Here is a 60,948-nt window from a genome sequence, read left to right as displayed (position 1 = left end):
GATTTATCTTGAATCAGCCAAACACTTGAATCCTAGACAGGCTAGGTGGGCCTTGTTTTTCACGCGGTTTAATTTTGTGGTCTCTTTTCTTCCAGGCACTATGAATGTTAAGGCGGACGACCTTTCTAGGAGTTTCTTTGCAGATTCTTTTGATGTGACCAAGCCTACTACCATTCTAAATGAGGGTGTAGTTCTTTCCGCCATCTCACCCGATTTGAGACGTGCCCTGGAGGAATTTCAGGAGGACAAACCTGAACGTTGCTCTATGGGGAAATTGTATGTTCCTGACCTGTGGAGGAAAAGCGTAATGTCTGAAATTCATTTCTCCGCATTGGCTGGTCATCCAGGTATTTTTGGTACCAGAGATTTGGTGAGTCGGTCTTTTTGGTGACCTGCCTTATCTCGTGATGTCAGGAATTTTTGTGCAGTCCTGTGGGACTAGTTCTCGGTCCAAGCCCTGTTCTCGTTCTAGTGGGTTGTTGATGCCCCTGCCGGTGCCCAGGAGGCCATGGACTCATACCTCAATGGATTTTATTTCTAATCTTCCTGTCTCTCAAAGAATGACTGTTATCTGGGTCATCTGTGATAGATTTTCTAAGATGGTCCATCTTGTACCACTCCCAAAGTTGCCATCTTCTTCTGAGTTGGTGCCCTTGTTTTTACAACAGGTGGGTTTGGTTGCACGGGATTTCTGAGAACATTGTGTCGGACAGAGGAGTCCAGTTTGTTTCCAGATTTTGGAGAGCTTTTTGTTCCAAACTGGGAATTCAGTTATCTTTCTCCTCTGCATTTTATCCTCAGACCAATGGGCAAACTGAGAGAACAAACCAGACTTTAGAATCCTATTTGAGATGTTTCCTATCTGCTGATCAGGATGACTGGGTCTCAGTTTTGCCCTTGGCCAAATTTGCGCTAAACAATAGGGCTAGTTCTGCCACTTTGATGTCGCCCTTTTTCTGTAACTTTGGGTTTCATCCTCGATTTTCTTCAGGGCAGGTGGAATCTTCGGCCAAGTGTGGATTCTGTGGTAGAGAGAATGCAGCAGATTTTGGACCAAGTGGTGGATAAGTTGTCCCACTCTCAAGAAAAATGCCAACAGTTTTCCAACCGGCATAGGACCATTGGTCCCAGGTTTAAAGTGGGTGATATGGTTTGGTTGTCTTCAAAGAATATTCCTATGAAGGTTGCGTCTCCAAAATCCAAATCAAGATTCATTGGACCTTATAAGATTTTGGAAATCCTTAATCCCGTTTGGCTCTTCCAGTTACGTTTAAGATTCATAACGTGTTCCATAAATCCTTGTTGAAAAGGTTTGTAGAGCCAGTAGTTCCAATGGAAGCACCTCCTGACCCTGTATTGGTTAAAGGTAATTTGGAGTATGAGGTAGAGAAAATATTGGATTCTCGTTTGCTAGACGGAGACTCCAGTACCTGGTCAAATGGAAGGGTTATGGCCAGGAGGATAATTCTTGGGTCTCTGCTTCTGACATTCATGCCGAAAGATTGGTTCGTGCTTTTCACCGGGCCCATCCTTACCGGCCTGGTGGCGTGGTTGAGGGTTCGGTGACTCCTCCTCAAGGGGGGGGTACTGTTGTGAATTCTCTCTCTGGTGATTACTGAAGATAGTGGAGCGGGTCAGATTGAGAGTTCTCTTTCTGGGCTCCCTCTGGTGGTTATTGGAGGTAGTGGAGCTGATCTGATTGACAGAGGCTTGCCACCTGATAATGAGGAAGACGATTGGAGATCTGGGGTTTCTGATTAGGATTTAAGGCAGCTGACTCCCTCTATCCCTGCTGGTGATTTTCTTCCTGTGCCTCCTGAGGTCTGATGTCTCCTGCTCTTTCCCTGCATGTTCAGCTAAGTGGTTCATTTGATATTCTGTTTGCATTTGATCTGGTTATGTTTATCTCTGCTTTATGCGGGTCAGCTAGCTCTGCCTGGGGCTGTATCACCGCCCATATGTTACTGCACGTGCCAGTTTGTTTTGTCCCCTTTTATATTGGTCTCTTTTTGCTTTGCTTTCAGAATATACCAGAGTGCTGATCTAGTGGGGGCGACGTTGTGCGACTTCAGTGTTTTTGTGCATCAGACGTGTTGGATTTTTGCAGGGTTTTTTGCGTGATTGCAGACAGTGTCTTTCCTTTCCTGTCCTGTCTGGTCAGTGTGGGCCCCATCGTTTGCTCAGTCTATTTTTCTGCCTGCGTTTGTGTTTTCATCTTGTCTCACCGACAGTATATGTTTGGGGGCTAGCTATTCCTTTGAGGTCTTCTCTGGGGCAGTTTAGATTTCCCCTTTCTTGCGTTAGGCTTAGTTAGCTCTCCGGCTGTGCCGAGGCGTCTAGGATCATCGTAGGTATGCTCCACGGCTACTGCTAGTTGTGTGGACAGGATCAGGGGTTTGCATCCGCTAAGTTACCAACCTCTCTGGTTTTCTGTGGCTTAGCCTGGGCCTGCTATCCTCCTTGGTGACCAAATTTTATCAGGGACCTAGGTGGGCCCTGTGCCATATATAACAAGTCCTAGGATGACCCCAAAAAAACCCATAAAACAAAGCCCCGAAAAAATAGAGAGAAGCATGACAGTACATACAGCAGATAAGGTAAAGGTGAGAAATAAATATTGGACAAAGGAAATGAAAAGGTGGTAGACCCCCACAGGACCAACCCTAGCAAGCCACGAGAAGTGGAAAGAGGGGACGGGAACTTCGGAGATCTTAGACTCATCTATCTGACATCGGAGGGGTGCTGGGTCACACCAATTTTGGCAGAACACGGATGGTGGAGGCACCAGCACTCCACTTGGTGGAGATATGGCAAATGATGAATTGCCATCCAAAGAGGTCACTACTGTGGAGGGCATGGTGAAAAAAGACAGAGGAAACCCACAACACCTAGAAGAAAACAAAGAAATTTATGTAAGAAAAATCCTGCCTAAATTGTACAAAAAGCCATGGCCGCCCCTCCCAATATTCACACCGTGATCTAATGCCCATCAGCAACAATGTACAAACTGAACATGAGGTTATTACTTTACATTCTGATAAGCCTGTATGAAGCCCACTACCACGTCACAGTTACCAAAACAGGGGGTCCTAGCTTTAAAGGGAATCTGTGCTCCCATTTTTGGCCAATAAGCTGCGGCCACCGCCATCAGGGGCTTATCTACAACATTCTGTAATGCATTCTGTAATGCTGTAGATGAGCCCCGGATGTAACCTGAAAGATAAGAAAAAAAGAGTCAGATTATACTCACCCCGGGATCCGGTCCGATGGGTGTTGCGGTTCGGTCCGGGTCCTCCCATCTTCATGTGATGCCGTCCTCCTTCTTACTGCTGCAGCAGCGCAGGCCCTCTCTGACCTTTCCCAGCGCCTGCGCACTGCAGTAATTTACTCTGCCCTCAACAGGGGGAAGAAGGGGAACGTCATCACATGAAGATGGGAGGACCCGGACTGGACAGCGACACTAAACGCCCCCAGTGAGTATAATATAACTTGTTTTTCTTATCTTTCAGGTTACATCCGGGGCTCATCTACAGCATTACAGAATCTTTTAAAGGTGCGACCTTGGTTACAGTGACAGCGCCCCCGGCAGGGAGAGGGGCAGCGCACTTCCTTCCCTAGGTAGACTCCTAGCACGCAGTCCCATGCAAGCAATATTACCCCCTTCTCCCCAGGTAGACCCCCCTCCAGCATGCGCATGCAGCCCCATGCAAGCAACATCACCCCCTTCTCCCCAGGCAGACCCCCCCTCCAGCATCCAGCCCCATGCAAGCAACATCACCACCTCCCCAGGCAGACCCCCCCTCCAGCATGCACATGCAGCCCCATGCAACCAACATCAACCCCTTCTCCCCAGGCAGACCCACCTCCAGAATGCAGCCCCATGCAAGCAACATCACCCCCTTCTCCCCAGGCAGAACCGTCCTCCAGCAACATCACCCCCTTCTCACCAGGCAGACCCCCTCAAGCATGCACATGCAGCCCCATGCAAGCATCACCCCCTGCTCCCCAGGCAGACCCCCCTCCAGCATTCACCCCCATGCAACCAACATCACCCCCTTCACCCCAGGCAGACCTCCCTCTCCAGCATGAACATGCAGCCCCATGCAAGCAACATTACCCCCTTCTCCCGAGGCGGACCCCCCCCCCCTTCAGCATGCACACGCAGCTCCATGCAAGCAACATCACCCCCTTCTCCCCAGGCATACCCCCCCTCCAGCATGCGCATGCAGCCCCATGCAAGCAACATCACCCCCTTCTCCCCAGGCAGACCCTCCTCCAGCATCCAGCCCCATGCAAGCAACATCACCACCTCCCCAGGCAGACCCCCCCTCCAGCATGCACATGCAGCCCCATGAAAGCAACATCACCCCCTTCTCCCCAGGCAGACCCTCCTCCAGCATGCACACGCAGCCCCATGCAAGCAACATCACCCCCTTCTCCCCAGGCAGACCCCCCTCCAGCATCCAGCCCCATGCAAGCAACATCACCACCTCCCCAGGCAGACCCCCCCTCCAGCATGCACATGCAGCCCCATGAAAGCAACATCACCCCCTTCTCCCCAGGCAGACCCCCCTCCAGCATGCGCACGCAGCCTCATGCAAGCAACATCACCCCCTTCTCCCCAGGCAGACCCCCCCCTCCAGCATGCGCACGCAGCCCCATGCAAGCAACATCACCCCCTTCTCCCCAGGCAGACCCCCCCTCCAGCATGCGCACGCAGCCCCATGCAAGCAACATCACCCCCTTCTCCCCAGGCAGAACCGTCCTCCAGCAACATCACCCCCTTCTCACCAGGCAGACCCCCTCAAGCATGCACATGCAGCCCCATGCAAGCATCACCCCCTTCTCCCGAGGCAAACCCCCCCTTCAGCAAGCACACGCAGCCCCATGCAAACAACATCACCTCTTTCTCCCCAGGCAGACCCCCCTCCAGCATGCAGCCCCATGCAAGCAACATCACCCCCTCCCAGCTCGTGCATGAACATCCACTTACCTGCCATGACACCGGCAGGTTCCTGTCTGCTGCTCTGCTCTATGGAGGAGGAGGCCCCGCCCCTTCTGGTCACATGGGCATGACGTCAGCACAACGCCAAGCCGACTTGGATTTTTTTTAACAGCTGTAACCGGAAGTAGAAGCAGCTCACTTCCGGTATCACAGATCATCGATCTTGTGGAGCCACAGGAGAGCAGTGTGGAGAGCGCGCAGCAGAGGAGGGAGCGGCCGACACCCCGCAGAGGACAGAAGGGAGACGGTGTGTGGAGGGGGGAGAGAGTGTGGGGGAGCAGAGCCGGAGCTGGAGGGTGGCGGACGGGGGCAGAGCCGGAGCTGGTGCGTGGCGGACGGGGGCAGAGCCGGAGCTGGTGCGTGGCGGACGGGGGCGGAGCCGGAGCTGGTGCGTGGCGGACGGGGGCAGAGGCGGAGCTGGTGCGTGGCGGGCGGGGGCAGAGCTGGTGCGTGGCGGATGAGGGCGGAGCCGGAGCTGGTGCGTGGTGGATGGGGGCGGAGCCGGAGCTGGTGCGTGGCGGACGGGGGCGGAGCCGCAGCTGGTGCGTGGCGGACGGGGGCAGAGGCGGAGCTGGTGCGTGGCGGGCGGGGGCAGAGCCGGAGCTGGTGCGTGGCGGACGGGGGCGGAGCCGGAGCTGGTGCGTGGTGGATGGGGGCGGAGCCGGAGCTGGTGCGTGGCGGACGGGGGCGGAGCCGCAGCTGGTGCGTGGCGGACGGGGGCGGAGCCGGAGCTGGTGGGTGGCGGATGGGGGCGGAGCCGGAGCTGGTGGGTGGCGGATGGGGGCGGAGCCGGAGCTGGTGGGTGGCGGATGGGGGCGGAGCCGGAGCTGGTGGGTGGCGGACGGGGGCGGAGCCGGAGCTGGTGCGTGGCGGACGGGGGCGGAGCCGGAGCTGGTGGGTGGCGGACGGGGGCGGAGCCGGAGCTGGTGCGTGGCGGACGGGGGGCGGAGCCGGAGCTGGGGCGGAGCCGGAGCTGGTGCGTGGCGGACGGGGGCAGAGCCGGAGCTGATGCGTGGCGGACGGGGGCAGAGCCGGAGCTGATGCGTGGCGGACGGGGGCAGAGCCGGAGCTGATGCGTGGCGGACGGGGGCAGAGCCGGAGCTGTTGTGTGTGTGTGTGTGTGTGTATATATATATATATGTATATATGTATATATATATGTATATATATATATATATATATATATGTGAGATCTATATGAAATGCATATATTTCCATCACAATCCCTCCTTATAAGAATCCTGCTCCTTTAACAAGCGCTGCAACTCTTTTATGCTGCCAGTGGGTTGACGCATGCCTGATGCATACGCCCCCCCCTCCATACAGACTTTTGAAAATGGGCGGTCAGGAGGTCTGTCCCTAGCGGGGGTTCATTGCATTGTAATCAAAGTCTCTTAGTCAGCAGTCTATGCAGTCAGTGGTGTGTATTCTCTAGCGGGTAGGTAATTTATTCAGTCAGGTAGGGCTTCCACAGCATCATTCCAGCTCAGGTTGGGTTGGATCAAGGAAATGCTGTAGATATAGTATATCTTGACTTCAGCAAAGCATTTGACAAAGTCTCTCATACAATCCTTATTGAAAAAATGACTAAGTATGGAATGGACAAGGCAACTGTTAGGTGGATTCATAACTGGCTTAGTGATCGGACCCAAAGAGTGGTCGTAAATGGTTGCACATCGGAAGAATGTCTCAAGTGGGGTACCACAGGGCTCTGTCCTGGGACCTGTATTGTTCAACATCTTTATCAACGATTTAGATGAAGGAATTGAGGGTAAACTGATTAAATTTGCTGATGACACAAAGCTAGGAGGGATAGCTAATACTAGAGAAGAGAGAGAGAGGATTCAAAAAGATTTAAATAAACTGGAGAAGTGGGCAGCAACTAACAGAATGTTTTTTAACAGGGAGAAATGCAAAGTACTACATCTGGGCAATAAAAATGAAAAAAGCATATACAGAATGAGAGGAATAGGGCTAAGCAACAGCACATGTGAAAAAGACTTGGGTATACTAATAGATCACAGACTGAATATGAGTCAACAGTGTGATGCAGCAGCAAAAAAAGGCAAATGCAATTCTAGGATGTATTAACAGAAGCATACAGTCTAGATCATGTGAAGTCATTATTTCCCTCTACTCCTCTTTGGTCAGACCTCATCTGGAATATTGTGTCCAGTTTTGGGCACCACATTTTAAAAAAGACATCAACAAACTGGAGCAAGTTCAGAAAAGAGCGACCAGAATGGTGACCGGTCTGAAAACCCTGTCTTATGAGGAAAGTTTGCAGGATTTGGGAATGTTTAGTTTGCAAAAGAGAAGACTGAGAGGAGACTTAATAGCTGTCTACAAATATCTAAAGGGCTGTCACATTGTAGAAGGATCAACTTTTTTCTCATTTGCACAAGGAAAGACTAGAATCAATGGGATGAAACTGAATGGGAGGAGACACAGATTAGATATTAGAAAAAACTTTTTGACAGAGTGATCAATGAGTGGAACAGGCTGCCACGAGAAGTGGTGAGTTCTCCTTCAATGGAAGTCTTCAAACAGAGGCTGGACAAACATCTGACTGGGATGATTTAGCGAATCCTGCTTTGAGCAGGGGGTTGGACCAGATGGCCCAGGAGGTCCCTTCCAACTCTACGATTCTACGATTCAGGTGTATCTCTTGGTATGAGAGCTTTCTTGCAATGCGATGCGTGGATCCAGGTGGGGGTTCTTCCTCCAGGTTGGTGGCGTCAGCACTTGGAGAAGCGCCATCAAATCTGGAATTGAGTGCTCTCCTTACAAACTTTTTCAACCAACACTTAGTCTCCTGACTTCAGGGCGTGCATACCAGGCACCAAATCTGGACCTGGCCATGAAGAAGAAACTCGAGAATGGACATTAGCAAGAGTCTTGATAAATTCAATTACACAAGCAAAGTATCACATTGCATAGTCAACTGCTGGGAAGAATACCCCTAACCTGAGTTTAGACCAAAATAAAATTTAATATTGGTGACAGCTTTTACTGAGCCTATGGGAGTGTCTAATGCCATGGTTTGTCTCTTGGGCAATTTTTTAGCATGCTGCTCTTAAGTGTCCCACTTAGTCTATGGTGGGGGATGGTGGGAAGTGTGTAGGCCTAAGTCTGACCCTACTGCTGATCAGATCTCTTGTGTCAGGTTTGCTGTGAATGTGGGTCCCTGATCACTTGCTATCACTTCTGGAACCCCATATCTACACACTATTTTTTAGAGTAGCTTCTTTGCAGTAGTCTTCACCAACTGGTTCCTTACTGGGAAAGCTTCAGGCCAGATGATGTGGGAGAACTTTTTCCACTCGCCCAATGTTGCATTTGTTGGGTGCTAGACATCTGCTGGAAATTTGGCTGTTAAGGTGGGAGTCCAGATCAATCAGGTCATTCATCTGTGTCTTCAATTCTGTGTGGGGGCCATGTATCCATTGAACCACCATAGGGTACATACTTTGAGGTAGTGTGGGTGTGCCTTGAGGTAGACGTTTGAGGTAGACAGGGTTTTGGAGTTCAGTGCTTTTGCCCTTCAGCATCCAGCTTTCCTTCTCCTCCTTTGGGGTCTGGTCCTACTACTTCTTGAACAGATCCCAGGACGTCATTTTTGTCAGGCTTTCTCGTCTTCAGTCGTTATGTAGTTGCCGTCCGGCTCTATGACCTCTCCCACTTTTCCAAATGGTCTTCCTTTGGCTGCCACGTCTGCCATGTTGATACCCCATGCCTCTACTGTTTTCAGTTTTCCGTGTGCCTTGACCTTTAACACTGCCACCACTTTTAGAAGTTGAAGAGCATCCAGCAGGTCCCTGATGGCTCCATGATGCTTCACGGTTGACCCGCTTGCTATGATGAAGTCTCTTGCAGCCCAGATGGGTCCGAAGTCGTGTGCCATGCCATGCGAGTACTTTCGTCAGCGCTATCAGTTCTGCTTCTTGGACTGACAAACTTCTGGACCATAGGATGTCTTGATTGCTGGTTACTGCAGATCTATGGTATCCTGCAGATTTTTCTCTGAAGAGTCCGTATCTGCATCCCCCTCTTGTGAGTGGGAGTAGAATGGCGGTGGAAGATGTATCTGCATCCCCCCCGTGGGAGTAGAGTCAGGCAATGGCTGAGAGCACTGAAGAGTGGTGGGGAGAGAATCTCCATTGGTTGTCCAATAATGACATCAGCAGCCTTGTCCAGGAGGGCGTGTGCTGCAAATATTGTTTTCATGCAGGAGGGCCACCCCCCCTTGCAACTGGATCCAGGCCAGCGGAGAGGTAGTCTAGAGGCCTCTGGTTTTCCTCTGTGGGTCTGTTTTAAGACGCCAGTGGCATGACCTTCTTTTTCCATTCGGTAAAGATGGAATGGCTTCTCGTAGTCAGGGAGGCCTGGAGCTGGCGCAGAGACTATGGAGTCTTTCAGTTTCCTGTACGAGATGAAGGCTGCAATGCGTTGATGCAATTGTACAGAGGCTGCATTAAGACTGGAGCACCAGGGATCCAAGTTCTGCAGTACGAGACTAGACCAAGGAAGGCCAGCGGTCTTCCGGTCATCTGTCAAGCGGTTTGTCTGGCGGGCAATACGGTGTCTTCAGGAACGTAACTTGCTTTTGACACCTGGACTCTGTTTTTCCAGAACTTGCGTTGCTGCTCCACCAGGTAGAGTAGAGGAGATGAGGAAAGGGCTGTGCAGGTAGAGATGTCGATGACTTATGCATGTTCTGCAATCCAGTTGACGAGGATGGAGGACAATGCTTTGGTGAGCTGTGAAAGGCTGTTCTGGGCCCTCTTGGGCATCACTGTCCATGTGTTCTGCACCCCCCTTGTGCGTTTTCAGGTCGTCCAGGTGAACATTGAAGGAAGCATTGGACAGATCCATCACTGTGAGCACTGTTGCTGTGACTGGCATGTTTGACAGCAGAGTGTGCAGATCTGGCACAACTGGGGTTTCAAACATGGTTGCTTTGTTCACAGCCCTCAAGTCATGCACCATTCTGAACCTGGCTGCTTCTCCTTTCACAGGTTTCCTCCTGATTGGGAAAAGCTGGGACTGCACGATGATTCCTATGGACGAGGTGGCTCAATCTGGCCTTGCTCTTCACAATTCTGTGAGGGACTACCATCTTCTGGCACAGAGCCGGCAGGGAAACAAGCCGTTTACTGGGGTCCTCTTCATCAGAGATGACGTTCAGCTGAGCTTTCTTGCTCTCCACCAAGGCGGTCATTGTGGTAACTCCTGCTCTGATCACAGGGGGTCTTTTTGCTGGGACGTCTTCTTTACCAGCCAAAACACAAGCCGTGGAGACACCATCACATGTTTCTCAACGCAAGCAATGACTAGCCAGGTCTTTCCCCAGGAAGGAACAACCACAGGAAGGGCAGTCTCCAATGAAGGAAACCACCTATGCCTCTAGACATTGCTTCTACTGGCCATTTTCCTACTCCACACTGATGAGGGGCAATACCCCGAAACAGCTGTCTGTGGATGGATACCATGTTTTAGCATAGGTGGTTTCCTTCATTGGAGACTTCCCTTCCCGTGGTTGTTCCTTCCCGGGGAAAGACCTGGCTAGTCATTGCTTGCGTTGAGAAACATGTGATGGTGTCTCCACGGCTTGTGTTTTGCATGTTTTTACATATTTCCCATAAGGGATGGGGGGGGCATTGCTCTAGAATCACTGCATTGAGAAACATGTGATGGTGTCTCCGCAGTGTTGGATGTTGATCTCCAGGAGTTCATTCATCCTCATTTTTCACATTCTTTAACAGCAAGCAGCCGTTCCTTTCACCTAGCTTGATCTCAGGTCAGCATTTGTTAACCAGTCTGAGGAGCTGAGTGGCCTTCTTCTGGTCCAGGGCCTGGATAAACTTCAGGGAGCACCTTCAGAATCTTGTCCAAGATGATCCTCTGGAGCCGGAAGCAGTGCAGCCATTTCACGAAGCGTGTAAGGTCCCTTTGGGTTGAAAATTTCCTGGCCCATACCCAAGTTCTTCGGCCGTTTGTTGAACAGCGATTCCACTCAGACCTCCAGTTGGTCAGAGACAGTTTGACTCTGGGTGGTGGACAGGGGATGCTGGGCATTGTGAGGGTGCGGGGTTCCAAACTTGAGTGACACCCACCCTGGCGCAACTTGAAGTCTCCCTTGGGCCACAGGCTATTGGGTACTATATCCAGCACCTCCTTGAGTAGGCTTGCACCGGTTCAAGGCTCTTGTAGGGCCACCAGCATGATTGATTCTTCTTGGGTCAGAGGTGGAGAAAATGTCATGCCAATGTCTCTCATCCGGTGGGGTGGGCTGCTCTCCACCATAAACTGAAACAGGATGGAGTGTCCTGGCTGTGTCCACACGCTCAGGGGCTTGTAAAGCCCCCATCACACATAGCGATTTTTTGTGACGCAACAGCGATCTCACCAGCGAGATCGTTGTGTGTGACAGCTATCAGCGACTGGCCCCCCTGCCGGGTATCGCTGATCGTTGTTGAAACATCTGTACATTTTTGGGGTCGCTGGTCTCCCGCTGGCCAGCACGCATCGCTGCGTGTGACAGGCGGGAGACCAGCGAGCTGGAGCTGGTAACCAAGGTACACATCGGGTTTCTAAGGGGTGCGCGCCCCTTAGAAACCCGATGTGTACCTTGGTTACCAGCTCTCTGCATCAGCACGCTGGTAATTAAGATACAATGCGGGTAACTAAGCGACGTGCGTCGCTTGTTACCCGCGTGTCACTGGTACTGATCGCTGGTGAAGCTGCCTGTTTGACAGCTCACCAGCGATCATGTAGCGACACACCAGCGATCCTGACAAGGTGATATCGTTGTCAGGATCGCTGGTGAGTCGCTATGTGTGACGGGGCCCTAAGCTGGGAATGTCTGACTTGACCTTCAATCCCCACACAAGACACAGTGTTCTGGTAGGCAGGAGGGGTTGGGGAGTTCCACATGCCTCATCACACTTCTGACTACACCAGTGTCCACAAGGAAAGATATGACAACCCCCGGAGATTTGAGGTATTGGGTCCGCTGATGGAATTTTACATGTCAGGGGCGTGATGTCTTGCGGACCTGGCTTGCCTCTGTCCTATAGACAGGGTTCTTCACTGTTTCCTGTGTTTCTTGCTTGGCCTATTCCCCTGCGTGATGTCCTGGGCTGCCGGGGTGCTGTGCACTGGTTCCGGAAATGACCAAGGTTGCCACAGTTGTAACACCTGATGGGTCTCCCGTCCCTGCAGGGTGGGTGCTCTTCCACATCGGTGGCCACCATAGGAGGGGCTGTCTTCCGCACTCCTGGGTGGGACTGAATTCTTCTGGCTACTGCGAGCAGGGCATCTACGGCTATTGACCTGTACTCAGGCCTGGTCACTGTCAGCAGCTTCTTGATTGGTTCTCTTAGTCCATGCCTAAAGGCCTCTGCCAACATTTGTCTGTGTATCTGATCATGAATAGTGAAGCCTAAGTCTTGGAATACTTGCCTCACTCTGCCATGAAACTTGTCTACAGACTCTGTCTCGGCCTGGCTCATGTTATGTAGGCTGAGTGCTTGTCTGGCTTTGGCCTACTCTCTGAGCTGCTCAATTAGCTTTGATCCTGACTCCCAGGAGTGCACATCTAATTCTGATGGAAGCTTGAAGTGTTCCTTCATGATTGGCCAGAGTGTTTCACCTGCTTTTAATTCCATTATGGACCAGAGATCAATCCAGATTGCAGATGTTTGCTGGCTCTGCTGCATTCTTCAGTAAAATGGCATGGGGTCCATATCTGGGTCTGGCAGATTTTTCAGAATACTGAACACCTGACTAGGGGTGAAGGGCACATAGTGTAAGAGTTCTGGCTCTATCTGCCCCTGCCTACTTGGTGTCTGTGGGTTTATTCGCCTAGTACTGGGCAGCATGTATGATGTCCCCTCTTCATATTCATCAGAGGAGAAACTGACATTGTGTGGGTGCTCCCCTCTTCTGAGGTTGCAGGTCTGCCTGGCACTTAGGATCCTCATTGTAAGACCCAGCAGCTGCAGACGCTGATGACTCACACCTCCCTTCTGCTAGCTGTTGTATTGGGGGGGGCACCTGTGGTGTTATGTGTAGGGAGTGTTTCACTTTCTTCTCCTGGTATCCTAGCTGGCTCTTTAGAGAGGATGCCCTGTGGAGATAAGGACACCTCATTTTCTGGATTTGGCACTGGCCCAGCTGGTGACAATGAACTGAGAGGTGGGAGAGAGGGTGAGGAGCAGGGAGGGGTAGAGGAGAGAGTGGAAAGGTGGGGAGATGAAAAAAAAAAGAGGGAGGAGAGGAGGAAGGTGATAGAAGAAGAGGGGAGAGAGAAGACGAGGGGGATGAGGGAGGAGGAAAGACAGAGGGAAAAGATGAGGGAGGAGGAAATATAGGAGGAAAAATAGATGAGGGAGGAGTGGAGAGGGAGGAGAGGGAAGGAGCAGCGGACTCCTTCCCCTTTTCTGCAGTCAGAGAAGGCATGCTTGGACTTGTGCCTTCTCCCGGGGGGGAGTGGGAAGCGGGGTGCCTCACAGACGGCACAGCTTAGAATTCCGCTGAAAACACTTTTTTCTCTCTTGTACACGTAAAAATAATCCTTTCCTGTTCACCTAACTCTCAGTACTTCTATGCTGTAAATCCGCTGCCACTTTATAAAACGCGGACTTCAATTCAGCTCAACTAACTAACTTCCCTTTTTTCTTAATGCATTATGCCATGCTGCAGCTTAAAAGCTGCCCCTGTAAATCTACATTCTTAACTTTCTGAATAACACTTACTATGTCTATTCCAAAAACTTCAAAGATAAAGGTGATTAAAACTTCAAAAACTTCACAACCCTTTTTTTAAACTTGCTTAAAAAGGAAAGAAAAAAGCAAAAAAAAAACCAAAATATTTATAAAAACTTCAAAAGAAAATGGAAAACTAATAAAAACTCAAAAAATGGAGAAAAAAGAAAACAAAGAATAATCAAGAAGTTGGTAAAACTTGAAAAGAACACCTCCAAAAAGAAATCAAAAATCCAAAATTCAGTACAACTTCCAGCAATAAAATGTCCGTGCACAAATGGAGGATACACACACTTCCCCTTTCCTCTGCCTGCATCTCTCAGTAAAATCTTCTGAGAACAATGGAAACAAAAGAGCAAACTGAGACAATGGTATATATTCAACAACCCAGCATTCCCAAAAATTCTCACACTACAGTAAAAAACTTACACCAAATGCAAGATAAAACAAGGGAAAAGCAGAGTACAGAACAAATGTGACAATATGAAAAATATCAGAGAAGCACCCTACGGGCAAAAGAGGAAGTGTAAAAGAAAAGGAAAAAAACTTTCTGCTTCAGATCTTCGTTGATGCACATATAGACGTCCGGGGAGAAATCGAGGCCCTCTTTAGTGACACGTAGCACAAGCAGCTCTGGTAACCAACAACTGCCAATCACACTTGGTGTACTACGCTCGGTCACCCGGGAATGTTAACACACTGTACCGGTTGTCCCGCCGGTAACAGGAATCAGTGATAACTCCCACAAAATTGCCACCATCTGTACCTGGCTGGCCTCTCCTGTCCTTCCGATGTACAGGTGAATCGGTGGCAACCTGTCAAGTGATTTGGCTTGCGATATTTCCCCCAAGCTAAACACTACCACGTGCCTGGCGATCTGGGTACTCCTGTCCCTTCCGATGCATGGGTGTATATGTGATAGCTTGATAGGAGACTAGACTAGTGATATCTCTCTAAGCCCCCACAACCCATACCTGGATAGGCTTCTCCTGTCCTCCCTGTGTACAGGTTTATTTGTGAGGACTTAGCAGGGGAAGTTGAATCTCAGATATCGGTTTCCCAGCAACCACATGCACAATCAATCACCGTTCCACCAGCTCTATCCCGGATCTAGACACAAACAGGACCCAAAGCAGACACCTTGGCTTATCCCAGGGTTTGGATAAGGGTGTGGACTTTTACACTACCTGGGAATGCGGTGGTGACCACACCTGACCGGCTAGAGGTACAGACCCGGACTGGGCACAGGGGACATTCTGGTAAGATAACCAGATTTTCTTACCTTATGGAGTTGCGCAAATCTCCGTCCCCATGAGCCAAGGCCTTAGTCGGCACCTCCGTCTCTCTGGTCAGCAGGGTCCCCGTGCGTTTCGTCCACAGCCCCGCGTCTCTGCGCCACATGATATGGAAATTTGGATAGTTATATTTCTGTGTGCTGCGGCCTGTCCTAATTAGAACAGAGTCTCATTGAGCGCTCAACAGAAAAGACACCCTAAACACCTTGTTAGCAGTATCTCTTTCCAGCAGGACTCTGCTGGTTTATTGCACATACGCGAATATGGTTTTATCATTACATACAGAAAGGAGTGGTTAGTCAATTAACATAAGGTTTGTGTTTTAATGCTATTGACTATTTGAGTAAATGAACTTATATGGCAGTGTCCGACAGGGTGATTTAGCATCATATGATTTACTCTTATGCATTGTCTAGCAATGTCAGCAAACCTCCGATATCAGCTAGTGCATCTGGTCCAACTTCCTCCTTTCCCATGGCTGGCTGATATATCACAAGACAATGCTACCATGAGACTATGCTGGTTCTCCAGACTGGCTCATGGGGTTAGTAGGTCATTTTCAGCAATTGATTATAAGGTTCAAGATAGCTATGAAAATGTGTCTATCAGTATATAAGGATATATGCAAGTGAGATCCGTATGAAATGTATATATTTCCATCACCGCTGGAGTGTGGTGGACGGGAGATAAAACATAACCTTTAGTAAGATAGTAGGATAAAAACAATTTTGTGTCCCCCAGAGTGAATTAATATAAATGTATCGGTGAAGTCACAAATAAAGGGGCGTGAGGAGCACAGCCCGATCAGGAGGAATGATTCCCACTTGCAATGGCCGAACTGCAACCAGCAAGTCCCAGAATCTCACGTTATGGATCTGGGAGAATCCCACAGAACCCCGCAAACAATGACTGACAGATTCTGGCTGCATATAACAGTAATGACTGGAATCTGGATGACATTAATAGAGTTACCACCCGAAATATGCCAGAGCAATAAGTGAGGAAAGGCACAAGCTCAGCCATTCATGAAGGGGGTGCGGGAGGAAAAGGAGATCCTGGGTCCAGGATGCTCCATATAGGACAAGGGGAAGAAAATTCCCTACAAGACCCTAAAGGGCTAACAGTAGTCTATCCCCAAGACTCCCCCCTGACTGTCCACAGCTCCCCCTATGCTAAACAAGCCCTGCACACCCCCATGGAAGGGCCCAATGCGTTTCTTCCAAGCTGAGTCATCAGGGGACTTATCCTTGTGATAGGAGGTCAGGTGCCATAGTGCTGAGCTAAATGGGGGGGGAGGGAAGTATGAAATACATACCATGGTACTTCCGGTGGTTGAAACGCACACCAGGGTGCCATAAAGGTGCGTGAGCCGCAAGGAAAAAATCTGCGACACTCAAATGAAGGCGGACTACTAATTGTGTCCCATGAGGCAGAGGCGTGCACTCCACAACCTAGTGTTTCCAGTAAGTGGAACGCACGCCAAAATAACTTGTGGTTTCTTCAACCACATAGAAGTAGAATATGCAACCGAGTTGGCTTGATGATGCGCCGGTCCACAGCCTTTTATTTCCGGCATGTGTAACGCACGCCAATGCCACATGCGGCATGAGGAACGCACGCCAATGCCACATGCGGCATGAGGAATGCACGCCAATGCCACATGCGGCATGAGGAACGCACGCCAATGCCACATGCGGCATGTGGAACGCACGCCAATGCCACATGCGGCATGTGGAACGCACGCCAATGCCACATGCGGCATGTGGAACGCACGCCAATGCCACATGCGGCATGTGGAACGCACGCCAATGCCACATGCGGCATGTGGAACGCACGCCAATGCCACATGCGGCATGTGGAACGCACGCCAATGCCACATGCGGCATGTGGAACGCACGCCAATCCCACATGCGGCATGTGGAACGCACGCCAATGCCGCATGTGGAACGCACGCCAATGCCGCATGTGGAACGCACGCCAATGCCGCATCCGGCAAGTGGAACGCACGCCGACGCCACATCTGGCAAGTGGAACGCATGCTGACGCCACATCCGGCAAGTGGAACGCACGCCGACGCCACATCCGGCAAGTGGAACGCACGCCAATACCACATCCGGCAAGTGGAAAGCACGCCAACGCCACATCCGGCTTTGATGGCACCTTCCCTTTAAACTGCCATGGTTTTTGTTGCAGCCGCTCCTGTGCCGTCCCTGCGGTGTACATCTATGTTATGGTTCCAAAAGGAGTTAATTTGTAAAAAAAAAATGTTTCACTTGTTAAAAAATAGTAAAACGTGTCTTCTGCTTTATGTTTTTCTTTTTACAAGAATTGTTGGAGCCAATTTTTCATTAGAAACTTTTTAATGTCGGCTTTTTCTGGAGTTTTTCTTGTAATATAGGAAAGTCTTAGGCCAGAAATAATCCCCATAAATCACTGTACATGGAGACTTTGGGATCCAATCATTTCTGTCCGCGTTGATTGTGGAAACAAAAAATCTTTTCTAAAAGCCTCAAACTTCTGTGTGTGACTCAGAGCTGAGATCTAACGTGATAGAAGATTCCAGTGTGGGGAAGACGGGAAACCTTCATATAGACGGCCGGTGGGGATGGAGGCAGTGACCGACTCTGGCCAAATCTGTCTCTAGAGCCGTAGTAGAAGATGAAGATGTCGTCCTCATCATGAAGGAGTTATTTCTCATGTCACGTGTAATGAATATCTCCTGCAGTATTGCTAATGCCGATTCCAGTGTCGGTAATAAGACGAGAATTAGCGTTATGGAAGATGAGTCTATGAGGAACGTGTTCAGCTGCCGACTCCGAGGAGGAAACTGCTTGTTGTCTGTGGCCTAAATATATAGGTTTTATTAGTAGATGTCAGGGAAGAAAACTAAACCCTGTAAGATAATAAATCTCCTCATATGTTTCTCTTATTATCTCCAGTAATTGTATTATTACACAGGATTCTTATGATGTTACATCGGATCATCTTCTTCTCATTCAGGTCTCTACAATATCGGATCCTCTCAGTGAAGATCTTCTACAAAAGAGAATTTTCCTGATTTACCCATCAAGGATGGATATGGACAGAGACAAGATGGCGGAGAGGATATTGCACCTCACCCTAGAGATCCTCTTCCGTCTCACTGGAGAGGTGAGAGATTCTGATGACCTCACATTACATCATTCTTATCTATGGGAATAACAGATGGACAGAACTGGAGAGGTGAGGACTCTGGAAATGTCTGTAGTAAGATTTATTCATGTGTCTCTCCATAACCAGGATTACACAGTGGTGAGGAAGACCTCTAGTGATCGCTGTCAGGACCCTGTGTCTGAGGGATGGGGAAGACCCCTGAGCCCAATCACGGGGCCTCCACCTCAACCCCTGATCCATGAGGACATCAATGACCAGAAGATCCTAGAACTCATCTACAAGATGACTGAGCTGCTGACTGGAGAGGTGACACTGCTGGGAATGCTGGGACATTATACAGTAACGCTATGAAGGGATCGGGGGATGACGGTATGATTGTATGTGTCAGGTTCCTATAAGGTGTCAGGATGTCGTTGTCTATTTCTCCATGGAAGAGTGGGAGTATTTAGAAGGACACAGCGATCTGTACAAGAATGTCATAATGGAGGTTCCCCAGCCCCTCACATCTCCAGGTAATAGGACTATATACACACGGCCAATAATTATCTGTATGTAGAGAATGAATTCAGTCCCTGTATGTGTTTCCTCCAGATCTATCCAGTAAGAGGACAACACCAGAGAGATGTCCCCGTCCTCTTCTTCCACAGGACTGTAACCAAGAAGATCCCAATGTTCCTCAGGATCATCAGGTAGATGGAGAAGGTGTCAGGAGAGCTCCCCTATGATGTGTAGACGGCTGTGAAGGTCTTGTGCTCAGTCTTGCTGTATCTACCAGTATTATATGTTTTATACTTGTGTAATGAGAACGGTGGAGATGGCAGGATTAGAGCTGATCATAGATGGGACTTCTCCATCTGTCTGTGACTTTTACAATATTTGTTTCAGGGTGAAGATCTGACCCATATTAATACTACAGAGACATATGTGAGAGAAGATGAGTGGTGTAAAGAGGAGATTCCCACATATGACTACCCAGGTGAGTTGTAACCACTGAATGCAGAGACATCACAGATTCCTCTCAGTCACCGGCTGTGGCTGCTTTATCGGTGTGGTAGTCCTGCCGTATTACCATGATCACCATTTTGCCTCTAGACCACAACATTCTCCTCCACCCAAAACTGTTCAAATGACTTTGGGCATTGAAAGCCCTTTTCTATAGAACTTACAACCTGGAGGATCCGCCTAACCCCTGGGATTAGTGTGAGGGTGATTCCTTAAAGCGAGATCTATATGATTGCTTGTACCTGACCCAATAGAGGCCGAGTGCGCGCTTCAAGAGTCACACTGAACACAGAGTTAGATGTCTACTCCTTTCTCAGCAAAGGCTTGCACACAACTGAAGTTTATTCTTATGACAGAGAGACAGGAAATGGGTGTCACACAATCTCCTGAGGAGCCAGTGTCAGTCTATGATAGGTCCATTTCATCTTCACTTCCATATATGGTATCCAGTATCTCAGCTTCTGCATTCCAAGGATTCCTTCCAGGGTGTTGTCTGAAGACACAGATGCCATCTTGGTACACCATATCTGAACTGACTTATGTAAGGGTTAATAATTTCATCAGCCATTCTCTCCTTCACATTAGGAGACGCTGACCGTTACCTGCCCAGCTCTGTAACTATAAAGCCAAATGACAGCGTACGTAGAATGTGCTGACAAGATAGGAAATCACTTGAATAAAAATCTTATGCTGGGCCTGTAAGAGAAAGCGGAGGGTAATGATGCTGTTGGCTTCCTAGATCCCTGAGATCTTATCGGATGAATCTTCTCTCCCTTCTGTGCTGCTGAATGTCTCATGGTCCCTACAAGACCAGGTCCAGTCTTTCTGGCCAAACTTCCCTTTTATGAGCGACACCAGTAAATGTGCAGTGAGGCCAAGTGTGAATTTCTGTCCAATAACAGCAGAGTTTCCCTTTATCCTGACTTTTCAATTTGTATTAAAACCAACTAACTTCCAGGAGGATTGTGATAATCTCCAGGACAAACATTCCACCTGTGCCCTGATAGATCTCTAAGCTGTGCGTGGCTGATGGCTGTAATATACATTTATTCCCGCCTGCAGGAGATGTGTTGGCTCCAGCCCTGGTGTCATGGATTCACTCCACGTCATAAATTACATTGTTTTTGATCCTAAGGAATTCAGATTACTGCACAATCTCTCCTGAAATGGGGAGCAATATTATTTCTCTAATCTTCTGCTCAGGATCCATAGTAGCTCCAATGGTCCACCATAAATGAGGGCAACTCTGGTTTACTGTTGTGTAATCTGTATTTGTAGCTTTCAGTTAATGAGATTCTCGTGCTCTGGGGCGGGGCTGTGGGCGGGGCTGTGGGCGGGGCTGTGGGCGGGGCTTTATGTGGTGCTCTGATTACATATTCATCTATATTGGCTTATGACAGGTCGCTGATCCCTCACTGACCTGCCCCCCATTATTACATAATAATAATAATAATCTTTATATAGCGCCAACATATTCCGCAGCGCTTTACAGTTTAACAGTTTCAAAACACAAGTCATAAGTAACAATGTTAACAATACAATAATTAAAGCAAAATAAGACGACCCTGCTGGTGAGAGCTTACAATCTACAATGAGGTGGGGGAGATACAGAGTACAGGTGTGTATTTACAATGGTGTATTTACAATGATGGTCCAACCATCTTGTGGGATTGAGGGATGGATGGAGATAGTGAATGGGATACACACGCACACTTACACATACAATGACTTTGATTAGTGAATGTGATAGGCCGCTCTGAACAAATGTGTTTTAACCCCTTCACCCCCAAGGGTGGTTTGCACGTTCATGACCGGGCCAATTTTTACAATTCTGACCACTGTACCTTTATGAGGTCATAACTCTGGAACGCTTCCATGGATCCCGGTGATTCTGACAATGTTTTCTCGTGACATATTGTACTTCATGTTAGTGGTAAAATTTCATTCAAATAACTTGCGTTTATTTGTGAGAAAAACGGAAATTTGGCAAAAATTTTGAAAGTTTCGCAATTTTCCAACTTTGAATTTTTATGCCCTTAAATCACAGAGATACGGCACACAAAAAACTTGATAACTAACATTTCCCACATGTTTACTTTACATCAGCACAATTTTGGAACCAAAATTTTTTTTTGTTAGGAAGTTATAAGGGTTAAAAGTTGACCAGCGATTTCTCATTTTTACAACACCATTTTATTTTTAGGAACACATCACATTTGAAGCCACTTTGAGGGGTCTATATGATAGAAAATACCCAAAAGTGACACCATTCTAAAAACTGCACCCCTTAAGGTGCTCAAAACCACATTCAAGAAGTTTATTAACCCTTTAGGTGCGTCACAGGAATTTTTTTGAATATTTAAAAAAAAAATGAACATCTAACTTTTTTTCAGGTTCAATTTTTTTTATTTTACCAAGGGTAACAGGAGAAATTGGACTGCAAAAGTTATTGTGCAATTTGTCCTGAGTACGCTGATACCTGATTGGTGGGGGGGGGAATAACTGTTTCGGCGCATGGCAGAGCTCAGAATGGAAGGAGCGCCGTTTGACTTTTTCAATGCAAAATTGGCTGGAATTCAGATCGGACGCCATGTCACGTTTGGAGAGCCCCTGATGTACCTAAACAGTGGAAACCCCCCGCAAGTGACCCCATTTTGGAAACTAGACCCCCTAAGGAACTTATCTAGATATGTGGTGAGAACTTTGAACCCACAAGGGCTTTACAGAAGTTTATAATGTACAGCGGTACAATTTAAAAATCATATTTTTTCCACAAAAATGATCTTTTCACCCCAATTTTTATTTTCCCAAGGGTAACAGGACCCTAAAAGTTATTGTGCAATTTGTCCTGAGTACGCTGATACCCCACATGTGGGGGTAAACCACTATTTGGGCGCATGGCAGAGCTCGGAAGGGAAGCAGCGCCATTTGACGTTTTTGGCTGGAATTGAGATCGGACACCATGTCACGATTGGAAAACCCCTGATGTACCAAAACAGTGGAAAACCCCCACAAATGACACCAAGGAACTTATCTAGATGTGTGGTGAGCACTTTGAACCCCCCAGTGCTTCACAGAAGTTTATAACGCCCGGGCGTGAAAATAAAAAATTCGTATTTTTTCCACACACATGATCTTTTAGTCCCCATTTTTTTTATTTTCCCAAGGGTAACAGGAGAAATTGGACCCCAAAAGGTGTTGTCCAATTTGTCCTGAGTATGCTGATACCCCATATGTGGGAGAAAACTACTGTATGGACACACCTCGGGGCTCGGAAGGGAAGTAGTGACGTTTTGGAATGCAGACATTGATGGAATGGTCTGCGGGTGTCATGTTGCCTTTGGAGAGCCCCTGATGTACCTGAACAGTGGAAACCCCCCACAAATGACCCCATTTTGGACACTAGACCCTCCACGGAACTTATCTAGATGTGTGGTGAGCACTTTGAACCCCCAAGTGCTTCACAGAAGTTTATAACGCTCGGACGTGAAAATAAAAAAATCATTTTTTCCCCCAATTTTTTATTTTCCTAAGGGTAACAGGAGAAATTGGACCCCAAAAATTGTTTTGCAATTTGTCCTGAGTAGGCTGATACCCTACATGTGGGGGTAAAACACTGTTTGGGCGCATGGCAGAGCTTGGAAGGGAAGGAGCACCATTTGACTTTTTCAACTCAGAATTGGCTGGAATTGAGATCAGACGCCATGTTGCATTTGGAGAGCCCCTGATGTGCCCAAACAATGGAAACCCCCAATTCTAACTCCAACCCGAACCCCAACACACCCCTAACCCTAATCTCAGCCCTAGCCCTAACCCCTAGCCCTAACCCTAATGGAAAAATGGAAATACTTTTTTTTTATTTTATTATTTTTCCCTAACTAAGGGGGTGATAACGGGGGGTTTGATTTACTATTTATGGAGGTTTTTATATTTGGCAGCTATCGCACGCTAAAGGACGCTTTTTATTGTAAAAATAGTTTTTGCATCACCACGTATTGAGAGCTATAATTTTTCCGTCTTTTGACCCACAGAGTCATGTGAGGTCTTATTTTTTGCGGGACGAGTTGACGTTTTTATTGGTACCATTTTCGGGCCATGACATTTTTTGATCGCTTTTTATTCCGATTTTTGGGACGCAGAATGAACAAAAACCAGCGTTTCATGAATTTCTTTTGGGGGAGTGCGCTTACACCGTTCCGCGTGCGGTAAAATTGATAAAGCGGTTTTATTCTTCTGGTCAGTACGGTTAAAGCGATACCTCATTTAGGTCTTTTTTTATGTTTTTGTCGGTTTTATGCAATGAAAACTATTTTATATAAAAAATAATTATTTTTGCATCGCTTTATTCTGCGAGCTATAACTTTTTTATTTTTTCGCTGATGATGCTGTGTGGCGGCTCGTTTTTTGCGGGACAAGATGACGTTTTCAGCGGTACCATGGATATTTATATGCGTCTTTTTGATCGCGCGTTATTACACTTTTTGTTTGGAGGTATGATAATAAATCATTATTTTTTGCTTCGTTTTTTTTTATTTTTTAAGGGGTTCGCTAAAGGGGTTAACTAATGGGACAGTTTTATAGGGCGGGTCGTTACGGACGCGGCGATATCTAATATGTGTAGTTTTATTGTTTGTTTGTTTTTTTATTTCCAAAAAATGGATTTATTTGGGGGAATATTTTTTTTTTTCTAATTTATTTGGCAATTTTTTTTTTAATCATTTTAACACTTTTTTTTAATTTTTTTTTTAACTTTATTAAATAGTCCCAGGTGGGATATCACTGTCCTGTGACAGATCAGCATTAAGGATGGACTGGAGAGGGGATAGTAGAGTAACGGAGAGGCCAATTAATAGAGCATTGCAGTAATAATAATCTTTATTTTTTATATAGCGCTAACATATTCCGCAGCGCTTTACAGTTTGCACACATTATCATCACTGTCCCCAATGGGGCTCACAATCTAAATTCCCTATCTTTGCAATGTGGGAGGAAACCTGAGTACCTGGAGGAAACCCACGCAAACACAGGGAGAACATACAAACTCCTTACAGATGTTGCTATCCACTGAGCCACCATGCTGCCCATAATGCAGGCGGGAGTGGATCAATGCTACAGTGAGGGTTTTTGTTGTTTCCATGGTGATAAGGCGGATTCTAGAGATGTTCTTTAGGTGTAAGCGGCAATAGCGGGCATGAGATTGTATATGGGATGTGAAGGAGAGATTGGTGTCAAACAACACCCAGACAGCGCACCTGCTCCCGTGGCGTTATTATGGTGCCACCCACGAGAGGGAAATGTCAGATTTAGGGAGATTAGTAGACGGCAGGAGCAGAAGAATTTCCGTTTTTGAGAGGTTGAGTTTCAGATAGAGAACGGACATGATGTTGGAGACTGCGGACAGACAGTCACTGGAGTTCTGTAGTACAGCGGGGCTAAGGTGGGGGGATGACATGTATAATTGTGTGTCATCAGCATAAAGATGTTACTGAAAGACAAATCTGCTGATGGTTTGTCCAATTGGGGTGGTGTAGAGAGAGAAGAGGGCCAAGGACTGAGCCCTGAGGTACCCTGACATTGAGAGGAAGAGGAGATGACGTGGAGCCAGAGAACAAAACTCTGAAGGAGCAGTCGGAAAGATAGGAAGAGAACCAGGAGAAAGCAGTGTCCTAAATGCTCAGTGATTGGAGCCTAGAGAGTAGGAGACGGTGATCAGCAGTGTCGAAAGATGCAGAAAGGTCGAGAAGAATGAGCAGAGAGTGGTGACCATTGCGTTTTGCTGTCAGAAGGTCATTGGTCACTTTGAGTGCATTTTAAGTCAAATGTAGGGGCGGAAGCCGGACTGTGAAGAGTCTAGGAGGAAGTGAGTGGAGAGGTAATGGGTAAGCCGGGAGTAGACTAGGCGCTGCAAAAGTTTAGAGATGAAGTGGAGATTGGAGACTGGTCTGTAGTTAGTGCAGGATTGGTTGAGAGCGGGTTTCTTTAGTAATGGAGTAACGATGGCTTGTTTGAAGGAGGATGGGAAAATGCCCGAGGAGAGGTTAAAGATTGTAGTTAGGTGAGTTGTGATGACTGGAGAGAGAGACTGGAGGAGATGTGAGGGAATGAGGTCGGTCGTGCATGTAGTCGGACGAGAAGAAGACAGGAGTCTGGAGACTTCTTCTGTGATGGGATCAAATGTGGAAAGTGAGCCATGGGAATCACAGCACTTGGTGGTTGGGTGCAGATTTCCTGATGGATATTATCTATTTTTTCTGTAAAGTGGGAGGCCAGGTCATCAGCACAAATGTCTGTGATAGGGGCTTGTGCTTTTGTCCTGAGGAGGGAGTGAAAGGTGTCAAAATGTTTCTTGGGGTTGTTGGCTAGTGAGGAGATCAGGGTGGTGAAGAAGTTCTGTTTGGCGAGGTAAAGGGCAGCGTTATAGGTTCTTAACATAAATTTGAAGTGGATGAAGTCTTCTGGTGTGCAGGTTTTTCTCCATAGGCGTTCAGCACTCCTAGAGCATCGCTGGAGAAGTTGAGTTTGCGATGTGAGCCAGGGTTGTTTTACTCTGTGTTTGGAAGTTCTGAGGGTGAGGGGCGCTACTTGGTCAAAGGTGCTTCTAAGAGTGTCGTAGTGATGAACAGCCAGATCAGTACAGGAAAAAGAGGAGATTGGGGACAGTGATGAGTGTAGTCTCTTATAGACGCTACTACGCAGGCGCCGCCATCGCCGGTGATAATTTGCTGGATGTAATTTTTTTTCTAAGCCTCACAATAGCCACAATATTATAGGCATTATCAACAATAATATCAATGCTATTATATGCATTATGTAATAATGGGGGCAGGTCAGTGAGGGATCAGCGACCTGTCATAAGCCAATACAGAGGAATATGTAATCAGAGCACCACATAAGTCTCATTGACAGTTACAGGAATCGTTTGATCGCAGTGATTGCCTCAAAAGGTTGTGCAACAAAATATTAACCCTTTCATGCCAGAGCCTGTTTTTGCCTTTGTGACCAATTTTTTCAGCTCTGACCAGTGTCACTCTATGAGGTCATAACTCTAAAATGCTTCAATGAATCCTGGTGATTGTGAGACTGTTTTCTTGTGACATATTGTACTTTATGATAGTGGTAACATTTATTTGATATGACTTGCCTTTATTTGTTAAAAAAAGGAAACTTGACAAAAATTTTGAAAATTTTGCAATATTCACATTTTTTTATGCTCTTAAATCAGAGAGTCATATAGCACAAAATAGTTAATAAATTAACATTTCCCACATGTCTACCATCAGCACAATTTTGGAAACAATTTTCTTTTGTTAGGAGATTATAAGGGTTAAAAGTTGACCAGCGATTTCTCATTTTTACAACAAAATTTACTAAACCATTTTTTCAGGGACCACCTCACATTTGAAGTGTTTGGGGGGTCAATATGACAGAAAATACCCAAAAGTGTCACCATTCAAAAAACTGCACCCCTCAACGTGCTCAAAACCACATTCAAGAAGATTATTAACCCTTCAGGTGCTTCACAGGAATGAATGGAATGTGGAAGGAAAAAATAAACATTTCTATAACAAGAAATTTCCTTTAGACCTAGTTTTTTTTACTTTCGCAAGGGTAACAGGAGAAAATGGATTATACATTTTGTTTTGCAATTTCTCCTGAGCATGCCGATGATACCCCATATGTGGGGGAAATCTACTGTTTGGGCACACTGCAGGGCTGAGAAGGGAAGGAGCGCCATTTAACTTTTTGAATGTAAAATATGCTGTAATAATTAGTGGTTGCCATGTCGTGTTTGGAGAGCCCCTGATGTGTGTAACCAGTGGAAACCCACAACAAGTGACCCCATTTTGGAAACTAGACCCCCCCAAGGAAATGTGTGATGGGCGTTTTGAGCTTCCAAGTGCTTCTTAGAAGTTAATTACGTAGAGCCGTGAAAATAAAAAGTCATGTTTTTTCCACAAAAAATGATCTTTTCACCCTCCATTTTTTTTCCAAAGGGTAACAGGAGAAATTGGACCCCAAAAGTTGTAGTGCAATTTGTCATTGGTGTGCGCCAATGCAAGAGCACTAGGGACAGCGCTAGTACTGGGCATTGTTCCCTGAGTTGGAGACATTTCTCCAGAAGCGCTATTTCTCCTTTTTGTTGTACTGGTCCTTGTGTGTGAGGATGGACCAGAATCACTGCTCATTTCTGATCTATTACTGTTGCTGCTACTAAAGCCCTCAAAATCCACATCGCCATCTGACACTGCACTTTCTTCACTGTCAGAACATAAAAGTGCATAAGCCTCCTCTGCACTATAAAACTGACGGGCCATTTTAACCATTTAACCCTAACAGTAACCCTAACTTTAGTCTGACTTTAGCCTAACAGTAACCCTAACAATAACCCTTACTTTAGCCTAACAGTAACCCTAACTATTGTATTAACTGTAACCTGCCTAATCTGTTTTTCCATTGACAGATGAAGTGAATGCCATTACTCCAGATATATCATCATCCATTCACAGCAAAGATCTGTCATCTGATCCTATGAAACAGGTCCCATCTTCTGATTCATTATTGACTACTAAGGAAAATCAAAGTCACAAAAGAGGCATTAAAACTGCTCCTAAAGCAAAGAAGTCATATTCATGTTCACAATGTGGGAAATGTTTTAACCACAAAGGGAATCTTGATGCACACCAAAAAACCCACACAGGAGAGAAGCCTTTTTCATGTTCAGAATGTGGGAAAAGTTTTATAAATACATCAAATCTTATTGCACATCAGAGAACTCACACAGGGGAGAAGCCTTTATCATGTTCAGAATGTGGGAAATGTTTTAATCGGAAATCGGTTCTTAATAGACACCAGAGAACTCACACAGGGGAGAAGCCTTTTTCCTGTTCAGAATGTGGGAAATGTTTTAATAATAAATCCTATTGTGTTAAACACCAGAGAATTCACACAGGGGAGAAGCCTTTTTCCTGTTCAGAATGTGGGAAATGTTTTAACAATAAATCACATTGTGTTGAACACCAGAGAATCCACACAGGAGAGAAGCCTTTTTCATGTTTAGAATGTGGGAAATGTTTTGGACAGAAATCATGTTTTCTTTCCCACAAGAGAACTCACACAGGGGAGAAGCCTTTTTCATGTTCAGAATGTGGGAAATATTTTGCACACAAAGCACATTTTGTTGCCCACCAGAGAACTCACACAGGGGAGAAACCTTTTTCATGTTCAGAATGTGGGAAATGTTTTACTCAGAATTCAAGTCTTGTTACACATCAGAGAATTCACAGAGAAGAGAAGCCATATTCATGTTCAGAATGTGGGAAATGTTTTAACCGGAAATCACAATTGGTTGATCACCATAGAACTCACACAGGTGAGAAGCCTTTTTCCTGTTCAGAATGTGGGAAATGTTTTAACCACAAAGGGACTCTTATTATTCACCATAGAACTCACTCAGGGGAGAAGCCTTTTTCCTGTTCAGAATGTGGGAAATGTTTTAAGCACAAAGGGACTCTTATTATTCACCATAGATCTCACACAGGGGAGAAGCCTTTTTCCTGTTCAGAATGTGGGAAATGTTTTAACCAGAAATGGTATCTTGATGAACACCAAAGAACTCACAAAGGAGAAAAGCCTTTTTCATGTTTAGAATGTGGGAAATGTTTTACTCAGAATTCAACTCTTGTTACACATCAGAGAATTCACACAGCAGAGAAGCCATATTCATGTTCAGAATGTGGGAAATGTTTTAACCGGAAATCACATTTGGTTGAACACCATAGAACTCATACAGGGGAGAAGCCTTTTTCCTGTTCAGAATGTGGGAAATGTTTTACTCAGAATTCAACTCTTATTGCACATCAGAGAATTCACACAGCAGAGAAGCCATATTCATGTTCAGAATGTGGGAAATGTTTTAACCGAAAATCACAATTGGTTAATCACCATGGAACTCACACAGGAGAGAAGCCTTTTTCCTGCTAATGTGGGAAATATTTTAACCAGAAAGCGCTTCTTGTTAGACATCAGAGCAGTCACACAGAGGAGAAACCTTTTTCATTTTCTTAATGTGGGAAATGTTTTACTTGGAAATCAACTGTTAATAAACATCAGAGATGTCACATAGGGGAGAAGTCTTTTTTGTGTTCATAATGTTGGAATAGTTTTAGCCAAAATTGAATCTTCTTAAATGGGTTGTCTCTTGTCATTCCTCATGTATGCTGACAAAAGGATAAAACTAAGTTTTATTAATTCCAAATATAAAACTATACCCATAATTCATCCCCTGAAGGTTAGTCAATAGGTGACTAAAAGAAAAAACATGTACCCCACAGTTCAGTACAGTACATAGGGTGAGGTGATGTATACACACTCTCCAAGACTCTCATTTCTATGGGTTTCGTCGTCCTCACCAAAGGCGACTCATCAGGAGACTATTTAATATTGAACTATATTCAAGTGAGGCTAGACAAAAAAAAACTAAAATCATATTATCCGAAACAGTCAGAAAACTAGCCCCATATTGGCAGATCCCAGACCTCAGACTATATACTGTGTAAGTTTATAAGCCCCTCCAGTGTCAGGAATAGATAGTATGTGACAATACAGTATAATTCTTGTGTTTTTCTCCTATAGGGACTGCCCTAGTTTGGTAATGTAACTGCTGTTAATTAGTAGTGCAGACAAATTGTCCTAGACTAAACTCAGTCTTCAGACGGCCCAATATGTACCACTCAGGGAAAACGTACCTGCTCCAAAGATCATTAGCAGCTTCTAACTAATGGCCATGCTGCGGTCTGTCAGGGAATGAGTGCAATATCGTTATACAGACTAGGGATATGTGCAATCATAATGTCTGGGAGATCTGTGCCATTATTTAGTATGAATATGGAAATTATCTCTGAAAGGTAAGTGTTCCCTGAGCGGTATATACGGTATTTTCACATACTATCTATTCCTGACACTGGAGGGGCTTATAAACTTACACAGTATATAGTCTGAGGTCTGGGATCTGCCAATATGGGGCTAGTTTTCTGACTGTTTCGGATAACATGATACATGATTTTAGGGTTTTCTTCATCTAGTCCCGCTTGAATATAGTTCAATATCAAATAGTCTCCTGATGAATGAATGAATCCAATGAATATTCATTTCTGTTATGTAGCGGCACACGTGACCGCTGGCAGCAGCAGGAAGCCAGTGGCTGACACTGCGCGCTACTGAAGAACAATGAATACTCACCGCTATCTCTGATGAACAGTCCCGGTGAGCACTCCGGCAGCTGTGCAAATAACGCTATAACAACGCATTCCCATGCAATCCTATGGGAGTCCGCAATTGCTGTGCCCATGCCTTGGATTTTTTCGCTGTGGAATCGCATTGCGGTAAAATCCGCACCATGTCCATTAATTTTGCGGAATCTCGGCGATTCCGCTGCTATAGGATTGCATTGAAACGCTCACTTTACACATGTGGCTATGCCCACTATACGTAAAGTGAGTGCTTCATGTGCGGATGGTACCCAGGGTCTGGAGGAGACTTTCCTCCATGCCCTGTGTACCATATTCCTGTAAAAAAAAAATAGAATTAAAATAAAAAAAAATGGTTATATTTACCCTCTGTCGGCCCCCGGAGTCCTCCCGGCCCTCAGCCATGCTGCCAGCAACTCCTGTTCCCAGGGATGCATTGCGCGAATGACCTTTGTGACGTCACGGTTGCGTGACAGCTACGTCATCAGAGGTCATTCACGCAATGCATCCCTGGGAACGGAAGTTGCTGGCAGCGTCGCTAAGGACCGGGAGGACTTTGGGGGCCAACAGAGGGTAAGTATACACATATTTTTTTTCTTATTTTTAGCATTCTATCTTTTACTACTGATGCTGCATAGGCAGCATCAATAGTAAAAAGTTGGTCACACTTGTCAAGCACTATGCTTGACAAGTGGGACCAACCTGTTTATCACTTTTTCAAGCGATGCTTCAAATCGGTTGGAAAGCGCTAGCATTATGGAAGCTAAAAACGCTTGCAAAATGCTTGTGTTTTGCCGGAAAACGCTTGCAAATTCCGCATGCATTTTACCCACGGCAGGGAGTTGTGGAAATGCTGCAGACAATTTTGCAGCATTTCTGCAGCGTGGGCACATAGCCTAAAACAATTGCTGGCATCGGAGCAGGACGCTGTGAGGGAGCCCTGGGTAGGTAAGTGTAATTTTTTTTTAATATTTTCTGATGGGGCCCTGCATACTAGGATGAGATGGGGGCCCTGCATACCAGGATAAGGATGGGGGCCCTGCACACCAGGATAGGGATGGGGCTATCATACTAGCATAGGGATGAGGGCGATCATTCCTGCCAGGATAGGGATGAGTGATCCATGCATACTAGGTAAGGATGAGATGGCCATGTGTATCAGGATGGGAGTGAAGGGACCATATATACCAGGATAGGGGATATTAAGTACAGAGTTGACCACATTTTTTGCGTTAATTTTTTTCCTAATTTCCTGCTCTAAAACCTAGGTGCGTCTTATCGTCCAAAAAATACGGTATATATTTTTTTTTTCAGTGAACTCATTCCTCATGTTTGGCCTCATTAAGATAAAAACATTCATACTCCGCTGGCGTGCCGGCTCCACTTCAGCGGTGTCGAGACTCACTGTCCCGAGGCTTATGTGAGGTTCTCACATCACACGAGCCCTGCACCCAATCAGCGGCAGCTTCACTGTTCCTTCCTTCGGACGTAGGTGGGGACAGTGACGTCAGCGCTGATTGGGCACAGGGCTCACATGATGTAAAAACCTCAAAAGAGACCCAAGAACACAAGTGCCAACACCGCTGAAATGGAGCCACCATGGGAGGTTTGTGTAAGTGTTTTTATTTTTAACAGGACCAAACATGAGGAATGAGAAGGGGTTGTCCAACTAGTTGTCAACCTTTTTATGAAAAATCCCACACAGGGAAAAGTCATTATTATACCTAGAGTGTGAGAAATGAATGACAGGAAAATCGTATTTTGTTGACCTTCAAAAATAACTCAGATGAGAAGAACCTATATATATTATTCACAGATTGTACAAAAACATGATGCACGCGGCGTGCGTTCAAGGATGGAATATTATATGGGAGTTTTATAGAATAAATTCAAGATGAGAATATTATATGGGCGTTTTATAGGATAAATTCAAGGTGAGAATATTATATGGGAGTTTTACAGGATAAATTCAAGGTGAGAATATTATATGGGAGTTTTATAGGATAAATTCAAGGTGAGAATATTATGGGAGTTTTATAGGATAAATTCAAGGTGAGAATATTATATGGGAGTTTTACAGGATAAATTCAAGGTGAGAATATTATATGGGAGTTTTATAGGATAAATTCAAGGTGAGAATATTATATGGGAGTTTTATAGGATAAATTCAAGGTGAGAATATTATATGGGAGTTTTATAGGATAAATTCAAGGTGAGAATATTATATGGGGGCTTTATAGGATAAATTCAAGGTGAGAATATTATATGGGAGTTTTACAGGATAAATTCAAGGTGAGAATATTATATGGGAGTTTTATAGGATAAATTCAAGGTGAGAATATTATATGGGAGCTTTATAGGATAAATTCAAGGTGAGAATATTATATGGGAGTTTTATAGGATAAATTCAAGGTGAGAATATTATATGGGAGTTTTATAGGATAAATTCAAGGTGAGAATATTATATGGGAGTTTTATAGGATAAATTCAAGGTGAGAATATTATATGGGAGTTTTACAGGATAAATTCAAGGTGAGAATATTATATGGGAGTTTTATAGGATAAATTCAAGGTGAGAATATTATACGGGAGTTTTATAGGATAAATTCAAGGTGAGAATATTATATGGGAGTTTTATAGGATAAATTCAAGGTGAGAATATTATATGGGAGCTTTAGAGGACAAATTCAAGGTGAGAATATTATATGGGAGTTTTACAGGATAAATTCAAGGTGAGAATATTATATGGGAGTTTTATAGGATAAATTCAAGGTGAGAATATTATATGGGAGTTTTATAGGATAAATTCAAGGTGAGAATATTATATGGGAGTTTTACAGGATAAATTCAAGGTGAGAATATTATATGGGAGTTTTATAGGATAAATTCAAGGTGAGAATATTATATGGGAGTTTTATAGGATAAATTCAAGGTGAGAATATTATATGGGAGATTTATAGGTTAAACCAAATACCAACAGAAAATAATCGACCCAAAACAAACATTTATCGGTAAAAAGAACTCTTTATTAGGTAAAGTATAAAAGAATTGCGCCATTTTCCAATACCCGTCACATCTCCATTTTTATCGGTCGTCCATGACAGCACCACCTGAGAGTGGGGATCCGCCCTTCAGGAACAGGAAACCTACAGATACAAAAGGGCGGCACCTCTCCCACGCATCAGTTGGTTTCCTGTTCCTAGAGGACGGGACTTCCTTCAGATCGTCCATCATGGAGTCGTCGAGGGATTCCCAGGCCGGCTGACCGACTCAGGTAGCGGGGGGATCTCCTACCTCGGTCAAGCTCGGGGTACCTGGAAGCGCCACGATGGGGCTGGGTAGGTCGCCACGGCAGTGGTTAGAGCAGGCGGAGCAAAGGGTCCGGTGGACAGCCGTCTCCAGAATGCGGGCACCAGGTATGTATGCAGGCCCCTCCTGATGCATTTTCCCCCGGGGTCCGGTCTCAAACCCCCTCCGGCCAAGTCGGCGGTTGCGTCCGGTCGCCAAGCGCAGGCTGGCGCGCATGGGGGCGGCGGGCATACCGGAGCCGGGGGCGCCGTGCCGGCTCCTTTCCGCGCGCTCCCGCGGCCTCTGACGCGCGGCGGAAGTGACGCGGTGGAAGGGGCGGGGCCGGGAACGCCAAAACCGGAAGTCGGGTGCCGGCCGACTTCCTAGTGTGCGCCGCGTGTGCGCCGCGATCCGGGGGGACGCGCGGTACCCGAGGCGGTGGGGGGGACGGTTCATGCGGGGGAAGGTCGCGGGAGGGTTCCTGGGGGAGGTGCCGCGCCAGTGCCCTGCTGACCGGATACTGGGAGGCCTTAAAGGGCAGGAGGTGATGCTGCCGGGGTGCTTCTGAAGGCCCAGCGATGGATGACAGAACCCCCATAGAGCAGCAGGACGTGCAGGAGCACCCACAGAAGGAGGCCTCGGTGAAGCCTCATACGAGTGGAAGCGGACGAGTGAGCAGAGCCGCAGAAGTTCCTCCAGTCTAAAGGATTCCCCCTGCCTCCCTCCGTGATCCGGTACCTGCCTCATCTGCATGGGTAAGAGATCTCCGTGAATGTACCCTGATGCAGTGTTCCCTTATGCTGGTTTCGCAGGGGAGGAAAGCTACAGTAAAACAGAAGCACAGGGAATGTGCGCTCTGTAGTTGCCCCTTACCAGACGGCCACCCCAAAAGACTATGTCAGCCATGTGTGCGACAGACGGTAGGGGTTGGAAAGGGACGGGGGCCCAGGCATAGACTGACAGGCCCTTGCACTCTCCCCCATCCTTACAGGGACAGAGATGAAAGCCCTATCTAAAAGGGACTCTTCTAGGGGGAGAGAATTTAGTTTCTCAGGGTCGGAGTCCTCAGCTGCCCCTAGGAACAATTACTCCACGGATTCCCCGGCCTCCACTTCATCCTCTTCGGATGAAGACTCAAGCCGATTCTGCTTCCCATTAGACCAGATGGACAAGCTAGTTAAAGCAATAAGGTCCACCATGGCAGTAGCAGACTCAAAGCCAGCACAAGGGAGTCCCTAGAGTGGTGGCTAGAAAAGGATAATTTGTCCAGAGGGGTTCCCTGGGAGTGTGACATATCCCCCATAGTCACTACGGATGCTAGCCCTTCCGGTTGGGGGGCTCATATGGGTGAAGTCCTAGTCCAGGGCCTATGGGACCATCACCAGATAAAAATGTCATCTAATTTGAAAAGAACTGACAGCAGTAGAGCAGGCAGCTAAGAAGTTACTTATGTATCTGCAGGGCCATCATGTGCGAGTGTTCTCCGACAATTAGGTCACAGTGGCTTGTGTCAACCACCAAGGTGGGACTCGTTCCAAACCCCTGAGGAATGTGGCAGAACGGTTGTTCCAACTAGCAGAACAGCCATTCTAAGCTGAATGTGCATGCCCTCGTCAGAGCGCAGCCGTTAAGCAGCTTGAGGCCGGGCCAGTACCGGCATGGGAGACTGGCTGGGAATCCCTTGTCCTGTTGACATAAATGCCGCAACCTACTAAAACAAGGAGAATGGTCCCTAAACAATTCAATCTTCGACCTGATTATACAAAAATGGAGACAGCCAGAGGTAGATCTCTTCGCCACCAAGGAAATTAAGACTATTCTGCTCCCAAAATCCCAGAGAGAACCCCCTGGCAGTAGATGCCTTTCTGATAAAGCGGGACTTCAGGCTAGCATACGCCTTCCCTCCCCTATAGCTACTACCCTTGGTGTTGAGAAAAATCAAGAGAGACAGAGCAAGGGTCATAGTCATTGCTCCATTTTTGCCCAGGAGGGCATGGTTCTCATGCCTCAGGACCATGTCGGTGTCCGATCCTTGGGTTCTTCCGGACATCCCGGATCTCCTATCCCACGGCCCAGTCTTCCACCCTCAGGTGGCTGGCCTACATCTGACGGCGTGGAGTTTGAGCGGGCACTCTTAAAAGAAAAAGACCTCCCCAGACTTGATTAACACCCTACTTAAGAATAGGAAGGCCATTACTACCAGGATCTATGCTAGAATTTGGAAGAAGTTCCTGCAGCGCTCTGAAATAGTTGCTGGGGGTTCAACTCCAATAAATCAGATCTTAGAGTTTCTTCAGAAAGGTCTGGATATGGGACTTTCCACTAGTACTCTTAAAGTACAAGTATCAGCTTTGGGGGCTCTCTTTAGCTGCAACATCGCAGGTAATTACTGGATCCGTAGGTTCATTAAGGCAGCAGGTAGGTCCAGGCCAGTAGTGAAGGATAGATTCATGCCATGGGACTTGAATCTAGTCCTTACGGCCATGACGGAAGCTCCATTCGAACCTATTTCATCAGCTTCCATTAAAAATCTGTCCCTCAAAGTAGCCTTCCTGGTAGCTCTAACCTCAGCTCGCAGAGTAAGCGACATCCAGGCATTATTTAGGCGTCCTCCTTATATACAGGTTAGGACGGGTAATACTCAGACCTGATCCGGCGTACTTACCTAAAGTGGTTTCTAACTTTCATAGGACTCAGGAAATAGTCCTTCCATCCTTCCTCCCTAATCCAGCTAATGAGAAGGAAGAAAAACTACATACCCTGGATGTTAGGAATTGCCTCATAGAATATCTGGCAGCTACCGATCCTTGGAAGAAAGATAATGCCCTATTTATTTCCCACCAAGGCCCTAGGAAAGGTTGTAGAGTGTCAAAAAATACACTAGCCAGGTGGATTAGAGAAGCAATTTCTGTAGCATACACTTCAAAAGGCAGGTCTCCACCTGGGAAGCTGAGGTCGCATTCCACCAGAGCCATGGCGACCTCGTGAGCCGAGAGATCAGAAGTCTCCATCGACCAGATATGTAAGGCGGCTACTTGGTCCTCTCCGAGCACCTTTTATAGTCATTATAGGCTAGACCTGGGTGCTTCCACAGACCTCTCTTTTGGTATAAGGGTGCTGCAGGCTGTAGTCCCTCCCTAAATAGTTATTACTCTCTGTAATTCTCTCAGGTGGTGCTGTCATGGACGACCGATAAAGTCTTAGTTACTCACCGGTTAACGGTATTTTTCGGAGTCCATGACAGCACCCGTATATTCCCTCCCTTTTAGTCTATTTTGGGTGTGCACTCCTGCCTCTTATACGTACACGGGTAATTTAAATAGTCGTGTATAGTATTGTATATAAGTTATGCTATTAACCATTGTGGTCCTCTGTGCTCTGTAATCCAACTGATGCGTGGGAGAGGTGCCGCCCTTTTGTATCTGTAGGTTTCCTGTTCCTGAAGGGCGGATCCCCTCTCTCAGGTGGTGCTGTCATGGACTCCGAAAAATACCGTTAACCGGTGAGTAACTAAGACTTTCGTGATCTTGGGTTGGGTGAGGGATTATTTTTTACGTGCCGAGCTGACTTTTTAATGACATTTTGGTGGAGATACAATTTTTTTTGAACACCCGTTATTTAATGCAATATTGTGGCAACCAGAAAAACGTAATTCTGGCGTTTTGATTTTTTTCTTGTTATGCTGTTTAGCGATCGGGTTAATTCTTTTTTATAGTGATAGATCAAGTGATTCTGAACACATCGATACCAAATATGTATATGTTTTCTTTTCTTTTTATTTTGAATGGGGTGAAAGGGGGGTGATTTGAACTTTTATATATTTTTTTTATATATTTTTAAAAACACTTTTTTCTTTTTTGTCATTGTAAGACATACAGCATTGTATGTTAATTAACCAGACGACTATTTTTAGCAAACAAAGAATAATAGAATGTTATCTGTATGTTGGCTTTCAAATTTAAGTGTTGATTTCTGGTTGGTCAAGAAAACAGACTTTTGTTTGTGTAAGCCGGTAATATTGACTTTTATTGTGCGCTTATCCTTGATCACTGGTGATGTTTACTGATATGCTAATTATGCATTGTGTTATGGAGCCAGTTTGTTGGCTTCTAAAGCAGAGAGGGAAAAACTATGCAAATAGTTAAAATAATCAAGTAATGCTATAATAATCTCATCTCCATTCTTACCCTTTATGTAAATACTGAATGAGGGACACTTGTTAAGTCTAAAAATAGGTTACATAACTCTGCATAAAGAGTAAAGAGACAGAGAGAAACAGCCAGAGAGATTCTGCCAAGACATCCATACATCCTAAAAGGACCAGAGACAGGACAGCAGACATTTTACATCATGGCTACATTATGAGGGACACAGATCTATCATTCTATAGGAAACAACCTAGGGGTTTTCAGCCTGGGTTAGAAGAATACAGGTCTGCTCTATTGACCATTGATAAACCATGGATATGTTTGGAGACGGGTTGTGATCCTCAGGTCAATTGGCCTTGTACCTTGTATGGACTCAATGGACTGCCATCTTCCTACACTTGTTGTCACCTCCTCTCTGTGTGTGGGCCACAGGTGGAGTAACCGACCCTGGAAGATGAAGCCAGGTTGTGATACTCGGATCAACTGGCCTTGTCTGGATTGTCATCTTCCTACGCTTGTCGTTACCTCCTCTCTGTGTGTGCCACAGGTGGGGGAGTGACCCTGGAAGATCTGTAGTCACAGCTGCTATTATCCCAGCGGGTCAGTGGAGGGTGAGACTCTGTAATGTGCCCCATCTTGGGTATTTTGCTGGGACTGTTCAATGTGTTATCTGCCTGTTTTGTGGTACAATAAAGCATTGCCCACACTGTTTTACCCTCACCCTGTGTTGTCTGAGTAGCATTTTGACCACGTTAAAATGACAGCGGGAGTTTGGCAGGACGATCTTTGGTCCATGTGGTTTCGGCTAGCGGACCGGAGCACCCACTACTTCCCCATGTCTCTACAGGCATGCTTCAATAGTGTCCATGGGAGATTAGAAGCTGCCATAACCCTATCGGCTCTGCTACATAGAGGCAATGACCAGATCTCCTGTGTGTAGCTCACTTGCTATGAGCGCCGACCATATTGTCAGCGCTCATAGGATCCAGCAATGGCAAAACCATAGAGGTCTTTTGGAGACCTCTAGCTGTCATGCCAACCCAAAGGTGACCCGCGATCACATGACAGGGTCACCGATGGGTGGAATTTCCGGTCCATCATGTGCCGGAAAAAAAACGTGGGCTCAGTGCTGGAGCCCACATCAAAGGGAGGGAGTCCGACATCAATGTACATTTACACCCAATGTCGGAAAGGGTTAAAGGGGATTGTTTTTACAGAGACAGAAGTGGTAATTAATCATGTATACATACAAATAATTACAGAAATACACAGCTTCTAATGGTAAATAGTATAGAGTTACCACAAGAAAATATAATTTGTGTAAACCATGTGTAGATATAAAAATTCAGGTAAATGTCAAATGTTGTAGCGCCATCTAGTGGCCATGTGCGAAAGTGCCATCATAGAGTAACATGTCTCCTAAGAGAGTGTCACTATCAAGGTAGAGATGAGATAAGTGCACCGTATTTATTGAGTATAAGATAAATCCATACATAGATATATGGAACCGGATTGTAGATCTGTCACTGGATATCAGTGTATAAGGGGAATAGATCCTGTGCACTTCCCAGGTCAATACGATTAGTCCCCAATACCCACAATTTTAAGCGTGTCCTGAAAACGCATTTATTCAGACTGGCCTATCGCCTCAACACATTAACCTAACCTATCCCTGTGTGGCAGAGCCAAAAGTTTTACCATAACCAGGTTCCCCGCATCATTCTCCCACATGCTTTATGCATCCATTAGCCCTCTGTGTCCGTACTGTCACACACCTAACATTATGGCTGGTCCATACAATCAGGGCAACTGTTACCACCCACCTTTCGTGTCTACCTCTTTCCTCATAGACTGTAAGCTTACGAGCAGGGCCCTCTTTCCTCTTGGTATTTGCTATAATCTGCTGTATGTGATTATTGTTATGCTGTAATGTCTATTGTCTGTACAAATCCCCTCTGAAATGTAAAGTGCTGCGGAATATGTCGGCGCTATAAAAATAAAATTTATTATTATTATTATTATTATTAAGGAGTTAAATTGAGTTCTGTCTATGTTGCATTTTCTTGTTGAAACTTATATTTTCTGTTCCCTTGAGAACCGAAACCAGATAACAGATAAATTCCTGTCTCTCAGCCTCCATGGCTTTCTCTGTGATTGAAACAAGCTGTGAAATCATTTTTATACTGCGCATGTCTGTAAATACTAAAATTCTTTGCTATAAAAGATGGAAGCCTAACTGATAAGCCAGAGGCGTCTTGGCAGGCATCCCGAGTTGTATCATACAGCTTGTGTCTGTGTAATTCTTCTCGACGGAGCTGATTTAATCAGAGACATATGGTGTCCTACACCCAAGAACATCGGTCCTTCGGGTGAAAGAAGTATCTGAAGGATCCCGACAGTTTCCTGGCGCCCGAACAGGGACCTGATATAGGCACCTCTCCAAGATTACCCGACCTCCGGACCACACCGGTTATTGATGATATTGTGAACAGCAGACCTAAACATCTGGCCAGGTAAGAGATCATTTTTCTCTTCTCTGCTCTTCATAATATATCATTTTAACTAAGGTCCGTATCAAGGGGAATCTAGTAGAGGAGGGGGCCGTAAAATCGGGTCTGTATAAGAACTCTGAGGAAATCGGGTGTGACATACATATGTAACTTTTGCTCGGATGAGAGGTTATTGCAGATTCTGCCTGTGTACTGCTATTTTTAGGAGAAGAACTGATGCAAATCATAACGGGTATGGTGATTGGACATTTGCAGGGACAATCCCAGACACAAACATAAGAAAGTTTCATTATGTCAAAAAGGGAGAACAGTGGTGGATATTGTTAGCATTAAATACACATATCCCATTGAGTAACACGTTGAGAGGTCAGACATTACGGAACCTAAGACTAGGTGAACAGTTCATACTACAAAGCCCAGACGGACAAGTTTTTCACAATAGACGGTTCCGCATTAGGAATCGAGGAGGTTGTTGAGTGACTACTTTGATTTGAAGGATTGTGGAAAGTAGAAAATAAGCTGCACAGTAGGTATCCGTTCAAAGAGTGGTGATATTGCCTAACTGGGTCATGTGACAGCGTCCTTTCGGGGAGGTCACCGCCTAAGCTTAAATCAACACCCTTTACGAATAAACCTTGTGACAGATAAGAGTATGATTGAATGAGCACAGGATCACAAAATAAGCCTGTGACAAGATATGACTGAAGAAACCCAGTGAATGGATATCCTGTTCACATCCCTGTGTGTTGTGGGAGTGCTTCTGTTTGCAGCATATATAGCGTACAAGTACACGAAACACGTAGTACAAAGAGGAACAGAAACTCCAGTCTGTTAGCACCTTAGGAAGAAGGTAACGAGGTATAGTAGAGCTGAGTCTTGAGCTTACCCAATACACCACCTAAGGCGGGGGACTAACAGAAGGGATAAGTGATACAGGATAAGAAAATGGGAAACAGTCAGGGGAGAACAGCGGAAGAAGGAAAATTGCTATGTGAAATAATAAAAGATAGATGTGGAAGTAGTGCAGCAAAAGACTTAAAGGTGGTACTAAGAGTTTTTAAGCTAAAAGGTAAAGAAGCTTTAGACGAAGAAAAATGGAAGGAGATAAAAGACACAAAATCAGGAAGAATTGCAGACAACGGGTGGGGTGAACAGGTAGAGGCATGCATTAAAGTATCACAGGTCGCTAAGCGAGAAAACTGGGTGTATAATGAGAAAACAAAAAGATGGATACGCCCCAAAGAATTTAGCCCTGTGCCTGAGAAACAGGAACCACCACCCTATCCTGCCCCAACCCGTATAACAGCCCCACCTACAGTGCCGGTTATACCACCGTCCACCGGACTGTGCCCTGATGTACAATCACCATCACCTGATAATGGCAATCCAGGATGGATTTGTAGTAATTGTGGTCAACAAAATCCAGACTGGAGAGATGCTTGCCTAGCCTGTGGAGCACCCCGTTATCACCACCCTAGCAGGTTAGCCCCTGTTAGGACTCAAACACGCCCTTTTAGGGAAGTAGATGAACAGGGTGTTACCCACACCAGACAGATTCAAACTAATCTTTATACTCCATGGTCTGCCCCAGAATGTATGTCATTATTGTCCAATGCTCCAGATCCAACTACCTTTCCTATGGGGTTTACCCGATACATAAGACAAGTACTGACCGTACACAGAGGGACCTGGTTGGATGGGGAAGACCTATGTAGATTAAAATTACCTATAACTACCCAAGGGGAGTTTTCACAGACTATTGGACCAAATAGACCTGCTGATAATGACCAAGAGGGTAATCCTCGAACTCAGGCTTCAAGAGAGCCCTTTTTAACTGCCCTTGACAATTTTATGCAGACAAAACAGAGACAGAGCGGTAACATGACAGCCATACCGCAGAAACCGGGACAATCAGTAACCGATTTCTTCCGGATATTGGAAACGGCTTTCCAAGATGAGGGTCTTGATACAAATAATGAGGGAGTATCAAGACTATTGGCAAAAGCCTTCATGGAAGGGTTACTCAAAGAAATACGAGATCCCCTGAAAATAAGCACCCCTGATTGGAGGTCAGTACCTGATGCCCATGGATTAAGACAAAAAGCTATGGGAATCGAATTAGATGTGCAGGAAAGGAAGAATGCACCACCAGCAAAAACAAGGGTAGCGGTGACCCAATTTGACAATCAAGGAAATCCAATCAGTGAGGTTAGGAGGAGAACTTTTACATGTCACTATTGTAAGAAGCCAGGTCATTTCCAGAGAGATTGCCGTAAGAGAAAAGCGGATAGAGAATCTCAGCCTAGAAGGGAGGAATCCACTGACTGACTAGGTGCAATTAGAATGCAACTTGACTCTAGGGAACCAGTAGTTAAAATCAAAGTCAACGGGAAAAAGGTACCCTTTCTAGTAGATACCGGAGCAACCTCTTCGGTGGTCAATGACAAGGTAATAACTCCAGATCTCCTTTCAGAATACTCAACCTTTGTTTCAGGATTTAGTGGGCAATCTAGCTTAATCCCTTTTAGCAAACCTCTGCCAGTTAAAATAGGACCTAAAATGTTCCTGAATAAGTTTTTATTTGTCAAAAGAGCACCTATTTGCCTATTAGGAGTAGATGTACTAAAGAAACTACAGGCAGATATCAAATTTGCAGAAGACGGTACAGTGCATCTTACTATCCCAGATGGGGATGAGGACACTCTTGAGGCTTGCATGATAATTCAAGCCCTTGAGTCACAAAGTCCTGATGACACTTGTGACACCACACCACATCCGTGGGACCCAGCCTTAGATAAATTGCCCGACACCCTGTGGGCAAAAGGGAATGCAGATATTGGTTTACTTCCCGTATCCCCAGTTGTGGTGGAGGTACCCGTGGACACAAGGTTGCCTCAGCTGCGGCAGTATCCCATTAGTGCCCAACAAGAGGCTGCCATTGAAGCACAAGTCACTGATCTTGTAAACAACGGAGCATTGGTACCGATCAAATCACAAGCTAATACGCCATTGTTTCCTGTCAAAAAGAAAGGAGGACCGGGTGACGCTCCAAAATATCGCATGGTTCATGATCTGAGAGAAATAAATAAAATCCTTGTTCCTTTGACACCTGTAGTACCTAACCCACACACGTTATTGGCGAAAATCCCTAGCCAATCGAAATGTTTTTCAGTAATTGATTTGTCAAACGCATTCTTCTCAGTACCTCTTCACAAAAACTGTTGGCACTTATTTGCTTTTACGTTTAAAGGCAAACAATATGCCTGGACCAGACTGCCACAAGGCATGCAGCATTCACCCACATTATATACACAAGCATTACAGTCTGTGTTGGCCGGCTGGCCACACCCACCTGACATTGCGCTCCTACAATACGTGGATGACCTATTGCTTTGTGCACCTGATGAGCCTAGCTGTAAAACCCATACGCTATCATTATTGATATTTTTATCAGACAATGGGTGTAAGGTCAACAGAGAGAAATTACAGTTCTGTCAACCAAAAGTTGTATTTTTAGGACTTTGTCTGTCTCATGGTACCCGACACTTAACCAATGACAGAATCACAATTGTCCAACAGATGAAAGAACCAAAAACTCATAAGCAGTTGAGAGCATTTTTGGGCTTAGTTTCTTCCTGTCGCCAATGGGTCATACATGCTAGTGAACACATGCAGCCACTGTATGATTGTATCAACACAACACCCTTTCAACTGACTGATACCGCACAAACCTCATTTCAGTATCTAAAGAAGGCCATAATATCAGCCCCAGCATTAGGCATACCCAATTATGATATGCCCTTCCAACTTATGGCTGCTGAAATCAGAGGGCATGCTACTGGCATTCTGACACAGAAACATGACAAAAAGAATAGACCCCTTGCATACTATTCTGCTAAGCTAGACTCTGTAGCACAAGGAACACCATCCTGTGTCAGAGCAGTTTCTGCAATCGCATTACTACTTGACAAGGTTTCTGATATTGTATTGGACAACCCACTAACTGTCTGTACCACACATGATATATACGGTATCCTGAATCAGGTTTCTGCTAAACATATTTCTATGGCCAGACAACTCAGACTACAATGTGCCTTGCTTATGCCACCTAATGTTACGTTCACCAAAACTCAGAATCTGAATCTGGCTACACTGTTGCCAATTGCGGATTCTGAAGGGGGGATAGATGAGGTAAATGAGGAACAATTGTCACTTTCTTTTGAACCCCCACACGAAGTTGAATATGAACATGACTGCATAGAACTGATGCAGCAAGAAGTTGTTGGCTTGCCCAATGTCACAGACACACCACTGCTAAATCCAGATTTTGTACTTTTTGTGGATGGCAGCAGATATGCCGATGACACTGGAAAATTCCACACAGGATATGCTGTGGTGTCACCACATGAGATTATTGTAGCAAAGGCACTTCCACCCCATATGTCCGCTCAGGAAGCTGAGCTAACAGCTCTGAATGAAGCATTAAAACTTTCCAAAGGAAAAACAGCAAATATCTACACTGACTCAAGATATGCCTTTGGGATAGCACATGATTTTGGGGTTTTGTGGCGCACAAGGGGTTTCATGACAGCAGCAGGAACACCCATAAAACATGCCACACTGTTCAGAGAAATCCTCGAGAATGTGGCCCAGACACAGGAGGTGGCCATTATGAGGGTGCCAGCACACACCAGAAAAGACAACATGGAAGCAAAAGGCAACGAGAAAGCAGACCAGGCGGCAAAGCAAGCTGCTTTGGGAACTCCAGAAAAGGTAAACATAGTGCAACAGGATGCATTGGGATTGTTTACAGACCTACAAAAGTTCCAAGAAGACTCCGCCCAGACAGACAAGGAAACTTGGGAAAAGATGGGTGCCGAAAAAACGGACGGAATGTGGAAGAAAGATCAGAAGTACTGTTTGCCTAGGGTTTTATATCCGAGGATGGCAGAAGCAGTTCATCTTCCAACTCACATGTCCGCCAATGGAATGACATGCCTAGTCACGAACGTTTGGATTGCTCCTGGGTTTGGGAAGATGGCGCAGCTACACTGTACCACCTGTCCCATATGCCTAGCACACAATCCCGGACAAGTAGTGAAGACTCCACGGAAACACAGTCCTAGGCCGTTATATCCTTTCCAGAGACTGCAGATTGACTACATTCAACTCCCCAGAAGTGGACCATATGAATATGTTCTGGTGTGTGTTGACATGTTCTCTGGATGGCCAGAAGCCTACCCGGTGAAAACGGCTACAGCTCGAACCACTGCAAAGAAACTAGTGATGGAACTAGTACCACGATTCGGTGTACCTGAAACAATTGAATCAGACAGAGGCACACATTTTACTGCTGAGGTAATGCAAAATGTCATGCAAATGATAGGTGTAGAACAAGCATTTCATACACCCTACCACCCACAGAGTTCAGGGAAGGTAGAGAGAATGAACGGGACACTAAAATTGAAAATACAGAAAACCATGGAACAGACCCATAGACCATGGCCAGAGTGTCTCCCATTAGCATTATTCTCAGTAAGGTACACACCCACAGGGAAAACTAAACTGTCACCCTTCGAGATATTGTTTGGAAGACCACCAAACACAGGGTTGTACTACCCACAGGTTTTAACACTTAATGTGGATGGTTTGACTAGTTACGTAATCCAGTTACAAAAGCATTTAACTCAAATGCATTCTCTAGTTTTTTCTTCCATTCCAGATCCGGATAGTGTGGAAGGAACACACTGCCTACAACCTGGTGATTACGTATATGTCAAGAAACACTCCAGAAAGACGCTTGGACCCCGATACCAAGGTCCTTATCAAGTACTCTTGACAACGCCTACCTCTGTCAAGTTAGAAGGACGATCAACCTGGATCCACGCATCACATTGCAAACTAGCCACAGGAGTCAATAAGAATATATAAAAGAGCATAATGCTTTGGTTTTTTGCATTTCCTATAATGACAGTAGCTGCATGGGACAGTTTAAATTCTCCGATGCCATTGAATAATAGGGTTATACAACATCATGAGAAATTACTGAGAGATTGGTTGAATGATACTCAGCCTCCAGCAGATTGCTGGATCTGCACGTACTCACCAGTATCAGCCACGAGTATTCCCTTTCTTGTTATCCCTGTCCCACCCGAAGAGTTATTCGCTTGGACTGACTGTTCTGACACACTCGCTAATAATTCCACAAATAATATGAAGTTATGGAATATGACTATCGGTATACCTGTTGTGGGATGGGTAGGATATCCCTGGTGGCAAGGTAACCTTTCAGGAAGTAGCACTCACCTTCAATATTTGGCATATAAGGGGGGGGCTTGGGTACCTAGGAATAGGACTCGATTAATCAACTTGGGGCAAGTTCCAACGTACGGCCTACAAGTTAGTTTTAGTGTAACTTCCCACTCTACTGATGCCTTCAAACCAATACTGCTAGAAAGAAGGTTGCATAATACGTCCTGGGAGTATTCCAATTTATTTCCCCAGGGCAATAATGAAACTTGTTTTAATATTTCAGGTAATATACCTTGCAACGAGTCATCTGGATATGAGAAAGGAACTCCCACCTGTGGAAATCCCGATGTAGGGTATTGTAGCCATTTAGGACAACTTCCAAATTGGTGTATGCTTCAGAATGTATCTGCGTTCATAGATTTAGTCCATAGACTGGTATTACAACATTCAGCCTTATGGGATTTACCTAGTGATATGTTCTGGGTATGTGGAGACAATGCATATAAATGGTTGCCAGTAGGGGTAAGAGGTACTTGTACTCTGGGACATTTGACTCCGGCTACCTTTATCATTCCAAACCGACAATTGGATATGCAGGCAGTACCCAAACATACATTATACAAAAGAGCAGCAGATAATACACCTCGTCCTTCTGGGAGACCACATATAGTGCAGATGAGTGTGGCTAATAAAATTGTTAGTTCTATTTTTATCTATCCTATGATCACGCAAATGTGGGATAAATTGGTTAGGGCTACAGATTATTTAGATGATCAAATCTGGGATATATTGGATATACTTAACACCACTGTTGCTGTCCAGAATCAACTTATTATAGTTACTAACCAACATACCATAGTACTGGATTATTTAACGGCAGCACAGGGTGGCATGTGTCAGGTCGTCGGACCCGCTTGCTGTCATTATATAGATCCCAACAACACTATAAAGTTAAAGCTAAAATTAGAGGATGTTCAAAAACTTAGAGATCAGTATGATAAAGACAATGATCGCAATAAAGATAGTTGGTGGTCAGATACTTTCTCCTTTCTGAATCCAGTCAATTGGTTTAAGGGTATAGGAGGTTGGATAGCTGGGATTATACTAAGTCTACTACGTATTGTTGTTTGTCTCCTTGTATTATATGTATTTTTGAAACTTGTTTTTTGGTGTTTTTCTGTATGTAAGAAAAAATACAGAAACAGATGAGAAAGATAAGTTAATGACAGAACATATACCAAAGTTGATAATTGTTTTCTTTAAGTTTTAGGTTGACATCTCATTTCTGGCATGAAGGAGCGTACTCTTGTGACGACAGACGTGGCCTTAGTAACTGGGGGATGGAGAGGGTAAAAGAAGATACCTGTCTCCCTCGGGCAACCCGTCGGCCTGGGATAGTACCTGGTGAATAGGACACTATCAGCTGTCATGCAGTGTTCCAGATTGTGAAGAATAAAGATGTCAAAGGGGGGAATGATAGGAACTGAAGGAGTTAAATTGAGTTCTGTCTATGTTGCATTTTCTTGTTGAAACTTATCTTTTCTGTTCCCTTGAGAACCGAAACCAGATAACAGATAAATTCCTGTCTCTCAGCCTACATGGCTTTCTCTGTGATTGAAACAAGCTGTGAAATCATTTTTATACTGCTCATGTCTGTTAATACTAAAATTCTTTGCTATAAAAGATGGAAGCCTAACTGATAAGCCAGAGGCATCTTGGCAGGCATCCCGAGTTGTATCATACAGCTTGTGTCTGTGTAATTCTTCTCGACGGAGCTGATTTAATCAGAGACATATGGTGTCCTACACCCAAGAACATCGGTCCTTCGGGTGAAAGAAGTATCTGAAGGATCCCGACAGCACTTATAGATGAATAGCTTATATAATGAGAGGACACAGAGCAAAGGGTATAAATAGTGAGAGAATAAAGAGCTGACAGCGCATTACATCCCTGGAGTACAGATAGGAGATATAAAGTGCAGCCAGTGCTATATGGGATATCCCAGGAATACAGCACAGCCCATATAGTGTAAAGGAGGAACCATCCTAACAAGAGATGGAGATTACAGATCCTACAGACGACATGCCGGGAGTGTACAGAGAAAGATGGCAGATTCACCACTATTCCCTATTACGGGCATTTCACCCCGTCAGCTTCCTCAGAGAGGGTATGGATAAGGCCGGGGTCACACTAACCAACGCAAAATACGGTCAGTATTTTACATGCGTAATACAGATGAATGGCCCCTAAACAGTGCTCCATATGTCATCCGTAATCAAGGTGTGGTCGCGTATTTTGCGCATGTAAGAATCCGTATGTAATCCGTATGGCATCCGTATGGTGAGATTTTCTCGCCGCCTTGCAAAATGGACATATAATGGAGCCCTATGACAGGGTTTCTAACAGAAACCAAAGAATAGATATAGACACATAGAGTGCATATATAGATATATATATAATTAGAGTTGAGCGAAACGGGTCGAAAAAATTCAAAAGTCACCGACTTTTGGCAAAGTCGGGTTTCATGAAACGAAACCCGACCCTAGGATGAGGTCGGCCACGAGGTCGGCGACTTATGCGCCAAAGTCGCGTTTCAAAAGTATGTTTTGCGCTCTTTTTCAGCCAATCAGGATCCACGGACACTGTGGGCAACGTGATGACCTAGGCACCGGTCACCACCATCTTTCAGAAGGGCATGCAAGTGATTGGCTTGCTTTGGTTTGCGTCACAGGGGGTATAAAAGGGCGTGCACGCCGACCGCCATTTTACTTCTGCCGATCTTAGTATAGGGAGAGGTTGCTGCTGATTCTGTAGGGAGAGCGTTAGGCAGGGAAGAAGACAAGCGATTTGGCCTGCACAACACACAAGTCACTGTGTGTGCAGTGCAAGGGGAGGCTATATAGTGGTGTATCAGTGGTGTTGGTTGTTGGTTGTTGGGCTGCCTTTTAAGGCTTCCTGACACGCTGGCATTGCTGTTTACCCACTGCTCTGCAAACTGCTTTTTTAAAAGCAATCCAATCTCCCTTATCCTCTCGTCACTTTTGTCACAGGCAGCTGTGCCATCGAGCCTGTCACATAGCGCTCAGATATCAGTGGGCCTCACACAATCCACAAGTGTCCAGTGTCCAAAAGTGTGCGCAGAGATTCAAAATCTCCATTATCCTCTCGTCACTTTTGTCACAGGCAGCTGTGCCATCGAGCCTGTCACATAGCGCTCAGATATCAGTGGGCCTCACACAATCCACAAGTGTCCAGTGTCCAAAAGTGTGCGCAGAGATTCAAAATCTCCATTATCCTCTCGTCACTTTTGTCACAAGGCAGCTGTGCCATCGAGCCTGCCACATAGCGCTCAGATATCAGTGGGCCTCACACAATCCACAAGTGTCCAGTGTCCAAAAGTGTGCGCAGAGATTCAAAATCTCCATTATCCTCTCGTCACTTTTGTCACAGGCAGCTGTGCCATCGAGCCTGTCACATAGCGCTCAGATATCAGTGGGCCTCACACAATCCACAAGTGTCCAGTGTCCAAAAGTGTGCGCAGAGATTCAAAATCTCCATTATCCTCTCATCACTTTTGTCACAGGCAGCTGTGCCATCGAGCCTGTCACATAGCGCTCAGATATCAGTGGGCCTCACACAATCCACAAGTGTCCAGTGTCCAAAAGTGTGCGCAGAGATTCAAAATCTCCATTATCCTCTCGTCACTTTTGTCACAGGCAGCTGTGCCATCGAGCCTGCCACATAGCGCTCAGATATCAGTGGGCCTCACACAATCCACAAGTGTCCAGTGTCCAAAAGTGTGCGCAGAGATTCAAAATCTCCATTATCCTCTCGTCACTTTTGTCACAGGCAGCTGTGCCATCGAGCCTGTCACATAGCGCTCAGATATCAGTGGGCCTCACACAATCCACAAGTGTCCAGTGTCCAAAAGTGTGCGCAGAGATTCAAAATCTCCATTATCCTCTCGTCACTTTTGTCACAGGCAGCTGTGCCATCGAGCCTGTCACATAGCGCTCAGATATCAGTGGGCCTCACACAATCCACAAGTGTCCAGTGTCCAAAAGTGTGCGCAGAGATTCAAAATCTCCATTATCCTCTCATCACTTTTGTCACAGGCAGCTGTGCCATCGAGCCTGTCACATAGCGCTCAGATATCAGTGGGCCTCACACAATCCACAAGTGTCCAGTGTCCAAAAGTGTGCGCAGAGATTCAAAATCTCCATTATCCTCTCGTCACTTTTGTCACAGGCAACTGTGCCATCGAGCCTGTCACATAGCGCTCAGATATCAGTGGGCCTCACACAATCCACAAATGTCCAGTGTCCAAAAGTGTGCGCAGAGATTCAAAATCTCCATTATCCTCTCGTCACTTTTGTCACAGGCAGCTGTGCCATCGAGCCTGTCACATAGCGCTCAGATATCAGTGGGCCTCACACAATCCACAAGTGTCCAGTGTCCAAAAGTGTGCGCAGAGATTCAAAATCTCCATTATCCTCTCGTCACTTTTGTCACAGGCAGCTGTGCCATCGAGCCTGTCACATAGTGCTCAGATATCAGTGGGCCTCACACAATCCACAAGTGTCCAGTGTCCAAAAGTGTGCGCAGAAATTCAAAATCTCCATTATCCTCTCGTCACTTTTGTCACAGGCAGCTGTGCCATCGAGCCTGTCACATAGCGCTCAGATATCAGTGGGCCTCACACAATCCACAAGTGTCCAGTGTCCAAAAGTGTGCACAGAGATTCAAAATCTCCCTTATCCTCTCGTCACTTTGGTCACAGCTGTGCCATCGAGCCTGTCACATAGCGCTCAGATATCAGTGGGCCTCACACAATCCAAAAGTGTCCACTGTCCACAAGTGTGTGCAGAAATTCTAAATCTCCCCTGTCCTATAGACACCTTGTACCTTGTTTTACATTACTATATAGTTTGTTGGATTTTGTCTACATTTCTACCAAAAATGAGGAAGGCTGGGGGAAGAGGCCGTGGAATTGGGCGGGGGTTGGCAGCTGGTAATGATGGTGTTGGTGGTGGATCTGATGGTAGTGGCAAGAGCAAAATAGGACCGAATGCAGGAGATGCTGACCCTGCGTCATCGTCTGGCTACATAAGGCCTCGAACGCTTAGTTTTCTAGGAGTTGGCAAACCGCTCTTAAAGCCAGAGCATCAGGAAAAAAGTTTTGTCTTACATTGCTGACTCAGCCTCCAGCTCTATCGCCTCCTCTTCTTCAGTTGTAAAAAGTAAAAGCACTGAGTCGTCATTGGAGGCTCATGTTCATGAACCACACTTTTCCTTGTGTCCTTCACCCCAACCAAGATTGAAGGATGACGCAGGCCATACTACTGATTACTCCATGGAGCTGTTTTCACATACCATGCCTGGATTATCAAGTGAAATGGTGAATTACCCAGGCCAAGATGAATCTGACATGGAGTGCACTGATGCACAGCCGCTGATGGATGATTCTGCTGGTACATTCACTCAGAGCACTACATTGTCCTCGCAGTGTACAGAGCCAGATTCTGACCCTGATGAGACTCAGGTGCCCCTTCCCGCACACTATACCACCATACACGGTGACACAGAGGAAGGTGCACATGACATAGAAGAGGAGGTGATGGATGACCCAGTTGTTGACCCAGATTGGCATCCATTGGGGGAAGAGGGTGCTGCTTCCAATAGCTCAGATGAGGAGCATCCACAGCAGACATCGACATCGCAACAGCTGTTATCTGGCAGGCCCGGAGCACTCCAAAGACAGGTTCCAAACATCAAAAGAGTTGCTGGACAGCTTGTCCAGAGGGTCAAAAGATCACAGCGTGCTAGGCCGCAAAATGTCTGCCAAAGTAGGAAGAGTGCAGTGTGGCACTTTTTTGAACAAAATCCTCATGATCAGGCCAAGGTTATCTGTAAGAAGTGCGCAAAGACCTTTAGCCGAGGGAAAAATCTGAAAAATTTGAATACCAGTTGCATGCTTAGACATTTAACCAGCATGCACTTGCAAGCATGGACACAACACCAAACCTCAAGTGCCACATGTGCAACTGATCACAACGAAGGTAGTCAGCAACGCTACATTGTTTCCCCCACTGTAAGCCCACCGGTTAGCACAGCAGCAAATGTTGAGGTGTCGTTGCAAGACCACAGCAGTCAGGGAATCCCACTGTTATATCAACGAAAGACTGATTCTAGGCCATCAGAAAGAACACCAACTCCATCACCATCATCAACCCTCTCTCAGTCCGCCCTGTCCACCGCTACTTCCACCATATGCAGCTCTCAAGTCCAGCTCACCCTCCCAGACACTATGAGTAGGTCAAGAAAGTACTCAGTCTCTCATCCGCGTACACTGGGTTTGAACGCCCACATTGCCAAACTAATCTCGTTTGAGATGATGCCCTTTCGGTTGGTGGAAAGCCCAGCTTTCCGCGAACTCATGGCCTATGCAGTACCACGCTATGACCTACCCAGTCGCCACTTCTCTCGCAAAGCCATCCCAGCCCTCCACCATCATGTGAAAGACCGCATTGTCCATGCACTCAAGCAGTCAGTGAGCGGAAAGGTGCACCTCACAACTGATGCATGGTCCAGTCGGCATGGCCAGGGCCGTTACGTGTCCATCACTGCGCACTGGGTTAATGTGGTGGATGCAGGGTCCACAGGGGACAGCGGTGGTGGGACAGTGCTGCCTAACCCACGGTATAGGAAACAGTTGGCTGTAGGCGTTCGACCCTCCTCCTCCTCCTCCTCCTCCTCCAGAAGCGAAAGCTCGTCCACAGAGCGCAGTCGTACGAGCACTCCATCTGCAGCTGCCACTGTTGCACACGATGTGTCCCCCTATCGAGCAGCTAGTGGAAAGCGTCAGCAGGCTGTGTTGCAGATGATGTGTTTGGGCGACAGACACACCGCCGAGGTGCTGGCCGAGTACTTGAAGCGACAAACTGAGTCATGGCTGGGCAGTGTACATCTTGAGGCAGGCAAGGTAGTTAGTGATAACGGCCGTAATTTTGTGGCAGCCATAGTCCTTTCAAAACTCAGCCACATACCTTGCTTGGCTCACACCTTGAACCTGGTGGTGCAGTGCTTCCTCAAAAATTATCCGGAGTTAACAGCCCTGCTCCAGAAGGTGCGAAGACTGTGCGCGCACATCCGCCGGTCGCCTGTACACTCCGTTCGTATGCAGAAGCTGCAGCGATTGCTCCACCTTCCCAACCACCGCCTCATTATCGACATTGCAACAAGGTGGAACTCCACCCTGCACATGGTGGAGCGGCTGTGCGAGCAGAGGCAGGCCATAATGCATTTGTGGGAGGATACACGGCCAGGCACTTTGAGAGCAGACATGGAGTTGACAGGCATGCAGTGGTCGAAGCTGAAAGACCTTTGTAAAGTCCTTCAGTGTTTTGAGGAATGCACACGGCTGGTAAGCGTAGACGACGCCATCCTATGCATGAGCATCCCACTTATGCATCTGCTCATGCAAACTTTGACGCACCTTAAGGAGCAGGCGTCTGCAGCCAATGTTGATGAGGAGGAAGAGGAGGAGGGAATCCTTGATGACATTCAGCCATTGTCTGCTCAGGGACCTCTCCTGGACGAGGTGGAGGAAGAAGAGGAGGAGGAGGAGGATGATGGGGATGATTACTTAGGGGAGGAGGATGCATCTCGTGGGGCAAGTGAAAATGTTGGCGTGGCAAGGTCTGGTACAGGGTTTGTGCGTGACTGGAGGGATGTGGATTTGCCAGAAAGTGCTCCTCCACCCAGCACTCGCAGTGCATCATTGACACCGGGAACATTGGCCCACATGTCAGATTATGCCTTGCGGATCCTAAAAAGGGACCCCCGCATTGCCAAAATGATGAACGATGACGACTACTGGTTGGCCAGCATCCTGGATCCACGCTATAAAGGCAAATTACAAAACATCATGCCACAGGAGAACCTTGACCTAATATTGGCTAATAAACAAGCAACTCTGGTAAATCGGTTGCTTGAGGCATTCCCAGCACACAGCAGCGGTGATGGTTCTCACACGAGCCGTACGGGCCGGGGGCAGCTTGGCATAGGTGTTCGTGGTGCACACAGCAGAAGTGGCGTTGGAGACAGGGGTTTCATGACAATGTTGTGGACTGATTTTTCAAATACCGCTCACACAACTGGTAATACTGCATCGATGGAAAGTGACAGGAGACAGCAGTTGTCAACTATGGTTACAAACTACTTTTCCTCCCATATCGATGTTCTCCCACACAGGTCATTCCCCTTTGACTATTGTTCCGCTAAACTGGACACCTGGCCTGAATTGGCCCAATATGCCTTACAGGAGCTCGCTTGCTCAGCTGCAAGTGTGCTATCGGAAAGAGTCTTCAGTGCAGCTGGATCAATCCTGACAGAAAAAAGGACCCGTCTGTCAACCCAAAATGTGGATGATCTAACCTTCATTAAAATGAACCACGCATGGGTTTCCAAGGGTGACAGAAAAATGGCTTGCTTTGGTCCACCTCTTCCTGGTACTTCACTTATTTCGCCTTTTGCATCAGATGAATGTCCAACATCAACATATGCCACTTTCTAAAACTCCCTAACTGTGCTGCCTCCCCCCCCATGGCCGGGGTCAACACCTAGCGCATGACACCGTGCGAGTGCCGTTGCCCTGGACAGGTGGGTAGGCCGACTCTTGGGCGCGGGCACTGGCACAGGGTCCCTCATAGTGCGATCAAGTGTCTCTGACGGTGGTGGTGCACACCCGCCATCAGACACACCGCTGTACTATGAGGGGCCCAGTGCCAGTACCGACGCCCACGAGTGGGCCCCCCTTGCTTGGGCAGGGCCCCAGCATTTGCAATCTTTACCTCTCCCTGCTCCTCCGCTGTGTAATCTGGGCCGTCAAATCCATACTGGGCCTAACACCGTCTGAGCCTGCCTCCTGAGACATATATTTTGAATGTGTACGCTATCCACACATGTTATCCAGGGATACGGTACCCTTTCTAACCTTTGTGCAATCACGTGCAATCCATACTGGGCCTAACACCGTCTGAGTCTGCCTCCTGAGACATATATTTTGAATGTGTACGCTATCCATACATGTTATCCAGGGATACGGTACCCTTTCTAACCTTTGTGCAATCACGTGCAATCCATACTGGGCCTAACACCGTCTGAGCCTGCCTCCTGAGACATATATTTTGAATGTGTACGCTATCCATACATGTTATCCAGGGATACGGTACCCTTTCTAACCTTTGTGCAATCACGTGCAATCCATACTGGGCGTGAGAACGGCTGGCGAGCTGTTAAGCAAGCTACAGCACCTGTCCAGACAAGTACAGGGATTCCCTAGCGAGGAGACTTATTTGATTGTTTTCAATGTTGGGACAGCAATTTTTGGGGAGCACTATACTCTGGAGAATGATAGATGGGGCCCACCATACACTGGAACATTCCAAAGGTGGACATCAGACACTGGAGCAGCATTTACAGGGCCCATTATACACTAGAGCATTAGAAATGGGGCCCATTATGTTTGGAGCATTATTTGGGCCCATAAGACAGTGGAGCTTCATCCATGGGGACCAACATATACTGTAGCATTATGTGGAGCTCATCATATACTGTTTCAAACATTATATGGGACCAATGATTCTGTATGGAGAAATAGATGGGCCTCGTCATGAGATGTAAAAAGTGAGGTATTTTTCATTGTACTATACCGCTATTTATCTGCCGTATCGGAGCATGATGAGTTGTGGTATGTGTTAAAGGGGCGCTCTTTCGCCCAGGGCACATGAAAACCTGGAGCCAGCCCTCCCCCCCCACAGTTTGTAGCCAAATAACCCCCATTTTTCAGTGCGTAACTTGTATTATGAAGTTAATTAAGGTTGACAAGCTTAAGTAAGAAGAATTGATGCTTTTGGCATTCAAATGGGCACTGTAGGTGTGTTTCCTGTCCTCCTCTCACTGCCGACTTTTATTCCCCATTGACTTACATTGGGTTTCGTGTTTCGGGACGACCCCGACTTTTCCCTATAATCGGACGATCTTGCTCGACCCGACTTTTGGAAAAGTCGGGTTTCACGAAACGAAACGCGACCCTAAAAAACCAAAAGTCGCTCAACTCTATATATAATGTATTCTATGTGTCTATATCTATTCTTTCGTTTCATTATTAAACCTGTCAGTGTGAGTTTACTGTATAGCGCACTGAACTGCCGGCTTTGCTAAAAGACACCGGGTGCGTATTTCTCGCAAGTCACATGTGTGGTCCGTGTGTAATCCGTATTTTTTGCGCACCCATAGACTTGCATTGGCGTACTACGGACGTACTACTAGTACGCTGACAATCGCAGCATGCGATTGGCACGGAGCCTAGAATACGGATGAGAAATATACGGCTGTTGCGAGTGACCCCATAGAGAATCATTTGTCCGTGTCTAATGCGTGCTTTTAGCGCCTCTCACTCGGCCATATTCCTCGCCAGTGTGACCCCGGCCTAAGTGTTTCCAACACACCAAGATCCTGCACTAATCCAGGCAAGGGGAGTAACTCTGGGGTAAAGTGGGGGTGTTCCTAAAGGAATTGGGCCTGTTCCCCGGTCATATCTTCCCCAGTGAAGCAGGAGGATCAGGATGAAAACCTGTTGGTAAGACCAAGATGAATAATGCTGCATAGAGCCATCTGGTAGCGATCAATCAGGTGAAGTGATAGTGAGGGGGGTCCGGAAACAAAACAATGCAGGTGAAAAGAGCCAAATGTGACCCCACCAAGTGACCAGTGAGAGTGCAACTGTGCAACGGGTAAGAAAAGAGAATAAACAGTGATATGGTAAAGATATAAAGAGAGAAGCAGCTTAATAACAGTGATGATAATAAAATCTATGGGAAGTGTTTGTGGTGAAGTGTATACACTCCTAGAAATGTTTCCTCTACAGTATAGAGATATAAATGATCAGTAATAGGACGTGTAACAAAGAGGAATCTGTTATTTTATAGAGAGAATGTAATGAGCAATAAATGACGGGAATAATCGGGAATGAAATTGTTATTAATAATATAATGAGATCCCAGAACCTGACACTTCCCGGGATATATGGGCAGGGCCGGCGTCAGCACCCGGTGCTGGGCAAATGCCGGGGCCCTGGCAAGACGTGGGGGCCCATTCACGCTGTCTGGTAATCGATACCCGCGGCCGCCGCCACGCCCCCCCATGTACAGTCATGGCCAAAAGTTTAGAGAATGACACAAATATTAATTTTTACAAAGTCTACTGCTTCATTTTTTCTAATGGAAATTTGCATATACTCCAGAATGTTATAAAGAGTGATCAGCTTAACAGCAATTACTTGCAAAGTCAATATTTGCCTAGAAAATTAACTTTATCCCCAAAACACATTTCAGCATCATTGCAGCCCTGCCTTAAAAGGACCAGCTAACATCGTTTCAGTGATTGCTCCATTAACACAGGTGTGGGTGTTGATGAGGACAGGGCTGGAGATCAATCTGTCATGATTAAGTAAGAATGACACCACTGGACACTTTAAAAGGAGGCTGGTGCTTGGCATCGTTGTTTCTCTTCTGTTAACCATCGTTATCTCTAAAGAAACACGTGCCGTCATCATTGCACTGCACAAAAATGGCCTAACAGGGAAGAGTATTGCAGCTAGAAAGATTGCACCTCAGTCAACAATCTATCGCATCATCAAGAACTTCAAGGAGAGAGGTTCCCTTGTTGCCAAAAAGGCTCCAAGGCGCCCAAGAAAGACCAGCAAGCACCAGGACCGTCTCTTAAAAGTGTTTCAGCTGCGGGATCGGGCTACCAGCAGTGCAGAGCTTGCTCAGGAATGGCAGCAGGCAGGTGTGAGTGCATCTGCACGCACTGTGAGGCGGAGACTCTTGGAGCAAGGCCTGGTCTCAAGGAGGGCAGCAAAGAAGCCACTTCTCTCCATAAAAAACATCATGGACAGACTGATATTCTGCAAGAGGTACAGGGAGTGGACTGCTGAGGACTGGGGTAAAGTCATTTTCTCTGATGAATCCCCTTTTCGATTGTTTGGGACATCTGGAAAGCGGCTTATTCGGAGAAGACCAGGTGAGCGCTACCACCAGTCTTGTCTCATGCCAACTGTCAAGCATCCTGAAACCATTCATGTGTGGGGTTGCTTCTCAGCTAAGGGAAAAGGCGCTCTCTCAGTCTTGCCTAAAAACACAGCCATGAATAAAGAATGGTACCAGAATGTCTCCCAAGAGCAACTTCTCCCAACCGTCCAAGAGCAGTTTGGCGATCAACAATGCCTTTTTCAACATGATGGAGCACCTTGCCATAAAGCAAAGGTGATAACTAAATGGCTCAGGGAACAAAACATAGAGATTTTGGGACCATGGCCTGGAAACTCCCCAGATCTTAATCCCATTGAGAACTTGTGGTCAATCATCAAGAGACGGGTGGACAAACAAAAACCTTCAAATTCAGAAAAAATAAAAGCATTGATTTTGCAAGAATGGACTGCTATCAGTCAGGATTTGATCCAGAAGGTGATTGAGAGCATGCCAGGGAGAATTGCTGAGGTCCTGAAGAAGAAGGGTCAACACTGCAAATATTGACTTGCTGCATTAACTCATTCTGTCAATATAACCTTTTGTTACTCATAATATGATTGCAATTATATTTCTGTATGTGATAAAAACATCTGACAAACACACATAAAAACCAGAGGGCAGCAGATCATGTGAAAATATAATATTTGTGTCATTCTCTAAACTTTTGGCCATGACTGTACTGACCCCATCCTCACCCTGCCAGAGACCCCACCGGCCACAGCAGCCCTGATAAATCCCAGCAATGACAACACTCCTGCTGGGCTTCTTGGCACGCACAGGACCTGCAATGAGGTCACAGGAGGGGAGGAGTCAGGGGTCACATGATCAGGGTCCTCAGTGTGCAGGACTCTGCTGTGCTGGTTGTCATGGTGCTGGATGAGAGGAAGTTTATGTGTGGGGTCAGGAGGGGTTTACAGGGGGGATGTTGCAGAGCTGTGTGTGTATACGAGGTCTGGGGAGCGGACGTGTGGGGAGCAGAGCAGCATGTGTACGAGGTGTGGAGATCAGAGCTGTGTGTGTACAAGGTGTACAGAGTGGAGCCATGTGTGTACGAGGTGTGGAGATCAGAGCCGCGTGTGTACAAGGTGTACAGAGCGGAGCCATGTGTGTACGAGGTGTATGGAGCGGAGCCGTGTGTGTACGAGGTGTACGGAGCGGAGCCGTGTGTGTACGAGGTGTACGGAGCGGAGCCGTGTGTGTACGAGGTGTACGGAGCGGAGCCGTGTGTGTACGAGGTGTGGAGATCAGAGCTGCGTGTGTACGAGGTGTGGAGATCAGAGCTGCGTGTGTACGAGGTGTACAGAGCGGAGCCGTGTGTGTACGAGGTGTACGGAGCGGAGCCGTGTGTTTACGAGGTATATGGAGCGGAGCCGTGTGTACGAGGTGTACGGAGCGGAGCCATATGTGTACGAGGTGTGGGGAGCAGAGCCGCGTGTGTCCGAGGTGTACGGAGCGGAGCCGCGTGTGTCCGAGGTGTACGGAGCGGAGCCCTGTGTGTCCGAGGCGTGGAGAGCAGAGCCGCGTGTGTACGAGATGTACGGAGCAGAGCCGTGTGTGTACGAGGCGTGGGGAGCAGAGCCGCGTGTGTACGAGGCGTGGGGAGCAGAGCCGCGTGTGTACGAGGTGTACGGAGCGGAGCCGCGTGTGTCTGAGGTGTACAGGGCAGAGCCGCATGTGTACGAGATGTGGGGAGCGGAGCCGTGTGTACGAGTGGTGGGGAGCCGAGCCACGTGTGTACGAGGTGTGGGGAGTGGAGCAGCGTGTGTACGGAGAGGAGCTGCATGTGTACGAGGTGTATGGAGCGGAGCCGCGTGTGTACGAGGTGAGCGGAGCAGCATGTGTATGAGGTGTACGGAGCAGAGCAGTATGTGTGGGGAGCGGAGCCGCGTGTGTAAAAGGTGTGGGGAGCGGAGCCGGAAGTGTACTGAGCGGAGCCGTGCGAGGTGTATGGTGGGAAGCATTCAAACCTCTCAACCGTCTCAGGTCCAGCCGGACAGTCCCGATTTTGAGAGAGACTGCCCCAGCCGGGAGTTTACTTTTCCCACGGACACAGGAGTACACGGCGGAGCCCTGAGAAGCACTTTAAAACTCGCATGTGACTTTCTACCGGAAGTGTCGTGCTGGAAACTGACCGGAAATTAGGTAATTTTGGGAGGAGATTGTGACGGATCCATGGAGGCACTTCA

At 46.5% G+C, this 60,948-nt stretch overlaps 2 protein-coding genes across 2 annotated transcripts; both read left to right on the top strand.

Annotated features, from left to right (window-relative positions):
- Positions 1–15,331: 15,331 nt before the first annotated feature.
- Positions 15,332–29,345, top strand: LOC141082372 (uncharacterized). Its single transcript, XM_073566311.1, has 8 exons — positions 15,332–15,362; positions 15,485–15,612; positions 18,069–18,218; positions 18,348–18,527; positions 18,610–18,733; positions 18,813–18,910; positions 19,107–19,197; positions 27,685–29,345. Exons 1-8 carry the CDS (start codon positions 15,332–15,334, stop codon positions 29,202–29,204), a joined length of 2,322 nt encoding a protein of 773 aa, XP_073422412.1. The 3' UTR covers positions 29,205–29,345.
- A 16,081-nt stretch (positions 29,346–45,426) lies between these two features.
- LOC141082232 (uncharacterized) lies at positions 45,427–48,088 on the top strand. The gene has a single exon (XM_073566171.1). The coding sequence runs from the start codon at positions 46,356–46,358 to the stop codon at positions 47,874–47,876; it is 1,521 nt and encodes a 506-aa protein (XP_073422272.1). The 5' UTR covers positions 45,427–46,355; the 3' UTR covers positions 47,877–48,088.
- The last annotated feature ends 12,860 nt before the right edge of the window (positions 48,089–60,948 follow it).

Source organism: Dendrobates tinctorius, unplaced genomic scaffold (assembly GCF_039654945.1).
Source record: "Dendrobates tinctorius isolate UK_male_01 unplaced genomic scaffold, ASM3965494v1 ptg000017l, whole genome shotgun sequence".
Taxonomy (NCBI): Eukaryota; Metazoa; Chordata; class Amphibia; order Anura; family Dendrobatidae; genus Dendrobates; species Dendrobates tinctorius.
The sequence above is the reverse complement of the archived record's forward strand: the minus strand, read 5'-3'. Positions and strand labels throughout refer to the sequence as shown.

Excerpts from the sequence above, each read along its gene's own strand:
- LOC141082372 (XM_073566311.1), top strand. The coding sequence starts at position 15,332 with ATGGTTTTATCATTACATACAGAAAGGAGTG. Across the intron at positions 18,528-18,609 it reads CTGAGCTGCTGACTGGAGAG|GTTCCTATAAGGTGTCAGGA; the intron begins GTGACACTGCTG and ends TGTATGTGTCAG. Across the intron at positions 18,911-19,106 it reads ATGTTCCTCAGGATCATCAG|GGTGAAGATCTGACCCATAT; the intron begins GTAGATGGAGAA and ends TATTTGTTTCAG.
- LOC141082232 (XM_073566171.1), top strand. The coding sequence starts at position 46,356 with ATGCTTTGGTTTTTTGCATTTCCTATAATGACAGTAGCTGCATGGGAC.